At 39.5% G+C, this 72089-nt stretch overlaps 4 protein-coding genes and 1 long non-coding RNA gene across 8 annotated transcripts in view; 3 read left to right on the top strand and 2 right to left on the bottom strand.

The window, feature by feature from the left end:
• The window catches only part of LOC129451936 (uncharacterized), a 20117-nt gene extending 19523 nt beyond the window's left edge, over positions 1-594 (top strand). For all 4 annotated transcript variants that reach the window (XM_073861342.1, XM_073861341.1, XM_073861339.1 and 1 more), the window contains one exon: positions 1-594. This exon is cut by the window's left edge and continues 748 nt beyond it. In XM_073861342.1, the coding sequence (XP_073717443.1) occupies positions 1-44 (44 nt within the window). In that variant the 3' untranslated portion in view covers positions 45-594.
• A 30876-nt stretch (positions 595-31470) lies between these two features.
• LOC129436483 (uncharacterized) lies at positions 31471-48635 on the top strand. The gene is made up of 5 exons (XM_073862046.1): positions 31471-31544; positions 31636-31889; positions 37574-37708; positions 37835-37955; positions 48346-48635. Exons 2-5 carry the CDS (start codon positions 31740-31742, stop codon positions 48561-48563), a joined length of 624 nt encoding a protein of 207 aa, XP_073718147.1. The 5' UTR covers positions 31471-31544; positions 31636-31739; the 3' UTR covers positions 48564-48635.
• LOC129436468 (zinc finger BED domain-containing protein 4) lies at positions 32713-33987 on the bottom strand. Its single transcript, XM_073862393.1, has 6 exons — positions 33948-33987; positions 33703-33847; positions 33407-33638; positions 33187-33324; positions 32988-33059; positions 32713-32913 (listed from the first exon to the last, which is right to left on the bottom strand). Exons 1-6 carry the CDS (start codon positions 33985-33987, stop codon positions 32713-32715), a joined length of 828 nt encoding a protein of 275 aa, XP_073718494.1.
• Positions 48636-49069: 434 nt separating the features above from the next.
• LOC141359497 (uncharacterized) lies at positions 49070-56272 on the bottom strand. Its single transcript, XR_012365977.1, has 4 exons — positions 55372-56272; positions 51803-51913; positions 51371-51645; positions 49070-49394 (listed from the first exon to the last, which is right to left on the bottom strand). It is a non-coding gene; the product is annotated as an uncharacterized lncRNA (long non-coding RNA).
• Positions 56273-65174: 8902 nt separating this feature from the next.
• LOC141359578 (uncharacterized) lies at positions 65175-66416 on the top strand. The gene is made up of 4 exons (XM_073862247.1): positions 65175-65431; positions 65515-65606; positions 65971-66075; positions 66199-66416. The coding sequence occupies exons 1-4, from the start codon at positions 65179-65181 to the stop codon at positions 66394-66396; spliced, it is 648 nt and encodes a 215-aa protein (XP_073718348.1). The 5' UTR covers positions 65175-65178; the 3' UTR covers positions 66397-66416.
• Positions 66417-72089: the final 5673 nt, after the last annotated feature.

Genomic DNA, 72089 nt, shown 5'->3' with positions numbered 1-72089 from the left:
ATACATTGCAGGAGGTGGCCAGGAAGAAGAGGAAGAATAACTAAAGCAAGAAGAAGTGCTATATATTTTGAGTTTGTTTAATAAAAATTAAATTGAATTTTCCAAATTAGTGTCGGCGTATTTTGATTTTTAAAGTTTCATTTTACTAAATATGCCTATGGAGTGGGCCGGGGATTGCAGGGGCCGGTGGCAATGTAAGTATCTGAATATTTGCCGCGGAGCGAGGGCTTCGATTATCTCTCTCTTTTTTGACCATACATGTGTTTGCATCCCTGCACACACACCACACATACTCCTACAACATAACCACATATGTACCTATTAGTACGTCAATGCCTGTACTAAAATTTCAATAATAAAGTGTTCTGGAATGATTTCTCCGTGCCCTTCTCTCTGACCGGAGCACTGTCAAAGGAAACTGTCAGACCAGTATTATCCTCTTCAGAGTGACTCACTCTATCACATGGTCCTTCGAGCCGGATCTGACAGCTTTCTGGAGACAATATGGAGCCAGGACAACCATCTGCAGATCCAGCAGTGCGTTCTCGACCCCAGCGGGAGATACATTTACCAGCATCACTTGCAAACTTTGAAGTTGGGTACAAACCAAAAGTTACAGCAATACCTTCCACTGAAGCTGAGGAACTCGGAGCAGCAGCCTCAGCTCACAACATCCCGAACCCTGATCCACTTTCACTGCCATTTGTGAGAGCAGAGTCGAATTGATCCGTGACATCTTCTCATCGTAGCCATTGAAGCAGACCAAGATCTCAAGCCAGTGTTGCTTCATCAACCAAGAGGTCCGTTGCAGATGGTCTATCGGAGCTACAGCATGCCATATTGGAGGAGCAGGTCAAGCGTATGGAATTAGCAGAAGTGCAGCGGCAGATTATGGAACAGAGGCTAGTGGATGAGCAGTGTACTCTTCTAGACAAAGAAGCCAGAAAAGCCCTCAATGCGAAGGAGGATCTCCTCAGAGAACAAGAACGGCAGAGACGTCGACTGGAGGAGAAAGCAGAGATGGCATACAAGAGTAAAGAGGCTATCACCAGGCATCAGATGTTGCAACGGCGACTGAAAGAGAAAGAGATAGAATTGGCGCAAGCAGCTCTTATCACGTCTTTCATGAAAGAGGACGAAGGAATTGAGAGTTCCCGATCCTCCAAACCCCTCAGTGAATGTGAATACAACCCAAGGTCTTCATCAGAAGTTAAGCCTTCCCTATTCCACTCACAAGGTGTACATGGACTGCTCCATTCTACTCCATCTAATCATGTTTTACCATCAGTCTCCAGTGCAGTCATTAGTCCACCTTTTTTGACAAGTTTTACATCAGTACAGCCTGCTTATACTACTACTAGTGTAATCGCCCAGTCACAGCCTACATATATTACAATGCATCCTCCTCCTGTAATCATCAGCCCTGCTTCACAGTCGGCTCCCAGACCAGCTGAGAGAGTCGTTACTTCACGTGATGCAGCTGATAACACGCCGTCAAATCCTTACCCTGCAAGGCCACTTTCTTCACGACAGGACACAGCACTTACAGATCACAGGGCAACGCCCGATACAGATCTTATGGAGCTTCTAGTTGCCACCTCTTATGAGCTTCCTAGACCCACTCTACCTCACTTCACCTCAGGTAAAGAGTCAGACTTTGCACTGCTTAAGATGGCTTTGGACCACTTGCTCGATACACATGCTCACCTTACAGAACAGTTCAAATATCAAGTCCTCCTCGATCATTTGAAACTGCCAAGCGCCTACAAGCTAGCCCAAGCTTACATGTACCATCCAAACCCGTACACTGCAGCCCTCCAAGCTCTCCAAGATAAGTATGGGCAATCGCGCCAGCTAGTGCAGAGCGAGCTAGGTGCCATCTTAAACTCACCTCAAGTAAGATCTGGAGATCCAGAAGCATTCGACAACTTTGCCCTATCAGTACAAAGTCTAGTTGGCATGCTCCGTTCCCTCGAGGGTGAGAATGGCTATGAACTACGATGCGGATCCCACGTCGATAGGCTGCTCAGCAAACTGCCTATTAACTATCGAGATGCGTTTGTAGAATACAGCATAAATCGAGGCATCCTGAGGACCGGCACTGATCAGACCTACACGCTTGAAGACTTATCTGTTTGGCTTCAGTTAAAGTCACAAGCAAAGCGCATTTCTTCTCGAGCAGCTCTTATGTTCCAAGATCAGCCTAAGCCAGTTAAGGGTCAGAGGAAATCCCAGGGTCCTTCATCTAATGTGTTTTACAACACTGAGATCCAAGCTAAGGTAGCCCATCCAGATTCTGCTCACAGCACAAAGTCACCTAAAGGTAAACCCAGTGTGAAGCCTTACTGCCCGTACTGCGACACCCGTGAGCATTACCTCAGTTTATGTCCCAAATTCAAAACGCTCACTACATCTGAGATTTCCGCCTGGATTAAAGACAGAGGCTGTTGGCGGTGTGGCAGGACCCATAAACCTGAGGCATGTACTCTCAAGAAACCTTGCCAAGTGTGCAAACAGCAAAATTTGACCGTGCTCCACGAAGTGTGTTCCCAAGACGCTAAGAAAGTGTTAATGGTCAGTGCTGCTCCCGACACCATATACATTGATCGTCCTAGTCGTCCGCAACGAGTCATGTTGAAGCTAATTAAGGTGCGCCTGTACAATGCCGAGCATTCTCTGGAAGCTATTCTGGACGACGGATCAGAAAGAACCCTCATACTTCCCTCAGCAGTCCGGCATCTCCATTTGACTAAAGAGCCTGAAAATCTGCCTTTGCGTACTGTCCGCCATGAAGTGATCCATCTACAAGGAGCATCTGTCTCTTTCGTCATCTCCCCAGCTCATTCTCCTAAACAAAGGTACCACATCTTTCATGCCTTCACAGCTGGTGAGCTGAGCTTGTCTGAGCATAGATATCCTGTCAAGTCACTCATGCGCAGATACCCCCATCTGCAAGGTCTTCCTCTGCCAAATGTTGACAAGGTCCAGCCGCTTCTGCTGATAGGATCTGACTTTCCACATCTGCTGCTTCCCAAACAACCGGTCAGAACAGGTCCTCCTGGGAGTCCTGTAGCTGTGCGTACTGCTCTTGGTTGGACATTGCAAGGCCCAGCCAACCTCAACCCTACTGATGAGCACTCTCACTGCTACTTCACCATGTCCCCTAATTCAGAGCTGCAGCGTCACGTTGAACGGCTGTGGGAAGTTGACATAAACCCTTATGCCAACACTAGGACTGTGATCCGCTCCAAAGAAGATCAGCAGGCCCTAGAACTGCTGGAACAGCGCACCGTCAAAGTAGAAGTGGATGGAGTAACAAGGTACGCTACTCCATTACTGAGGCGCAAAGCTAGCCTTACCCTCTGGACTCCAAAGTACACATTGCTCCCACAGCTACGGAGTACAGAACGCCGTCTAGCCAAAGACACTGCTCTAGCCAATACCTACTGTCAAGAAATACAGAAGCTTGAACAGTTGGGCTATGTCAAACCTCTACCTTCTGACACAGTAGACAGCTCCACAGAGTCCTGGTATCTGCCGCACCACGTTGTTCATCACAACGGTAAGGCGAGGATTGTCTACAACTGTTCCTACCAGCACAATGGTCAAAGTCTCAACAGCCAACTGTTGCCCGGTCCGACATTAGGTCCTACTCTCCTCGGTGTACTTCTCCGGTTCCGAGAGCACAGTGTGGCTATCAGTGGGGACATCAAATCGATGTTTCATCAGGTTCGCCTGGTACCAGAAGACAAGCCCCTTCTCCGTTTTCTCTGGAGAGGTATGAAGAAGGAGGAGGAACCAACAGTGTATGAGTGGCAGGTTCTGCCATTCGGGACGACATGCAGTCCCTGTTGTGCCACATACGCCCTTCAGAGGCATGTGAAGGATAACAGCAGCGGTCATGAAGACATCCTGCACCTTGTGGAGACTGCCTTCTATGTCGACAATTGTTTGACCAGTGTCACCAATGCTGATGAAGCCAAGACCATTATTGATTATTGACCGGATGCGTAAACTGCTCTCAACTGGAGGCTTTGACATAAGGCAGTGGGCGAGTAACATCCCCACAGTTGTGGATCATCTTCCATCGGAGGCAAAGGCAGCGAGCACGGAGTTGTGGCTCTCTCAGCCTAGACAAGATCCTGAAGAGCCAGCCTTAGGCCTTCGCTGGAACTGCCTTACCGATTGCCTTGGGTACCGCCACAGACCAGTAGAGTATTCACAGCCAACTCTGAGGAATGTCTACAAGGTAATGGCAACACAATATGATCCCCTAGGGTATCTAATCCCATTTACCACACGAGCGAAGATCCTGATTCAAGACCTGTGGAAAGTGGGAGTTGGCTGGGATGAAACAATCAGACCAGAGGCTCTGCTGGATATCTGGACACAATGGGAGAGGGAACTAGTTCATCTTCCACAAGTGGAAATTCCCCGATGCTATGTTCCATCAGTAGCAGATGCTGGGTCATCCAGACGAGAGGCACACATCTTCTGCGACGCCTCTGAAAGAGCCTACAGGTCCGTCGCTTACCTCCGCACCCAAGACAATCAAGGTGAAGTCCACATTGCTTTCTTGATGGCTAGGTCACGAGTGAGTCCTCGCAAACAACTATCTATGCCACGCCTCGAATTGTGTGCCGCTTTAGCTGGGGCTCAGATGGCTAAAGCCTAGACAAGATCCTGAAGAGCCAGCCTTAGGCCTTCGCTGGAACTGCCTTACTGATCGCCTTGGGTACCGCCACAGACCAGTAGAGTATTCACAGCCAACTCTGAGGAATGTCTACAAGGTAATGGCAACACAATATGATCCCCTAGGGTATCTAATCCCATTTACCACACGAGCAAAGATCCTGATTCAAGACCTGTGGAAAGTGGGAGTTGGCTGGGATGAAACAATCAGACCAGAGGCTCTGCTGGATATCTGGACACAATGGGAGAGGGAACTAGTTCATCTTCCACAAGTGGAAATTCCCCGATGCTATGTCCCATCAGTAGCAGATGCTGGGTCATCCAGACGAGAGGCACACATCTTCTGCGACGCCTCTGAAAGAGCCTACGGGTCCGTCGCTTACCTCCGCACCCAAGACAATCAAGGTGAAGTCCACATTGCTTTCTTGATGGCTAGGTCACGAGTGAGTCCTCGCAAACAACTATCTATGCCACGCCTCGAATTGTGTGCCGCTTTAGCTGGGGCTCAGATGGCTAAAGTCATTATGACAGAACTGTCACTCCATTCCCAGCAAGTCACTCTTTGGACCGACGCAATGACAGTTTTAACTTGGCTCAATTCGGACTCGTGTCGCTACATGGTCTTTGTAGGTACTAGAGTCTCTGAAATTCAAGAACTTACTGAACTCAACTTGGCGGTATGTTAGCACCACTGACAATCCAGCCGATGACCTTACTCGCGGCAAACCCTTGCTCGATCTCAGCCAGCCAACCCGGTGGAGCCAGGGTCCATCATTCCTTCGGCAACATCCAGACTCCTGGCCAGTGTTCCAGTTAGTAGAAGCTCAAGAAGCTGACGAGGATGAACTTTGGAAAATAATGTTCTGTGGAGCCATCACCTGCTCTCCAACCACAACACTCAGGGCTGATATAGACGACTGGGACAGTCTTCTCAAAGCTACCCATGAGAGCCTTCACGGGGCGGCTAATGACCAGAAGAGCCCCACTATGACAGCAGCTGATGTCCAAGCAGCAGAGCTACATGTCCTCAGACAAGCCCAGAGGGAGTCTTTCCCTGAAGAGGTGGAAACTCTTTCTACTGGTAAGCCCATCTTGAGACTGAGTCGCCTGCTCATGCTTACTCCAGAGTATGATGAAGCTGTTGGCCTAATGAGAGTGGGAGGTAGACTACGCAGGGCAGAAGATCTTGAGCCAGATACAATACATCCCATCATCCTCGATCCTAAATCTCATGTTACAAAGCTGCTAATTAAGAAGTATGACAGTGAACTGCTACATCCTGGCCCCGAATGGGTTTTCGCCGAGATGAGGAGAAGATATTGGATCCTCAGGGGAAGAGAGTCCATCAAGCGTCATCAGCACGGCTGTGTTGAATGTCAGAAATGGCGTGCTACTCCAGTAGTCCCTCAAATGGCAGACTTACCCCCTGCCAGACTCCAATAAAACAAGCCACCTTTCTGGTCGACTGGGGTTGATTGTTTCGGCCCCTACAACGTCAAGGTGGGTCGGCGTACAGAGAAGCGGTGGGGTTTGATTTTCAAGTGCATGACCACAAGCTGTGTGCATCTTGACCTACTGCAGAGCATAGACACTGATGCTTTCCTGATGGCTCTCCGTCGTTTCATTGCCCGCCGCGGCAAACCATTTGAGATCCTGTCTGACAGAGGAACCAACTTCCGAGGTGGAGCTGCGGAGCTGCAAGCCAGTTTTGCCGCTTTAGAAGTTCCTCTTCAAGAACAGCTAGCCAAACAGCAAATTGAGTTCCGTTTCAACCCCCCTGGGTCTCCACACTTTGGGGGGACGTGGGAACGAGGGATCAAGTCGATTAAGTCAGCCCTTCAAGTCATCCTTCAGGACCATACCGTTGCCGAACCTGTGCTGCAGACTGTGCTGATAGAAGTGGAGGGAATACTTAATGCTAAACCGCTTGGGTACATCTCCTCGGATGCTGCAGATCCAGACCCCGTCACACCGAATCTGCTGTTGATGGGACGCAGCGACGCATCACTCCCACAGGCTGTCTACGCATCTAGTGACCTTCTCAGCTGAAGAAGATGGCGTCACAGCCAGATCCTGGCGGACCATTTCTGGTCCAACTTTATCCGTCGTCATCTTCCGGACCTTCAGAAGCGGTCGAAGTGGAATAAGGACACAGACAATCTGACTGTTGGCCAGGTGGTGATGGTAGTTGATTCGCAGCTACCCAGAGCTCAGTGGCCCATTGGGAGAGTGGTGAAGATTTGTTCCGGTTCGGATGGACGAGTCAGGGCAGCTGAAGTTAAGATCAAGGGACAGACCTACCTACGCCCAGTTGCGCGCCTTGTGCGGTTACCAGCCTGGGAGGACGCTGACTAAGTAGACTTTCCTTTGGGATTCAAATTTATTGCTAAATTTGGGGGCGGCTATGTCAGAAAGTCTTTTATTTTGAAATCGCGTTAATATCATTTCCGTTCCGAGCGCGTCACATATTCATTCACGACTCTGCATTCTGTGGGATGGGTGCTCTCGTGTGCGTAATCTAAGCGAAAGTAAGTTTTATTTCAAACTAATATGCAAATATTGCTATAGGACTCGTTTAGATGTTGTTTACTTGCACTTGCTTTATTGTTAAGTATAGTATGTGCATGGTTTAATGCTTTTGCGTGTATGTCTTAAGTTAATAGGTATCACGTGACTGTTAGATTGAAGATTATTTCCTTTACATTATGTAAGCTTTACGCTGTATATATGAGTGCTATATTTCAGTTCTTGTACCCTTTTGTCTTACTGCTAAATTGTATTTAACATCTGTTGCGCTGTTAGACGCAATTAGTGTGTAGTTAAGCACGTCTTGGTCACGCGCCCTTACATAATGAGCGCATGGGGTGCAGTTGCATCCGCTTCCACTAGAGGGAGGCAAAGACCAGTAAATCCCTTTAGTACTTTGCATTTACCCTTTGAATGCCTGTATATTAGTTATATATGACTCTTTCTAGGTTATTTGACTAAATAATTATATTTCAGTATTCTAATTCAATGTTTATTATTGTATTGGATATTTCTATATACCTTTGTACATTTTTATTATACTTTGTACATTGTGATTAATAATATTTTATTCTTTGTTTCTTTTGTAGACCACACACCATACCTGTCAAGTTTTGGATTTGAAAATAAGGGAAATTTTCCGGCGCCCACTGCGAACAGTCCCACCACCAACCCAAACAAGCTCCAGTATTCCTTACATTTTAAGACTGGTGAGGGCCGGATAATATTTTTTAAACCTTAGTGCTGATAATTGTGTTAAAATTAACTAAACAAACTAATTCATTAGCAAGAAAACTAGTGAAACACACAGCTCTGTAAAAACTACATTTCATAAGTCACACTCATACTGTACATACTATACACACAAATTTGCATCTGTACAAAACCCAATGGCCTTAGTTTGTAAAGCCTTATTTTAACTTCTTTTGCATTATACCTTAATGCCAAAATTATTTATAAACCATTCACTTTTCTTTGTAATGAGAACAGTCATTTAGAAAATGAAAATGCTAGATGGGGCAGTGGCCCAAACCAAAAAGGGCACTACAGGGGGTGGTACTATTAGTATGGTTTTAATATAGTATTATAAATAAATGATGTGTTACTATATTACTAGCATCAATTTAGACAAGTGATTACAAGTGATTATAATGGGAAAATATAATAACAAGAATTAAAGTGTGACAATAGATATTCAATATGATTTACTTGCTGGCTTGATAGAGCTTTGAATCAATGTTTGCAATGTTGAACTGCCTTTACCAGCCTCCCTTTCCGTTCTCTGTCTTTATTTTGTGAAGGCATTGATGTTTTTGGTATTTTTTGTCTACAAAGTGTGCCAACAACCGCAAATTTAGTGTTTATGTTAACTTAGATCTGACCGGGAACATTTAATTCATTAGACAAGCATTGTAACGATAATAATGTGCATATTTTGTTGCTTGCTTGCTAACTTGTTAGCACTTTTAGAACAACGACTGCAAATCATTAACCAAAGAAATACATAAACAAACTTCCAAATTAGTAATTCTGCGGTTTAACAACTGATATATTATGTAATAAATCTACCTGTTAATGCAACAAACTTCAGACAGAAACTGTCGTCTTCGCTCTCCAGGCAGAGAGTGCACAGAGATGCTGCGTAGCGGGTGGGACAAACACGAAGTGGATTAGCGGAATCAGTGGATCTTTAGCGATCTGGGATTGGGAATGTTTTTTTATTACTCCGCCCGGGCATTATAATATTTTTGTAATAACGCAGGTTAAAATACGGGAGATTTACGGGAAAATACTAATACGGGAGGACGGCGGGAAAGAAGGGTAAAATACGGGACTTTCCCGATACTTGACAGGTATGCCACACACACACACACACACACCACACATACTCCTACAACATAACCACATAAAATTTCAATAATAAAGTGTTCTGGAATGATTTCTCCGTGCCCTTCTCTCTGACCGGAGCACTGTCAAAGGAAACTGTCAGACCAGTATTATCCTCTTCAGAGTGACTCACTCTATCACACAAGTTGTAATTTTAGTTTTCAAACAGAGATGATGATAGTGTTCATTTAACTGTGGGGATTTCATCTATTGCATTTAATAATTTGGCTTTCTTCCTCATTTTAGTATTACTTTCTCCAGAAAAAGAGTCAACACAATAAAAAATTTAAGACAGGAACAAATCCAAAATTGAGTTGATTTGACACGGAATGACCAGCAGGTGTTCACTATTAATGACTCAATCACTTCATTATCTTATTAACTTTAACACTGATTTAGTGTTTTTTAACACCAATCTTGGTGTGGATTATATAAACACCGAGCAGTGTTAATTTAACACTGAGGATTTTGCTGTGTACTGTTTGGCTCATGCTAGCTCAGTATCCTCAGTTCTTTGATTAGTTCTTTGGACGCGTCCGATAGAAACTGTTCTCAAATCAGTGAACTGGTGACTCCATAAATGCAGCAACCTGTTCCTGACTCGAGAGTCCCTGTATCATGCTTTTCAGTAACACTTGCGCAGTATTAACGGCTCATCAAGTCGGACGCGTCCGATAGAAACCGTTCTTGAATCAGGTATTGATGTTACAGGGTTCCCGCGGGGTCTTAAAAAGTCTTAAAAGTCTGAAATTTATAAAGTTAAATTTAAGGCCATAAAAAGTCTTAAAAACGGCCATATTCTCATCTTAGGTCTTAAATTTTATTAACCCAAGTCTTAAATTCCTTACCTCCATTTATTCCCGAAAAGGGTTGTCCGAAAAAAAAATAAACTAGTAAATTAAAATGCTGTAGAACTAATCAGTGATGGGTGGGCCTCTAAAAAGAAAAGTTCTGCACTTCGCGTGTCACTGAATCTCACTTCAATCCAGTTTTTAATCATTTTTTTAAGAGGATACAAATGTAGGCTATTATAATCCATGCAATTCATGCCATAAGCTATATTTCAGGTGTTGTGATCTGACTGTATACTGTAGGTTTGGCGAGAAACAAACCTTAAATGCAGTTTTTTATAAGCAAAATTATTTTCTGTGTTAATTTAACCAACTAGCCCGTGGCTTATTCTTAGGGCTAATCCCATTTCTCTGTCTTACCCCTTCCCCTACCACTTCGTCTTACCCCTAGCCCTTGTCCCTCAAAACCAAGTGTTAAGCGCTAGGGGTGAAAACATACCCCTATGAAATGAGACACCGCTTGGTTACGGTTACGTCATCATACATCGTCGTTTGCTGGCTGGCAGTTAAAACTGTAGACAAGCATGCAGTCCATTCATGGCTAGTTAGAGAAATACGGGAATGTTGTGCAAATCAGCAAATACAGGAATGTTGTGCAAATCAGCAACGTAACGTTAGCGTAGCAAACTAGCAAAATTTTAAAACATTTAAATTAAGAACATAATTCAAATATATATGAACAGGACTGTGTAGAGCACAAAACAAGACGTTAGTAATTTTTAAATTAATTATTAAGCCGAAAATACTTACATTTATGGGACTCTCTGGACGTTCTGGCCGCCATTTTTGCCGGTTGCGCAGTGTATTCTGGGTACCCCTTGGTTTCAAGTAAGCTCACGGAAATTCTTGGTTTTAAGGGGTATCTACCACTTGCCCTTAGCCCTACCCCTTCATCAAAACGAGAATTGAGATTGCCCTTACTCTCACGTGAACGTGCAAAACTAAGGGGTAGGGGTAAGGGGAAGGGGTAAGACAGAGAAATGGGATTGGCCCTTACTCTTACTCCTGCGCGGCGGTGTTAAAATAAGATATTTTCGACTTTAAAATTCAAAGATCGTATCTTAAACTGTCGGAATATATTCCATATGGATTCATTTAGATTTACAGATGTTTAACATTAAAATCGATGCATGGGAATAATTTGTATTATTTTTTGAAATACCCATCACTCTTAAATGCCGCATGTCCCTTGGATACATCGAGGCTTCCCAATTTAGTTCCTTTCACGTCGTTTTAATCATTAAATTCGATCGGTTTTACTTTCATTCAATAAAGCACATGTTCTGTAACATTTACCTGTGCCTTAAACACTGCGAAACAATTTTGCTATATTTTTAAACATTTTTTGAAAAGATGACGAACTAGAAAATCGTTTTCTGAACCTATAGCTTGGGCGCCATCTTTTTGCATTAGAATAGGCCTACATTTTAAAATATCAAAATAGGCCAACATATTTTGTTTTAAAATATATTCTAAAACCTTGTTAAATTATTTTGGAGTAGCCTAGTAGGCCTTCTCCACAGTTTGTTCATTTTCTGTGTGCATCATTGTTGCATGTTTCTATTCTGAATAAACAAACAGCGCAGTTTACATGCTTCGTCCTTGTTGCATTAGCTCATTAAGATAATTCTAAACAGATTTCTGTAATTCAAAAAACTCTGAATTGTAGTTGAGAACGTTACGGCGCACTATTAAAACATTGTCGGTAATGTGTCGGTCGGGCCGGGCTCGGACACAACGTGCAGGGGCTTCGGTTATGGTTTTTTGTGCCCGATCGAAGCTCTAATACAGATGATGTTGACGCTGTAAAAGTTTCGAATATTTATTTATTTTTTATCAAACATATTCAACACTTTTTTTTACATTAGCCAGGGGATGAAAGAGAAAAATAATTAAATAAAAACATGGAAATGCTGACATACATTAATACATTAAGCAGCTTTCTTGTTTATCAGATTATTAATAGATTTTAGGTAGCCTATTGCTTAACTTCTAATAGAAAAATACGGAATAATGGTTTATAATCACCATATTTACATGTATTTATAATAAACGTTGCAAACAAAAGTAACACATTAATCAAATAATATTTCTTATGTAATAAGATATCATAAGAGAAAAAAAACTAATTCAATATTTTCCAAAGTCTTAAGAAAAATATATGAATTCTAACAAAAGAGCACAAATCTAACCATCTTTTTTTCTTTTTTTGAATAAGGACAACTCCAAAACAAATGAAAAAATGTTTCTGCATGTTGACCACAAAAGGTACAAAACAAAAAGTTTAGAATATGCCTACCTGCAATACTGCAATATCGCACAAGGAAACGTGCGTAAGTCAAGTCGAAACCTGACGTGGAGGTAAGTACTTTTCCACGTCAAATCTGAGCGTTTGAGTGGATTTGAGCGTACGCACGGTCTTAGATCAAATCTGTGCGTAAAAACGCTTTATAAATGAGGCCCCAGAAGCGAAAAAATCAACACTGCTTTATTGAAAATCAACTTAAACAGTCAGACCGTCGAGTCCCGAGCCACCAACAAGAAGTCAACTTTAGTGTTACACAGTTTTCACTTGCGACCTCTGGAGGCTACAGCATTCGGATTTAGAAACTGCCTAGTTAGCTTCACACAACAAACCACGGACAGCCCTTTAATGGTAAATTTCCTTATCATTTAATTATTGTGTAATTAGAGGGGCGAATAAATGCGATGGCGGAACAGCGCATATTTATGCATATAACATATGGGTGGAGAAAGTCTAAAACACGTTAACAAGGCACATATCAGCAGCTGACCATACTGATCTTCCCATATTAGTGGATTTTATTTGTCAAAAAACAAAGATATATTAAAAATATAATGTTTTGAGAATTTCTGAGATCATTGTGTCATGTTGGTCTTAAATTTCAGTCATAATGGTCTTAAAAAGGTCTTAAAAAGTTTTAAATTTGACTTGGTGAAACCTGCAGCAACCCTGTGTTATCGGTGACTCTGGAATACCAGTATGTTTGTTGCGCATGCTCAGCAGGGGCGGAATGGCCATCTGGCACACCGGCAGTTTCCCGGTGGGCCGATGTACTTTTTGGGCCGCTACATCTCATACTATCTTTGTCTGTTGAGCAGCCCAGTTAGCGTCTTTTTGTTCTAGACAGACCGGCCCACTGACATTTAAGCAGCAGCCCATTGGTTATTTTATTTTTTTATGACATTAATCTGGACCAATGACTGCCCAGCCCAGTCATCGTCCTTTTTTTCCTAGATAGACCGGCCCACTCAGCAGCAGCCCATTGGTTATTTTTTTTGAATGACATTAAGCTGGCCCAATCACCACTTTGGTCTCTGTGCAAGCGAGCATGCGTCGTCGGTCAGTTCACGTGTCAAAATAGAGAGAGAGAGAGAGATGGAGAAAACACGGAAGGGAGGCGCAGATAAACTGCGCGACAAAAGAAACAGGCTCTTCAGCAGACGCTGCAAAATGTGTTAAAATAACACAGCAGGACCTTCAACTCGCGTCACTGGTGATGATGATGATGGTGGCGGTGGTGGCACTGGGAGCACCAGCACGCAAGTGTCAGTGATGAGAGGGAGAGAGACGAGAGAGAAGTGAGTGTAGTGCCTGCGGTAAGCAGAACTGCTTTCAAAACACAAGTTTAGATAGATACCCCTGACAAAACTGAGTCAAAAACACAAAATTATGGTGATAAAGCTGCAATAAAATAATTGCACTCTTTGCTCTGTGACTACGAGATTGTATCTGATTCGTAGATTTTTCGTGATTGTCTGTTTCAAAACGTATCATTTCCCTTCAAGCAAAATCAAACAATCCAGGAGATCTGCTTACAGAAAAAGATGGTTATTGTATATAACAACACACTTGACAGATAATGTTAAAAATCTCTAGTACTGTAATCACACTAGTTTAGTTCAGTGAATGTAGTGAATACTTCCTGTAAGTACTGCAAGTAATAATCTGTTTTCAATATTACTGTAAGCAGTAGGGATGCCACAATTCTCAATACATTATTGAACCGTTCGGTTCGACCCCCACGGTCCAATACGCGCAGGTGAATTAAGGTTTTTCGGTTTATCCATCAAAATCTGTCAGTTTTATATTCCCTGCACTTTTGTTAATGTGCGCATGCGCGTGATCTGCACGCTTATAAACGCCACAGCGAGTTGATATCCAGTCACTGTGTGCTAGCTGCGTTAAACTCTGCTTGAACTCTGCTTGCAATGCTGGTGTCAGATTTCATTCGCGTGCACACACACCCAACAGAAGTACGACAACAAAAAGCAGCAGCACGACTGTCTTTTAAATCTGAGGTGTGGATTAATTATTTGTGCGTGTAGATTACATACAACATCAATGTAAAGATGCAAATTCGCGTGCGGCAATGCGAATGACGCAAATTGGGCTTGTTATTGATGCAAACGCGCGTTATTTGCCTCAAACACATCTTCTGCACAAGTTGAAAAAGTTTAACTCAAGAAGAGAATGCGCATGATGCTAAAATAAATCCCACCAGTAATGTTGTTTGAGGAACGCATTTTTGGTTTCTACACAGACAGCATGATGTTGGACTTAACAGTAGTGCAGTAAGGTATAGCCTCGAACCGTAAACCGTGAACAAGAACCGAAATATGTATTGAACCGTGAACTAAGTGTATTGTTGCATCACTAGTAAGCAGCACTTGTATTTTGTAAAAAGTCAGCAATTGCATATAACTTGTTTTAGGATTCATAAGTGTGGATTACTAAACTAAACTAAACTAAACTAAACTAAACTAAACTAAACTAAACTAAACTAAACTAAACTAAACTAAACTAAACTAATAAATAACATGTTCTAGAAGTGTATGTTGTGTCAACTCTCACTCTTTTCTGCTATTAATTGGGTTTAGTGCTTTTATGGAATTGGAGTTGCTATTGCTATACATATTTAAAGGCGTGCAAAGATGGGTGGTATTTGTAATTATACACTGCAAAAAAAATATTTTCAAGAAAAAAATTCTTAGTATTTTTGTCTTGTTTTCAGTAAAAAATATCTTAAAATTCTTAAAATAAGATGGTTTTTCTTAATGAGCAAAATGACTCAAGAAAATTAGTCTAGTTTTTACACCAAACATTTTAAATTTAAGTGATTTTGTGCATAAAACAAGCAAAAAAATCTGCCAATGGGGTAAGCATGGGGATTTTTTTTGCATTTAGTGTTTAAGAAAAATGTTCAAGATTTTTTGCTTACCCCATTGGCAGATTTTTTTTGCTTGTTTTATGCACAAAATCACTTAAATTTGATATTTTTGGTCTAAAAACTAGACTTATTTTCTTGGGTAATTTTCATCAAGAAAAAGCATCTTAATTTAAGAATTTTTAGATATTTTTACTAGGGCTGTGAAAATAACGCATTAATTCGATTAATTAATCTGAGAAAAAATAACGCGTTAAAAAAAATAACGCAGATTAATCCATTCCGTATTGACCTTTGAACCTGGATACATTCTAGCCACCATTTGACTGTAAAATAAAGGAGGTAGACGAGAATGCGCTGGCGGTGACTGGATCATTGACTGGAACATTTACTCATAAAAAACGGCCTGGTGGAAGTGATGATAAAAATAAAGTATGCAACTCCTGCAGCACAGAATTTGCATATCATAGAGTTCGTCCACTCTAAAGTACCACATAATACAAAGCACATGGAGTAAAGTTCTCCGTCATTACACGGAATTGCAAAATTATTAAATTCACTTTTCATAAAGACGACGTGTATTCAGCTTTTTAAGTGGGATGTGATCAAAGCCTGGAGTGGGCAAAATCACGTTCCTCTCTCCACTGTAAGTGTTCTGTATTCACTACGCACCGGATCCACTTCGGGTCTTCTGGCTGTAGCGCGTAATTTGAGGTAAAACTTTATTTCAGCTAGCATGGAAATACTTATAATGCAGGAAGGCTCCGATGTTTTGGAGATCGATAAAGGTGTAAAAGACCAATGGAGATTGACTTGGCTTAGCGGAATGATGAAGATTGGGATCAGAAAACCAAACAGGCAATTAACGTGTGTCTTTGCACAGTATAGGTGTCCTGTATTTTGTGGGTAAATGATTTCTCTCGTACGTGATTACTCGCGTCGCGTTTTTGACTGCTACGTTGATCTAACCAGTGGCTGATAAAACGGGTTTGTTAAACTAGTGAGTACACTTCATGTGGCGCCACAAGAACCAAGAAGCAGATGACATCCAAATCCCGTGAGAGCAGTTCGAGAAATCATAACAGAAGACTGCTTCCTAAATGCTCTCGCGGTACTTTGATGTCATAGCCTGACTACGTCAGACTTCGTACTTCCGCTAAATTTCATTACGCTTCTGTACTCAGTCTGAGATACCTCCCATTCAAACCGTTTTCCACCGGTCTCAAAACGACCGTCCAATCAACGAACAGAGGGCGGGCTGAGAGCCGTCACGGCTGTTGAGGACATGGAGACACAGAAAGCTCTGTTGTGGAGAACCGGCACTTGCCAACTTAAACCCGAACAAGAAAAGTGTTTGTTAAACATTTGAATGGAGATTATGTTGTTGCCCTGCTCCCGACAAGTTTTTGGAAAAGTTTAATTTATCAACTTTACCGATCGTCAGCGTGAAACTGTGTGCAGCACAGCTTGACGTGCACAACGATCGAGAAATCATTGAAGGGAATTATATTGTTCACAGTTAATGGTGGAGGACGCGTGGGCAAGCATTCTTTGGTGACATTCCTGATTAACCAGAAAATAAGGTAGGGAGATTTAATTTACATATGGTTATGGTTGTCTGGTGGAAGAGTTTGAGAGGAGAGAGGGGCTTTCCTCCCGTTAGACGTGAGTGGAAAGCCACCGTAAGGATAGTGTTCAACTAGCTCTGGCCCGATTTACTTTACATAATCTGCAAAAGTCGTTCATAGCCATGTTAACTGGTATTTCGCTCGATGGGTTTGTTTTCACATCATACGTGTATTTTACAGCAGAGATTCGATGCGGCTGATCCGGCGCATAAAGCACATCATATCCAAATGTTATGTGTGATTGGCTTACGTTTAGACCAATGATTTTAAACTTCAGACAAGCCCCTCCCACGAGAAGGAAAACGATTGTCAATTATGCCCAGCCAGACTCTGTCTATGAAGCGAAGCAAAATAGCAGAGGATGGTATTACCAGGCTATTGATGTCATCCACCTGTCAGGTTCTTTATTTAAGGTTTATGTTCAATTACACAAAAAAGCCCTGCAATTGATATTGCACTGTTAAACTTTTGGTAAATAATCTTCCTGAAGCACTTTATTTCCTTAGCATATTACTTTAGGTTATTTTTGTTGATTGTTATGGCCATTATTTGAACAGTGAAAATACTGTTATAATAAAAGAGTTTTTGAGCTTTGATGTCACTAATGCTGATTATTTACTGATTTATTTAAAAATAAATATTTAATACTTTCACAGCAAAAATTATGTAGGCGATTAATTTAGATTAATTAATAACAGAGTATGTAATTAATTAGATTAAAAATTTTAATCGATTCACAGCCCTAATTTTTACTGAAAACAAGACAAAAATACTAAGAATTTTTATCTCGAAAATAATTTTTTGCTGTGTAGTGTGGGCCGGTTTGGGCCAAAATGCCAGGGCCGAATTTTTGTCCCAGTCCAGCCCTGACTATAGTGGAGTGAATAGAAGACGTTAGCAGATGGCCAAATATAAAGTGACCATATATACGTATATTATTAGTGCAACCAAACGCAATTACCAGACATTTTGATGCTGGGAAACTGTTTTGATAAACTTACTGAGTTGCTAACACGTTAAAACCACTGGGGAACAACACCACTTCTGTTGCCAAAATGCGCACGCAGGCTATTTCATCAATTTCATAATCGGGATAATGTAGAGCGAGGCGGTTCTTATAGCAAATACAACCCCGTAAGGCTGATTCAAGCTCCGCTTTGCGTGGGGTCCTGATAAGCCTGTCGGGTTGTATTCGCTATAACAACCGCCTCGCTCTACATTATCCCTTATATATGCCTATATTTAAATGCAAATATTAATGATTTCAGTGTATAATAGATGCATCACTAATTGTGCACCTGTCCTATCCATGCTGCTGGTCTTTTCTCATCTGCACCTCCTGCCACAGCGTCCTTTTGACTGCGAAAAAGGTCTGTTAATTTGGGGCATTTAGCTGCCTCTTGTGCCAACATTTTTATTTTTTAGGCCCCATCCATTTCTTTCTCTTCTTTTTGCAATTTTTACCGTCTTGTCTATGTTGCATTCACACAAATCCAAACCTGACCAAAAGTAAACTCTTTTGATCGGCGCCTTTGAGCCAATCGGATGTGAGGAAAAATGAGGATCAGTCCAAGTTGGGAGGGGCCGCTCTTATCCCCCCTCAAGATTTGAAGAATTGGTTTGGCCCGGTCTGAAACAGACACAGCGTTCCGCTGCAGCTGAGCGCCTGGTCAGGCATTAAAAAAAAAAAAACTTTGCTCCCGGAACTCCCGATGGCCAGTCCGCCCCTGACTATAGTACACGGATCTGGTAGCTGTGTTGAAAAACTTGATAAATCAACTTTTAAATATAACTTTCTCTGTCTGTGTTGCTTCTCTGCTGATTCTTGCCATACTTCCATTGCCAACATGCGCGTGCATACGTTTCCACGTCATCATTGTGTTCAAACAGTAAAATGGTCTAAGGAATCCCTGTATGTCTGTATATTAGCTGTTAAGGTCACTGATGGAGAGAGACAGGTTGATGATGACCCTTGCAGTCATATTGATGAGGAGGAGGAAGGAAAGCAGAACAAGAGGAGGAGGAGAATGGAACCAGTACAAAAACAGTGATGGGGCAGTGTGCAGGGCTGGGTAGGCAATCATGACCACCAGCTAAACCAGCATCAAACCAGCATAGAACAGCATAATTCCCATGCTGGTTTGATGCTGTTTTTTTCAGCAGGGTAGGCATATCAATCAATCAAAGCTTTATTAAGGACACACACATAGAAAAATACAGCACAATATTACATATTTACATATAGGATAAAGTGCAATAGTTCCACTTACTAGATTATAACTTGACTAAAGCACAGATTGAATTAAAAAAAGGAATTATTCTTAGTCATATTTATTACTGATGTTCTTCTCATGCATATGTAGTGAAGTGGTTTGTTTTAATCCGAATATGTGTATCAAATACTTTACCATTATGTTTTTATGTTTTTCTACATTATGTTTTTATGTCTTTCTATATGAATATAACCAGTTCAGTTATATACATTGCAGTTTGTTCAAAAAGTGCATGGGGAGGGTAGGAACAAAAGACCTACAGTTCCAGGAATGTTTCTGTATGATATAAACCATATGTTGGTTCATGTAACAAACCCATGGGAATAGGATTGCGTGCGAAGGCAGACTTAAATACTCTAGTACAGGGGAAAGGTTTTCAGTGAGTCTTGAAGTTTTTGCAGGACTGCTCGGCTTTTATTTTGCTGGTTAATAAAAGTCTATCTTTTGAAAATGAAACCTACGGCTTGAGAATTTTATTCTTAAAGAACCCAAAAAGGAAAACCACAACAATTGGCGCCCAACGTGGGGATGGAAAAGAGCACAACAATTGGCAACCCAGATGGAACATGAAAAGAGCACAGAACCAGAGACCACAGCTGGCTTCTCGATGGGCAATACAATTAGGTGGCCACCTAAAAGAGGTAAGCGATTTGCTTATTCAAAGATTGTATTGTTCACCTGAGATGGCTCGTGGTGGTAAGATTAATCACAATTGTTTTTCCAAATTTAAGAACAAAAAGAAGAAATGAATGATTATTAGACAAAATGATAAGAATAAAGGGTTTCATTTTCAAAGGAAATATGTGCATACACTCATATGTTTTGTTACTAACAGTACGTGGTGGTATTAGAACAGATGGTTATTTTTATTTTTATTTTAAGTGAAGAAAACGCGTAAGAGTTATGCAGTGTTGGACAGGAAGTGAATCTGCATGTCTATTGTCTGTTGGGGAAGTGAATGACAATGGAGGTCTATTGTCTGTTGGGGACAACACATGTCTATTGTCTGTTGGGGAGGTGAATGACAATAGAGGCCTATTGTCTGTTGGGGAGGTGAATGACAATAGAAGTCTGTGCCTGTGGTCGGAAGTGTCGGGCACAGAGGTCAATTTTGTGTATCAAAGTGGTATATTTTATTATTTTAATTTAGATCCATGTTGGGGAAGTGTAGTGGGTCTGTTGTTTTAGTCGTATAATCACGTTGAGAAAGTGTAGTGGTTGTGTTGTTTTAATTAGCAAGGTACTTCAGGTAAAGTACAGTTTGTTTTGTTTAATTGTATTTGTTTCTGTGTGAGAGTGTATGTGTCTGTGCTAGCATGAGTCTGTGAGTGCACGTCTGAGAAGAGGAAAAGTGGGGGCTAAGTGAGCAGTGGGTGTGTCTTTCTTCTGTGGCTCTGCAGAGGCCACAGAGAGGTGTTGTGTTACACTAGTGGAGTGAGAGATTGTTTAATAAAACTGTGGAAAGGGAATACAGTTTGAAAGTATGTGAATATGAGTAAGAATATAAGTATGAATATGAATACGATATGAATAAGAGACTAATAACTAAGAGAATAAGTTATAAATGCTACTAAAGATGATATTTGATGATATTGTGGAGTTATTGTAGCTAAAAGTATTAATTATTATAGTTAAATCTAGAATCTGAATAATTCATTTAAATGATTGATTAAAATAAATAAGTGTGCTCAAAAGGAAAAGTATAGCTTGTCCAAAAAAGGACAAAAGTGGGTAATGGGGTTTGACATTATTTGAAAGACATCTTGTATTAAAGATACACTGAATCTGATTAACTATTTGGGAGAATATATAAATTGCACAAATTAAAACATTAAGATTGTGAAGTGGTTAAGATGAGAAATAATTATAAAATATAAGGTTTGTTATATTGTAAGAAAAGATTATGGCAGTCACATTACTGGAAAAATTAGGATTGAACAGCTATTGTGTGGAGAAATGGAAGATAAGAAACTTAAATGTTCAAATGAGGAAACATTTGATGTGGCATTGTGTGAGAAAAATATAACTAAATAAAAATATAAACTAAAAGAATGAAAAAGAAGAGTTAATTAACAGACAAAGAAATGCTTGAGGAGAGAGAGAGAGAGAGAGAGAGAGAGAGAGAGAGAGAGAGAGAAGGCGAAGAGTAAAAGGGAGGGGGTACTGAAGATCACCAGATGTGAGGCAAAACTGGCAGAAAAACAGAGGTGAAGCTTTGAAAGAGAAATAACAAATTAGAATAAAAAGACCAAGTTATTAAAGGTGTAAACAAAGAGAAAAATAAAAAGGACAGAAAAATTATTAAAAGGTGAATGACACAGATAAATTATACAAAGATAAATTATTACAAAATGAAGAGGAGTCTTCATCTGATGATGGAAGGTGGTCACAAAATAAATTTTATTTTAAATCAAAAGGCAATATTTTGCATGGGTCAAGCTGAAACCTTGTGGGGCTGATCATTCCCATCCTTTGACATTCAAGAAAGTGAATAAGGGTTGGCAAGAAACAGACAATGGCAAAAAAAAAGAAAAACTGTGTGCGACAAGTGTTGGAGGAGCAAAGAGGAGGCAACAACTCTTCAGCTGGACAGTGGACACGTCCTGTATGAATGGGACTATGACTGATCTCAAGCAGTGAAGGGGGCACTGCGCATATGTTCAGAGACAATTACAAGGATGAAAAACAAAAAAGACTGAGTGGAGTCCAGAAGGAGACTCACAAAGACAATAATGTTCTTGGAGACAAGAGAAAAACTGGACTACTATTTATCTTCATAAAAGCCTTTGGGTGAAAAGGGAAAGAGTGAAACAGCCGTTCAATGTTTAGTAAGGACCTTGTTACTATAGGGACACAGACAATCTTTATGAGAAAATCAGCTAGACAAATTTAAAGGCTGATAAAAAATGTATGTTGTTAGGTGTGACTACCTTTTCTGAAATCAAATCAGACTCCTATAAATCTAATGAGAAGAGAGGCATGATGTAAAATTATAGCTTTAGAAATTGGGTATACTACAGAGGAAAGATTGTAAAATAAAATAGATTAAATAACTAAATTAAAATAGCACCATACGATATTATAATAGCGGGGAGAATAGAGGAAAGAAATAACTGATTATTGTGACAAACTTAGCATTACCATAATTCAAGCAAATAAATCTAAAATGTATGTAGTCTACAATTGGAGAGCGATTAATGACAAGAAGATTTGATGTTCCAAAAAACCATACTTTGCTGATAAATGTTTCTCCATTTGATAAACATTTTTACGGTGTTTTTGATTTGCATAGGAAATAGATACTTTTTTGCATTTACGTATTTTCTTATGAAGGACAACATTATACAGGTTTAGAATTGAAGAAACACCAATCCAATATGCTGAAAAGTTTAGTCTGGTTGATTGCTGCTAAAATGTATAGTGATTTGTATAGGCTCACAGGAGAACAGTTGATTTTGCCAGCATGGGCAAATACATAACAGGTGTGGAAGGTACAAAGGGACTCAGATTGTAAGGAAAACCTATCAGATCATACAAAAGTGAAAATTTCTCAGTAATATATACTGTTATCAGAGATTCACATTGGACAATGTTGTGGAATAAAAATTTGATTATTGATTTGTGATAAGAACGAAAATTTAATTTGGAATAAGAATGAAAAATTTTATTTGACAATCATAAGAATGAAGAATTGACTATCATCTACAATCACAAGTGATGGTAGACAAAATAGTATATAAAAGAAATTATCCTCAAAGCCATACTTAACAAAATGTGTGAAAGTACTAATCTTAACTGGATCGATGCTTTACCTCTTGCATTAACGAGCATGTAAACTAACAACAGCACACCTTTAACACTGCATGAAATGTTTGCCGATCGACCTATGCGTATTGTAAAAACCATCTGGAATTGAGTGTTAAATGAAGAAACTAATTGTCTATGTATTGAGCTATTTGTGTACAGAAAAAGCTGAAAGGAGCTGAGGAGGAGAGGAGACAACATGCCTCGATGTGAGAGATGATCTAGCTTATCTGAGGGTCGAAAGGTCGGAGGGGCTGCAGGAGAACGCGGAAGGAGCAAACCTGCCAAAAGGGCCAAACACAGTGAAAGGGGGCTGCAGAGGGATGAGAGCAGCTCTATGCGGAAAGTCCAAGTGGGAGGAGCAACAAATGCATCATAGCTCGTAGGATGGCAGTTGGAGAGGAAGAGAAATACATGATATGAAAGAAGACACAGCAAAATCATATCAGATCAAATCAAAAGCAATTCAAGTATACCGACGGACGGATGAACAAAGTTTTAAGCATCGAGAGGAAAAGTGGAAAAGAGAAATTGTCAACAGAAATTGAAAAGAACGAAGCTGATTACTACAGAAGATTTGCATGGCCACAGTCAATCAAACTTCTCGGCAATGACTGTTGCCTTCAACGAGGCCAAGTGAAAGATCTGCAACAACCTCAAAGGAAACTTAATCTGAAAGAAAGACTGAAAACATTAAAACTACACAGAGTCATTGAACAAAGAACATACAGTATTGTTCAAAATAATAGCAGTACAATGTGACTAACCAGAATATGCAAGGTTTTTAGTATATTTTTTATTGCTACGTTGCAAACAAGTTACCAGTAGGTTCAGTAGATTCTCAGAAAACAAACAAGACCCAGCATTCATGATATGCACGCTCTTAAGGCTGTGCAATTGGGCAATTAGTTGAAAGGGGTGTGTTAAAAAAATAGCAGTGTCTACCTTTGACTGTACAAACTCAAAACTATTTTGTACAAAAAAATTTTTTTCTGGGATTTAGCAATCCTGTGAATCACTAAACTAATATTTAGTTGTATGACCACAGTTTTTTAAAACTGCTTGACATCTGTGTGGCATGGAGTCAACCAACTTGTGGTACCTCTCAGCTGTTATTCCACTCCATGATTCTTTAACAACATTCCACAATTCATTCACATTTCTTGGTTTTGCTTCAGAAACAGCATTTTTGATATCACCCCACAAGTTCTCAATTGGATTAAGGTCTGGAGATTGGGCTGGCCACTCCATAACATTAATTTTGTTGGTTTGGAACCAAGACTTTGCCCGTTTACTAGTGTGTTTTGGGTCATTGTCTTGTTGAAACAACCATTTCAAGGGCATGTCCTCTTCAGCATAGGGCAACATGACCTCTTTAAGTATTTTAACATATGCAAACTGATCCATGATCCCTGGTATGGGATAAATAGGCCCAACATCATAGTAGGAGAAACATGCCCATATCATGATGCTTGCACCTCCATGCTTCACTGTCTTCACTGTGTACTGTGGCTTGAATTCAAAGTTTGGGGGTCGTCTCACAAACTGCCTGTGGCCCTTAGACCCAAAAAGAACAATTTTACTCTCATCAGTCCACAAAATGTTCCTCCATTTCTCTTTAGGCCAGTTGATGTGTTCTTTGGCAAATTGTAATCTCTTCTGCACATGCCTTTTTTTAACAGAGGGACTTTGCGGGGGATTCTTAAAAATAGATTAGCTTCACACAGACTAGGGCTGTCACTTTTCGTTCGAAAATCGATTGCACAATCGATCGGACCAACCAAAAAAAATTTCGAAAACAAAAATAGGCAATCGATTTTAACCAAATATGTACACTATTAATTTTAAAATAATTAAACAGTAAAAAATATAGATGTAACAAAACTCACAAACAAGCAGAAAAAGAAAATAAAGAATTCCGAAAGTGCAGTAGGTAGACAGAAAATACCCAGCAATTTTACGCACCTATATGTTCACGCTTTCAATCGCTGCATCTAGTGTTTTGCAAAGAAAATGGAGGACAACGTCAATAAACCTGTGCAACACGAGAGAGCGTCGTAATTGTGACCTTACAGGAGATGATGAGATATGAGAAGGAGCCACCCTTGCGAGCTGACAGCGACCCGCTTTTGTGATGGAAGATTGGCAGTACGAAATACGCAGCTGGCAACGAAGCACCCGAGTTTCCCTGGGACATCAGTGCGGTCAGAGTGTGTCTTCTCAACAGATGGACATAAAGTGAATGAAAAGCGCTCTGCTCTTGACCCCTAAAATGTTGATCGACATGTTTTCCTGACAAATAATTTGTAATGGCCCTAGTCTTTTTGCGCATTTCATTATGCCTGCCTAGTGCCGCCTAAGTTTCGGTTACGTTTAATAAAAAAATACACAGCATGTTCTCAACTTCAAGTAAGTCTATTTAAAGTTTCATTTTTGAACAGTTGTTTGAAATGGATCGAATCATTATTAAAAATAATTTTTGAATTGCCTAAATCATAAAAGCAGCCGGTTGAAGCCTGCAGTAATGTTTTTCATTTATGGCAGCAGTCCACTCTGCATATTTTTTAGAGAATGTTGCATTACTGTTGCTGTTTTTTATTCTGCACGAAACTTAATGACAATGAATACGAAATATTACTGACTTATGCGTTTCCAGCACTCTCTTTACATTTGCCTGTTATTTGGCATTGAAAATGGAAACGTCTTTTTTAGACATGGAAAATCGATTTTACAATCGATTCAATGAACACTTATATATTAAAAATCGAAAATGATTTTTTCACAAAAGTGACAGCCCTAACACAGACGTCTTCTAACTGTCACAGTACTTGCAGGTAACTCCAGACTGTCTTTGATCATCCTGGAGGTGATCATTGGCTGAGCCTTTGCCATTCTGGTTATTCTTCTATCCATTTTTATGGTTGTCTTCCGATTTCTTCCACGTCTCTCTGGTTTTGCTCTCCATTTTAAGGCATTGGAGATCATTTTAGCTGAACAGCCTATCATTTTTTGCACCTCTTTATAGGTTTTCCCCTCTCCAATCAACTTTTTATTAAAAGTACGCTGTTCTTCTGAACAATGTCTTGAACAACCCATTTTCCTCAGCTTTCAAATGCATGTTCAACAAGTGTTGGCTTCATCCTTAACTCATTCCCCGCCATTGACGAGTTATCTCGTCAATTATGAGTTAATATTTAACTAATTAATATTCCTTTCTGGACGAATTTCAAAGTGAAAGTGTAATACCGCTTTTATCCACTGGATGGCGCCAAAACCGAATTTATCAAAAACGGAAGTTAAAAAGAAGTAATGACAAATTTTAAATGCCTTTATGTTTGATAGTCATTCTTAGTCTGATATCTAACATAAATTCCTTTACAAAAACACAATTTTTAAAGCTTTTTCCTCAAAATGTTGTATTTTTGAAGAGAAATATCCATATTTCAGTGGTTAAATTAAGTAGAAAAAGTAAATATATAATGAAACGTTTTTACCCATTTTGTTTGTTTGTTTATTGTTTGTTTGAAAGCAAAGGGTGTGTTCTTTAATTTGATATAATTTGTATGTTTATATATTTATAGAAGATAATTTTTCCTGCAAGGAATTTTGTAAAACTTTTGTTAAAATCACAAAAATGCAGGTGGGCAACTTTTCTCAAAAAGGCTGGCGGTGAATGAGTTAAATAGGGGCCACCTGATTCACACCTGTTTCTTCACAAAATTGATGACCTCAGTGATTGAATGCCACACTGCTAATTTTTAACACACCCCTTTCAACTAGTTAAACTAATTGCCCAATTGCACAGCCTTAAGAGCGTGCATATCATGAATGCTGGGTCTCATTTGTTTTCTGAGAATCTACTGAACCTACTGGTAACTTGTTTGCCACGTAGCAATAAAAAATATACTAAAAACCTTGATAATTCTGGTTAGTCACATTGTACTGCTATTATTTTGAACAATACTGTAAGGTGGACATTTTATGGGAAACATCCCAAAGATAACAAATGATACAAATGGACAATATTGAAAATCAAAGAAATAGGTTTACAAAGGTGCTTTTTATGCTCTAAACTAAATCAGTATTTAATAAGATAATAACATTTTCAAGTCCACATATATATGATAAAGGTGATAAATTCAACAAGAATTCTTATGGATTAGAGAAAAAGTTAAGGTCAACTTGTCTGGATAAATATTTAGATCTTTTGGGAAATACTGAGTTTAAAGATATATTTTGTAGGCCAAAATTTGGTAATTTGTGTCAATGTTAGTATGTTAACAAAAACATTAACATAGAAAAAGGAAAGATAGAGATTTCAGAATGATACAGTACAAGAAAATGTAAGCCTTATGGAATAATAGACTTAGAAAAAATGTATAGGAAATGCTTTATAACAGAAATTTTGAATAAATCAACTACAAAAACTCTAGATCTATTATGAAGGCATCAAAGAGTCTAGCTTAAGGTGTACAAGTGAGAAGAGAAATGGTATTAGAAGAAGACTATAATCAAATTATAGCAACATATAAAATTAAGATATTTGAAAATCAAATAATATCGTTTGGAGAATTATTTTGGATTTGGAGAAAAAGAAAATGTCGTTATCATAAGGGTGGAGAGAAAAGGTATTTAAATATGATGAAGACATGTAAATCACTACAATAGAAGGGAATTTAGAATACTCATTAAAGGATGAACAAAACAATTAATCATAAAATTATATGTAGATTCTGTCGATCAACCAAATGGGTGCCAAATTTGATTAAGGTATGGGATTAAGCTAAATAAGGAACTTAATAAAGTTTGGTCAGAATAAAAATACAAAAGAAATAAATTGGGTACAGTACTACAATCAAAAGTAGATTATTAAGGTTACCAATAAGGCATTAATTTATCTTAGGATAACAACTAGATGCAGCCAGTAAAAATGCATGACAACATATACTGAATCAATTTTAGTTAGAGGTTAGTGGGTAAATAAGTTGTAGGTATCTTTGTAGAAAACCCAATGGAAGTTAAAATAATAGGATGATGGAAACATTTGAAATCAACAAAAATGTTATTAGATCTTACGTTACAAAACAATATTGAATTTACAACTGGGAGATGGGTATTCAAGTACTTCTGATGATGATGAGGAATTAGCTTCATATTTTTCATGCTTTACTTTTTGTCTTTATTTTCAGTAATTTTGTTTTATTTGCTTTTTGGTTTTCTTTGCTTTTATTTTGTTTACTTTTAACTTTACCATATATTCTACATAACTGTGACAACCAACAGCAGGTGCATAACAAAGTACACACACATTTTTAAACTGTTTATAAAGAGGGACTTAAGTTCTTTTACTTTTACATTCAAAGACAAAATAAGAATGGAAAGATGTTTGCTCTTATTGTCCATAGTTCGAAGTGCAGTTGCATAATTTGGTAATTGGTAATGTACAGTGGCTTTCTTTAGTCACAATACATAGTGATAACTGAGACACTGAGTTATGAAACAGCACTTCGGATTAAAATAAATAAACAAGAAGGCTGAGGCTAAATAAGCCTCAGATTGGGGAATGAAGTGGTTTGTTTTAATCCGAATGTGTATCAAATACTTTACCATTATGTTTTTATGTTTTTCTACATTATGTTTTTATGTCTTTCTATATGAATATAACCAGTTCAGTTACATTGCAGTTTGTTCAAAAAGTGCATGGGGAGGGTAGGAACAAAAGACCTACAGTTCCAGGAATGTTTCTGTATGATATAAACATATGTTGCTTCATGTTACAAACCCATGGGAATAGGATTGCGTGCGAAGGCAGACTTAAATACTCTAGTACAGGGGAAAGGTTTTCAGTGAGTCTTGAAGTTTTTGCAGGACTGCTCGGCTTTTATTTTGCTGGTTAATAAAAGTCTATCTTTTGAAAATGAAACCTACGGCTTGAGTATTTTATTCTTAAAGAACCGAAAAAGGAAAACCACAACAATAGCTGTACAATCAGTAAGCAGAGGCAGGGTCCAGCACAAGGGAAGTGGAGCCAGGGAGAGTTGAAAGTGAGTATGTACACACACAATCTCTTTATGAGACTGTATTGTAGTTTTTGATTATCTGAGTGGGTATGTGTGAGTAATTGTAACAATTTTATCACTCCAACTGACTGTACACATGACATGCTGGTAGTTAGCAGTATACTGTGACTTATGTGTTCGAGATTAGGTTTTGCTGACCTGGTTGTGTTTAGTGCAGTGGTGACTTGCTTATACAACCTGAGGAGGCAGGTGTTATCCTAAAGTTTCTTTAAGGTCTTCAGCACAACGGAGCTGAGTTTGAACTCGCACAATCTGAGACTCAAGGAAGAGGACATTCAGAAACCTGTGTCTGTTGTGGTTTTCCTTTTCTTCAAATAAAACAATCTTCAGTCTTAGGTTTTGATTTCAAAGATGGACTTTATTGTTAGCGAAATAAAGCCGTGAGGAGATCTTGCAAGATCCACTGGCTTCTTCTGGCATCATGGCTGATATATATATGCTTTGGCTCCCTCCCCTCCATATGCTTAAAACAATATAGGATTTGTGATAGGAAGAACCACATGACAGTCCTCAGACCAGTGTCTCCTTTCCATGACCTATTTGACCCTGGGCTATTCCCTTTGTGCCCGACATGCATACACACATCTGTTCTTAAATCCACACAGATGGCTTTTAAAACTCCTAACACAAAAGGCACCACACAGATGGCTTTTAAACTCCTAACACATAAGGCATAGTTGGATTATAATGGTAAACTCATGATGCACATTTAAAGATTAAAATAAACTACTTCATATTATGAGTTTTTCATAATATGGGCACTTTAAGATCAGGTGTTGAATAACAAGAGAGGCAACTGATCAACTTTTACAAGCAAAGACACGTAGAGTGGGCATGTCCGGTTAAATGTCAACTTCAAGGTACAGTCTAAAGAAGAATAAACTGTGTGCAATAAAATATGCAGCTCATATAGTCAACCTGTGATGTCAGCTTTAATTATTAGGGATGTACCGTATCCAGATTTTTTAGGTTCGGCCGAATCCCGAATCCACCGTTTAAGATTCGGCCGAAACCGAATACCGAATCCTACTTGCATCCTTATTCCATTAACACAGTAAAACACATTAATGAATTATACAACGTCCACAGCAGTGTATTTTTATTTTATTTAAATTTAACTGTACATTATGCCAGGATGACAAGTTGGAAAACTATTTTGACAATTACCATGGTAAGCCTATGCATAATGAAAGCGATGCGTTGCGACACGCTCGTTTTTCCAATAAGCAAGCATCTCCGCGCTGAAAACTATATTTAACTTTGAGTGAGAAGCTCGGCTCGTCAATGTCAGTTTTCACACGGCCGTCCAATTACAATGGAGGAGGGGCGGGACATTACCACAGTAAACCAACCGGCTCACAGCTGAAGCATAGAGACAGAGCTCAGCGCGTCACAACCTGAAAACCACGCCCACCGGGGGGGAAAGCGATCCAACAGTCTCCATTGACTTTGTATTGCAAAAGGCCGCCTCCTTGTCATTTCTGGCTTATAACAAAAAACTGAATAATGCCTAAAAGCTGCTTTGGGACAATATGTACAGCTAACAAGCCAAAGAACACAGAAATACGTTTTTATAAGCTGTCGAGCCGTAAAACCCAGTCTTTAAGGAGAATAAAGTGGATCGCCAATTATGTTTACCCCTATTGGACGCAGTTTTACTAATAGGAGTACTATGAAAAGTTGCCTGTTTCCATTTCTGTGTCTAAACGCTCGTTTTTTGAAGTCGACAGCTTATAAAAAATTATTATTTATTTTTTTTGGCGTGTTAGATGTACACCTTGTCACACAGCAGCTTTTAGGTATTATTCTGTTTTTAAGTTTAATCTGTAAATAAGTTTTTATAAGCTGTCGACCCCAAAAAACGAGCGTTTAAAGACACAAAAATGGATACAGGCAACTTTTCATAGTACTTCTATTTGTAGAACTGCGTCCACTAGGGGGAAACCTAGTCGGCGATCCACTTTATTCTCCTTAAAGGCTGGGTTTTACGGCTCGACAGCTTATAAAAACGTATTTCTGGGTTCTTTGGCTTGTTAGCTGTACATATTGTCACACAGCAGCTTTTAGGCATTATTCAGTTTTTTGTTATAAGCCAGAAATGACAAGGAGGCGGCTTCTCGCAATACAAAGTCAATGGAGACGGTTGGATTGGTTTCCCCCCGGTGGGCGTGGTTTTCAAATTTGCATAACGGCGCTCTGTCTCTATCACAGCTACCAAGCGCTCGGCTGAAAAACAGCTGGCATTTGGCGTCCTCAAGGCGTTTTCAGCCGTGTTTAAAAGTTTTGGTGTGTCTAGCCCCTAAGGCTCACCGAAAGAAAAAGCTCATCTCCACGTCAGCACCCGATGTGTGTAATCAACGACCCCGTGACGTCGACCAGCGTAGCGCAAGCCTAAGGTTCGGTTCGGTGGAAAAAAAATCTAGGATTCGGCCGAACCCGAACCCCGTCAAAAAGCCCAGTATTCGGCCGAATCCGAATCCTGGATTCGGTGCATCCCTATTAATTATTGTTTGTAATTTCTTTTCAGGGGATGCCGCCGTTGGTGACGGAGTGACTAGGCACTTTTTTTGTACAGTTCTCGAAAAACTGAAGTATGGTTTCAGTTTGAACTTGGGTACGCAGTCATCTAATAGTTGCACTGCAAAATTTACATTTTGAATAATTGCTATAATTGGATATACCTAATGTTTATTTGGAATTAACAGGAAACACAGGAGTTACTTGCCTCTTCGAGGGGGAGCCTGACCACTTGGTGCCCTCATCCTCACAATTCCTCATTGAAAGCGATCTCTTCCTAGTTGCAGGGAGAATGCTAGGCCATTCCTTTCTGCATGGTGGCCCATGTTTTGCAGGGCTCAGCAGAGCTTTTGTTCATGTTCTGCTTCAAGGTTCTGAAGAAACTGCCACTTTGCAACTGGAGGACTGCCCAGATGTTGACATACGAGAGACCATCGACTTGGTATAAATAAAATGTTTTATTTTTGTAGATACTTTATTTAGTTTTGGAAGATGCTTTGACCTATTTGGAATTTGTTGTTGTTGCCATGTTATATATACACAGATCAGCCACAACATTATGACCACCTGCCTAATATTGTGTAGGTCCCCCTTTTGCCAACAAAACAGGCCTGACCTGTCAAGGCATTGACTCATTAAACCTTTCTATCAGAATCAGCATTCACATTTTCACCGATTTCAGCTACAGTACCTTGTCTGTTGGATCGGACACTGACCACTGCAGACTGGGAACACCCCACAAGAGCTGCAGTTTTGGAGATGCTCTGACCCAGTCGTCTAGCCATTACAATTGCACTAGCCCATTTTTCCTGCTTAGGGTTGGGTATCGTTTCAATTTTAACGATTCCGATTCTGCTTATCGAATCCGGTTCTTAACGATTCTTGGTTTCGATTCCAATATTTATTGGAGAGAAAAAAGAGAGCAAGTACTTGTAAGATTTCTACCTTTTATTCTTGTCACATTTAGGCTATTAACAGTAAAACTGTGACAATGCATCTTATTTTACAAAATATATAACATTTTTAGGAATTATCATTAAACCTATTTCAAAAACATTTCATTTTAAACACAACATAACAAAATATGTAACAGACATAAAGATCATCAGATGTAAAGTCAGCAATTCTTTTGAAGAAAAATTAGCATGTCTGCCTTCTCTGGAAGTATACGTGATCTCTCTTGACTAATTGTGTCCCCAGCAGTAGAAAAAACCCTTTCGCTGGGGGTAGAAGAGGCCTGTACACAAAGGTATGATTGGGCTAGGTCAGACAGGAAAGGATATGTGTCTCTCCTGTTCAGGGTCTTCAGAGGTCATTAGAGGCAGCATGTCCCTATACATCTCTAGTTCTTTGGCAGTTTGTTCCTGGATGGACAAGGTGCTCTGAATCAGGTTCTCCTTTAGGGCATCATCTTCAGCAAAAAGCTCCTCCAATGGAGTCATCTTGGTCTTCTTGCACTTTTGAACCTACAATGAAAAAAAAAACTTTATCCATTTGTATAGTTTATCCCTGCAATTTTATACCATGCTGTGCTCACCACCTGTAGAGTCTCCTCTTCTTCATCCTGAGACATTGTCCCCTTTTCCGTTTCTCCATCGCCATGCTCTGTCAGCTGAAAGTGAAATAAGCAATTTGAAGAAACAAAGGATTAACATACCGGACATGATGCAGGAAATAAGTATTTGATAACTTAAGTTCTAAATGAATTTCACACTACATTCATGTTCATTTATGAATACCTTCTCTGTTTCCATAGGATGTGCTGCTGCCAGTATTTTGTCTTTAATTCGGTGCCAGACTGTCTCATCCTCCACTTTATACTTAAACCGAGGATCCAATGCAGTTGCCTCTTCAAGGAAGGCTCTGACATTGACGCTCTATAAAGTGTGAATATAGAATTAGAATAACAGAACATAACACAGTTCTTCTAAGTGATATTTATTTTAATTATTCTTTTACCTGATAACGTTGGGACAGATCAGACCAGACTGTTGCCTTAAGAGTGGACACAAACACTGTATCTCCTTCATGCACAGTAAAATGGTTTCTTAATTTCTGCAGTATGGGCAGGATCTGGCTGCAGGTTGGACTCTTTTCAGTGGAGACACAGAGTGTGGACGTGTACATAACCCGCATGAGTTGGACAAAGTCCTCTGCTTTTTTTAGGTCCTCGTCTGTTACTCTTGCAAGTCTGTTTAGGACAAAAAAAGTAATAATGAATAATTCTTCAATCAGCATTCCAAAAGCTATTATACCTGTCCCTCTCCATGGTTTTTTTTAGCCTTGGATCCAGAGAGGCTGCCTGAATTGCTGCATACTGCTCAAGGAACCTCTCAAACATTAAGTAAAGAGAGTTCCAGCGGGTTCTGACATCGAGAAGGAAAGAGTGCTGGGGAAGATCTACAACAAAAACAGTTCTTAGAACTCTATCTTACTAACACATACACAATAATATCTAATATTAATTAACTAAATGATGATGATGATTAATAATTCTTACTCAGAATCTGTTGTTTCTCCGGGAGCACAGTTTTGGCCATGGTTGACCTCTTCATCCAGACAATCACGCCCCGAATCTTTGCAGTACATTTTGCCACTGAGGCAATTGTGTATACACTTTGGGCCCCAAGATTAAGTGTGTGTGCAAAGCAGCCTATTTTTACGAGGTCAAGCTTTTGTACTGCCACATTCATGTTGGATGCATTATCCACTGTAATAGCTGCAATTTTGCTCCTTATCCCAAACTCATCTAAAATATCCCCAATTTCTTCTGCTACCACTACTCCTGTTTGAGCTTTGTATACAGCTTTTGTTTTAAGGACTTTCTGATTCATCTTTCCCTCAGTGATATAATGTGATGTGACCGTGATGTAATGGTCCTGGCAAATGCTTGTCCAGCAATCACTGGTAACTGCAATTTTGCTGACCTTTTCCAGGTCTGATTTAATTTTTTCTTTTTCTATGATGTACCAAGCTGGTATCAAATGATTGGACAGTGTATCCCTGGAGGGTGGGTTGTATTTGGGATTTAGGGCCTTTGTCATCTCCCTGCAGAGAAAAATGTACACTTATAATGCTTCACCTACCTAATCATAGTTTATTGTAGTATATAATGTCCTGTTAGATCTGATTCTGATGTGCTTTGACTTTGAGACACAGGCGAATATCCATTGATATTGCTGTGAGAAATTGAGGACCTTATCAAGAAAGCATTTTGCATACCTAAATGAAGGCGACTCAACTGTAGCAAAAGGATGTAACCCCTTCACCACAAATCTTGTCACCGCCCTATGACATTCATCCACTCTCTCCTTGCTCATCTTCCCCTTCATTGCTAAAGTGAACGGAGTCTCTTCAAAAACACATTGTGTTGATTACATTATTAGACCAATAGGTGGCAGCAAGTGACTTGAGTGTTAAATGTATTTTGAATCATTGAGTATAAAACAAGTATTCATAAAAAAAATACATTTAATAGACTCGACTTGTATTGTCTGTTGTATTTATTCATGATCTCTATTTTAAACAAAATAACTCAAGAACCATTCTAAACAAAACTGGTTCTCCGTTTATCCAGAATTATGCGGCTCTAATTCAAAGACGAATCTCCGCTCATCTGTGTTTTGTACCTGATTGTGATTGTGAGAGACTGCTACTGCTGCTACTAGTAGCTTTATCTGGTGTGTGGAAACCTGTGGTAACAGAACTGCTGCTGAGAGACCGCACCGAATCAAAGGCGGTGCATTCCTTCAAATTGACCCCGTGTTGAAGCAAATGTTTCATCATATTGGAGGTGCTTCCTCCCTTGCAGGAAATGTCTTTCTTGCATGTGATACAATTGGCTGTATTTTCATCTTTTTTCGAATAGCTTAACCAAACTTTCGAACGTTTGCCGCACTCTGCCATAGTAAATATAACGTACAGCGCGCATGTGCGGCAGGCAGGTCCTGGCAGATCAATACAAACGTAAACAAATGCTCACTGCCGTTCACTGCGCGCGCGAGCATTACCAAGTTCAGGAATCGATAAGCGGATTCGAAATGCGTGCGTCTTATCGAATACCCGGTTTTAGACATTTTGGAACCGGTTCTAAAATGGAACCGGTTTTCGATACCCAACCCTATTCCTGCTTCTAACACATCAACTTTGAGGACAAGTGTAGTTGATGTGATAGAAGCAGGGAAAATGGGCGGATCAACTTTGACAAGGGCAAAATTTTGATTGCTGGGTCAAAGCATCTTGTGGGATGTTCCCAGTCTGAAGTAGTCAGTACCTATCAAAAGTGGTCCAAGGAAGGAAACTGCTGAAAAAGTGAATGCAGGTTCTGATTAGAAGAATTTAGTGCCTCAACGGGTTAGGGCTGTTTTGGTGGTAAAATGGGGATCTACACAATATTAGACAGGTGGTCATAATGTTATGGCTCATCTGTGTGTCTGTATATGTGAAATTATTTATACATACTTACAACCCCTAGCATAAATTATGGAATCAACACACACTTTTTACATTTAATGATGTTCACCCAGATGCTTCACTTCAAAGCAAATAGACAAATCACAGAAACCTTTTTTTTGTTCTATAGCTTACGTTTTGGCTTCATGAAAAATATCTGAAACAAATTCACTTATGCTATTAATAAAAAATGTATTTTTCAAGATCAAGTAATAAGAAAGAAGAAAATGGAAATGGATTGGACATACATTGAGAAAATCAGAGTCAAACATTACAAGACATGCACTTGATTGGAACCCCCAAGGTACGAGACGCAGAGGAAGGCCAAAAGACTCATGGCGAAGAACCACCAGAGACGAACTCCAGAAAATCAACATCACCTGGAAAGAAGCCAAGAGGAAGAGCCTAGACCGTATTGTCTGGAGGCAGACCGTAGAAGCCCTATGCTCCGCTCGGAGTGAAGAGGAATAATAATAATAAGAAGAAGAAGTAATAAGAAAAGTATGGAATCGGCTTTTAATTTCCATTTCTAAAACAAATAAAGGGACAAGTCTAAAAAATGGTAATAGACCCCTCAAGGTTTTGTAAACATTGAATGACTATCAGGTGCGTGCGCAGCATGGGGTCAAACTGTTCATACTATTTAGGCTTTCTAGTTTAATCATACAGGGCTAAAAATGATGACTTACCTCAAATGAAGTGAGCACTGCAAACACAAGCCTCTTTGATCTTTGCATTGTCCCAGTCTGCACGTTAATTGCTTGCAGCCGCAGATGTTGTATTTTTTTGTTTTTGAGATTCTGCAGGAATCCCGAAAAAGTTAACAGCAGACCTGGTGCGATTTTCAAAGCCCACAACGCAAGTAGGCACTTTTGACGATACCGATTAATATGCAACTCAATCTGCTGTAATGACTTTTCTGACCCCGACATGCGCAGTGGGAACCGCCTGTGACGTGAACTTTGAAGGGGTTTATTAGTCAGCAGTAAAAACAATTGAGTGCTTACACACCTTAACCAGCTACTGATCTAATTGAAAAGAAACATGGCCTCAACAAGAGAGTTGTCAGTTGAAACAATGGAAATGATTTTTGGGGATTTGTATATTTGCTTTTAAGGGAAACATCTAGGTAAACATACCAGAGCAATGTTTGTGGTAAGCGTGGTATAAGAAGAATAATTGACTGCGTTGAATTATTTGAATATAAACACACCGCTTCACATCGTGCCACATTACCACCTTGACTGTGCGTTAATTTCTTATAATTCAACGGCCCGTTGTCAATTATTCCTTACACACACACACCAAATATTATTTTTTACTAGAGGGTGTATGACACTATAGTTCTTTTATGTAAGTTAGGGTTAACAAAATAAAGTGAAATACATATCATTAAAAAAATCTTCATACAGTGGACTTCTAAAAACAAAAAATTTGGAATCAAAAATTATTTGGACCCTTTTGTTATATTTGTTTTATTTATTTTTAGCTCAGTGGACATTCTCCGTTAAATGAGGACCAGTCGAGTAAAGTACTGGAACTGTGTTTGTCAGCGGGATAGTAAGAACATGCTCTGGTGTGAAAGTTTTTTTTAAACCAAAAACCTTTAGGTACTTGGTCTGTCTGCATTCTGACATTGAAATTTGAATGTACCCCCCCCCCATTTCTATGTAGGTTCTTGGTAGAAGAACACGACAAATTAAACAGATAAGACGAGGACTAAAAGAGACTTTTGTTTGGAATCTTCTAAATGAGAGGAAGGATGTGGCACTTTTCCCTAAGGAATCAGAGGACTCGTGCACTCCAGAGGTAAGGCTTCCTTCTCGTTAAGATGACTACAAACAGCTTTTCCCTTAAACTGAATGTCAATATCTCTTTTCTTTGCAAACATAAATACATAACTGATTATAGACTCTCATTCTGTTACTTATTTAGATGCTGCTTTCCCATATCTCCTGGCATAGGAGTGATGATGAAGATGATGACGACGACGACGAATACTCACCTGATATAAAGGAACGAATCACTGGATATTTAAAGCAGTTAATTGAGACAGGTATGTGCTTCAGAATTTGAAAAGTATAGCTGTGTCTTCCCAGCTAACAGAAAAAAGTTCTAAGAACGTTCCCTGAAAGTTCCCAAGGTTTCCAAAAACATTCTGCCAACGTAAAAAGTGTCCAGTTTTCTTGACGTTCTTATAACGTTTTTGTGTTGTCTGAACGTTAGAAGAATGTTACATTTTACCTTTATTAAACGTTATGACAATGTCATGTTTTAATGTTAACACAATGTTTGAAACAACAACTGTTTATTATACTGACTTGTTTGATTGTTATGTAAAACATAGGGAAACATTGCATTTCATTTTTTATAAAACATTATTTCTTAATGTTCAGTAAATATATTGCTGTAGAAAACACAATTCACTTATTAGGTTTAGATGTTGTTTTGTTTCATTTTAAGTCACCATTATTGTGATTAATGTTTGTTTTAGTTGGGCTCTTGATCCTTGACTTTTTGCTTGCTAGGTTTTTTCCTGGTTGTTAACTTTGTGTTAATACACCACATTTGTTATAAACATGTAAAGTTAATAGTGTAATTCTGTGGTGGTTGGTACATAATGGTAGAGATCATCACCTAATTACATTACTAATCAAAAGTTTATTTTCTGTCAATAATGTATATGAGATCCAGCTCTTTCACAGCAGTTTGTCATTAAGGAGTTTTAGAAACTTTGGACAATAAATATCTGCTGTATAATTGGTACGCAGAAACATGAAGAATCAGAGTATGAATCTCAACCATGGTGACAAAGAAAATTGTAAAAAAATTATTATTTATCAATGGTGCAGTGCATGCTGGGAGTCCTGAATGAGATTTGTAATTTGTTGATACCCAGCATGCATTGCAGCATGAAGTTTTTCATTTAATTGTCACCATGGTTGAGATTCATACTCTGATTCTTCATGTTTCTGCATACCAATTATACAGCAGATGTTTATTTTCCAAAGTTTCTAAAACTCCTTAATGACAAACTGCTGTGAAAGTGCTGGATCTCATTTACATTATTGACAGAAAATAAACTTTTGATTAGTAAATTAATTAGGTGATGATCTCTACCATTATGTACCAACCACCAAAGAATTGCACTATTACCTTTGCATGTTTATAACAAATGTGATGTATTAACACAAAGTTAACACAACCAGGAAAAAAACTAGCAAGCAAAAAGTCAAGGGTCAAGAGCCCAACTAAAAACAAACACTAATCACAATAATGGTGACTTAAAATTAAACAAAACGTCTCGGGTTACGAATGTAACCATTGTTCCCCGAGAAGGGAACGAGACGCTGCGTCGCCGAAGCTACGCTATGGGAACGCCCTCTGCGTGATTGCGTCTGAAGCACGTATGTCAAATCAGTCCAATGGTCAAGTGACACGTCATAGGCGGGTGACGTGGGAACCAGGAAGCTATAAAAAGAGCACCCAGCAAGCCAACTTCAGCTAAATTGTGCCGAAGCAAGACGAGACAGGGATGCAGGGAGTATGGCAGGGAGACGCAGCGTCTCGTTCCCTTCTCGGGGAACAATGGTTACATTCGTAACCCGAGACGTTCCCCTTCGAGGGAACTCGAGCTGCGTCGCCGAAGCTACGCTATGGGAACGATGTACCAAAACACCATACTACCAAATGCCTGTCTGTGTGCAAAAACGCGCACAGCTTAAGACATGAGCACCTGGGCTCCAGGCGTAGCACCAACATCTAACTCGTAAAACCGAACGAATGTGAGCGGAGAGGACCAGCCTGCCGCATCACAGACATCCTGCATTGAAGCCCCTAGCCACAAGGCCTTAGAGGCTGCCATACCCCGGGTAGAATGAGCCCTGACGGCGATAGGTGAAGGCCGTCCAGTGGTCTCATAAGCCAGAGAGATAGTCTCAACTATCCACTTACTGAGTGTCTGCTTGGTCGCCGGCAGGCCTTTCTTGGGCGAGCCAAAGCACACAAACAGTTGCTCAGACCTCCTCCACAAAGAAGATCTGTGAACATAGGCATCCAGTGCTCGCACTGGACACACCAAGTTAAGCTTTTCCTGATTCCTATCCCTAAATGGGGGAGGACAGAGGGCCTGAAGTACGACAGGTCGTGGCACATTAGTCGGTACCTTAGGCACATAGCTGGGCCTTGGGTACAAGAAAGCCTTAACCATCCCCGGTGCGAATTCAAGGCACGTAGGGGAAACCGACAGGGCCTGAAGGTCACCCACTCTCCTCAGAGAAGTGACTGCCAACAGAAGTACTGTCTTAAGTGCCACAAACTTGACTGGAACGGTCTCAATGGGCTCAAACGGAGCCATGGACAGACCAGCCAGCACAACGGCCAGGTCCCAAGCTGGGACCCTGGGTCGGACTACAGGCCTCAGCCTCCGAGTGCCACGAAGGAAGCGAACCACCAGCGGTCTCTCCCAAGGGATTGCCCAACCAAAGGAACATGGTAAGCCGAGATGGCCGCCACATACACCTTCAGTGTAGAAGGAGATAACCCTGCGGTGAACTTTTCCTGCAGAAACTCCAAGACTGTACCAATTGGGCAGTTCACAGGGTCATGCAGGTGTTTGCTGCACCAGGAAGTAAAAACTCTCCATTTAAAGGCATAAAGCTTCCTCGTGGAGGGAGCTCTGGAGTGAAGAATGGTCTCAGCAGCCTAAGCTGAGAGACCAGATTCTATGAGTCTGGCCCCCTCAGAGGCCAGACCCACAGTTTCCATAACTCTGGGCGGGGGTGAAGAATTGAGCCACCCGCCAGAGAGAGAAGATCCCTCCTGACGGGTATTTCCCAAGGTGAGCCGTCGAGGAGGGACACCAGGTCCGAGAACCATATTCGGTTCGGCCAGAATGGGGCTACCAACAACAAGCGGACGTTGTTGCGACGAACCCTCTCCAGAACTCCCGGGAGCAGAGCGATCGGGGGAAAAGCGTACAGCCGTAGCCTCGGCCATGGCTGAACCATGGCATCCAGTCCCAGCGGTGCTGGATGTGTGAGAGAAAACCATAGCGGACAGTGTGTCGTCTCTCTGGACGCAAACAGATCCACTTCCGCCTGGTAAAATCTCGTCCAGATGGACTCCACCACCTGAGGGTGGAGCCTCCACTCCCCGGGCCTCAGCCCCTGTCTCGACAGGACGTCTGCTCCCCGATTCAGACACCCGGGAATGTATACTGCTCTGAGGGACAGCAACTTCCCCTGTGTCCACAGAAGGATATGCCGCGCCAATTTGTACAAAGGGAGTGAACGCAAACCCCCCTGGTGGTTGATGTACGCGACTACCGACGTGTTGTCTGTCCGGACTAACACGTGATGGCCCCGCAGGTGAGGGATGAAACATCTCAGGGCATAAAACACTGCCATCATCTCTAGGCAATTTATATGCCAGCTGAGCTGTCTGGCCCCCCATAATCCATGAGCCAGATGGCTCCCCATAGTTGCTCCCCAGCCTGTGAGGGAAGCATCCGTTGTCAGTGTAACTCGACGGTACTGAGCCCCCAACATCAGACCTTGGGAGAGAAACCATGGTCTCTTCCAAAGATCTAAGGCACGAAGACATCTGCGCGTGACCTTGATCAGACGGAACGGGTTGCCCCTCGGGGAAAACCCTTTGGTTTTGAGCCACCACTGTAGCGGTCTCATGTGAAGCAGCCCAAGGGGTATCACATTGGACGCTGCTGCCATGAGCCCCAACAACCTCTGAAATTGTTTTACAGTGTGTGACTGGCCTAACTTCACTCTGCCTACAGCCAAAAGAATGGATTCCACACGAGCAGGGGACAGATGTGCCTGCATTGTCGTTGAATCCCATATAACGCCAAGAAAAGCTGTCCTCTGTACTGGAGAGAGCATGCTTTTCTTTGCATTTAGCCTTAACCCCAGTTCTCTCATGTGGGTCAGCACAGCATCTCGATGCTGCGCTGCCATACTCTCTGATTGGGCTAAAATTAGCCAATCAACTATGTAGTTTAAGACACGGATGCCCCGGAGTCGTAATGGAGCCAGCGCTGCATCCATGCACTTTGTAAATGTACGGGGTGACAGAGATAGACCGAAAGGGAGAACCCGATATTGGTAAGCCACGCCCCCGAAGGTGAACCTCAGGAATCTCCTGTGTTGCGGGAGGATAGATATGTGAAAATACGCGTCTTTTAGATCTATCGTCACAAACCAGTCCTCGGATCTGATTTGTGTGACGATCTGCTTTATAGTTAACATCTTGAACTTTAGTTTTGCAACAGACCGGTTCAGATGACGTAGATCTAAAATCGGACGTAACCCCCCGTCTTTCTTTGGAACTATGAAATAGCGGCTGTAAAACCCTGACTCCCTGTTGTGAGGAGGAACACATTCTATGGCTTCCTTGCACAAGAGAGTTTCTACTTCTTGTTCCATTGTTAGAGTCTGCCCAGCACCCACTATGGTAGATAACACGCCGTTGAATTGGGGTGGCTGGTTGCAAAACTGAATTTTGTAGCCCTTTTCTATTATTTGCAGAACCCACTGAGACACGTTTGGCAGGAGTTTCCACGCTGCCAAATTTTCTATAAGGGGGACCAGCCTCTCGAGACTGGCTTTTTTGTGTACTGCTTAAACTTTTCCCGGTGCCCTGAACCAGACTGGCAGGGTTCAACCTGGGTAATATTAATGCCTCCCTCCTCGGAGAGAGGTGTTGCGTGCCCCGCGCACGAGGCACACAAGAATATGAAGCCGCTGTGCCCCGAAACACACACTGCGGCGGGGTTAACACACTGGCATCCCGAGGGCATCGAGAAGAGACGGGCACCGTGTTGTGAGGTGACTGCCGGCTCTCCCCGATTGGGGGCTGCCCTCGGAAATATGACACTACGTCCCTCAGGACTTCTTTTTAGCCGACGCCTTCCTCGCCATAATAACAGCCCTCAGGTCTGTTTTCTGCTTGGATGATGTCTGAGTACGACCGCCCGAACCCCAGTTCTTTTGAGGGGGACCACGAGTGGCAACACTATGCTTTTGCGATGCTCTATATGATGTCGATGGCTGCTCCCGCCCAGCAGCCCTAGAATCAAGAGCACGGCGGGGGAGATAGCGTTCGAACGCCGCCGACTGCTTACGAGCCTCCGCAAATCTCTCGACGACAGTATTAACGGCATCGCCGAAAAGACCGGAGGGCGCAACTGCCCTATCTGAGGTTTTAAGCTCGGACAGATTAAGCCAAAAATGGCGTTCCGTGGCTACGAGAGCTCCCATAGATCTACCCACGGCTTTCGCAGTCTCTTTAATCGCCCTGAGTGACACATCAGTGACTCGACGAAGCTCTTTAAATATATCAGACGTACCCCCCGCCTCGGCATCTAAATCTTTAAGCAGTTCTGCTTGGTACGCCTGTAAGACAGCTAAGGTATGCAGTGAAGCCCCAGCCTGCCCTGCAGACTTATAAGCTTTACCCACTAACGATGAAGTTAACCTAACCGGTTTCGTGGGAAGCGAAGGTGATTTCAATGATGACGCTGCAGCGGGGGAGAGATAGCTCGCAAGCGTCTGCTCCACCCGGGGCATCGTTAAATATCCGTGTTCACCCATGTTGGAATACATGGTGGCGTGAGGGGTATGAACACGGGCTGAATACGGAGCTTTCCATGATCTCGACAGCTCGCTGTGGAGATCAGGAAAGAAAGGCATGTTGCGCCGCGAAGGTTGAGGTTTCTGTTTTAAAAAGCGCTCGTCTAACATGCTCTGAGGACGCGCGCTCTGTGTCTCCGCCGGCCAGTCTAATTTTCTCAAGCTCGTCCGCGAGATCTAGTTGTGATCCCCACGATCGCAGCTTCCGCTCTGCCTCGGCAGCAGCGGGGCCAGAACCGTGGGGAACACGCGGCTCACCACCCTCCTCGAAGAGTGCGAGCCGCGAGCGCAACGTACGGAGCGGCATCCTATCACAATGTGCACAACCACCCCTCTCAAGAGACGATCGTGCGTGTTGTGCCCCGAGGCACATAACACAGAGATGATGCGAGTCCTCGCTCGTAATGAAACGAGGACACGGGGAAGCACACTCCTTAAAACTTTGTTTGGACTTAGACATGACACACACTCGCTTGCTGAGGCACAAAGAGCTGAAGTTGGCTTGCTGGGTGCTCTTTTTATAGCTTCCTGGTTCCCACGTCACCCGCCTATGACGTGTCACTTGACCATTGGACTGATTTGACATACGTGCTTCAGACGCAATCACGCAGAGGGCGTTCCCATAGCGTAGCTTCGGCGACGCAGCTCGAGTTCCCTCGAAGGGGAACAACATCTAAACCTAATAAGTGAATTGTGTTTTCTAGAGCAGAGCCGGCCCTAGACCTTTGGGGGCCCTAAGCAAAATTTGGTCCGTTTTAAGTAAGGCCTAAAGAAAAGCAACGACTACCTTATGACTATACTGCACATATTATATCTACTATGTTATTTTTTTTTAAATGTGTCTATTAAAATATGTTTTAATTATTCTATGTATACTGTATGTTAATGATCTTTTTTACATTGCTGGTCCTGAGTACATATTTTGTTCTTATGTGGCAACTTGTAGCCTACAGAATGACAATAAAAGACCTTAGGGTGGTCCCGGACAGGGAATATCTTAAGACAGGACTCTGCCTTAGTTTAATTAGAAAACATAACTAATTTTAACAAAAATGCCTTACTAAAAACATTATTTCTGTGGATATTGAGGCAAAACAAAGGGCACTGGTGTATTTTAAGTTATGTCAGTGCAAGCTTTTTTCAGTTTGGACAGCTCTTAGCCTACTTTTATTTTAGTCTAGGTCTAGTTTAATTCCTGTCAGGGAAACTGCCCCCTTGAGTTCTTGATTTGAGTTCCATGTTTGATGTCTAACAGGAAAAATATGATGCCACTGACTGAACTGAATGGCAGTGCAGTGCAACAAATACACACGGATGAACTTGCTGAATAAAAAGACTGATAAAGTCATTTTCACTGACCATTAAAGAAACATTTTTCATTGACAGCAGAGTTTAAGAGGAACATAGATTTGTGAATAATAACAATTAACTTGCAAATAATATTAATAATTGAAGATTAACAATTAACATTGCATTCATAACATTAATCTAACAAAGCTGGCTACTGTATGTCATATGCATTGCTATAGTTTAAATATTAAACACTGAACAGTGACATGACATTATACACTTTTGCAAAGGCTAGCAGGTGGTTTAACAACGGTGCGCTGTCTGGACATGTTACCACGCATATGCGCATGAGTTTGTTTACTCTTACACATAAAACACTTTAAATTCAGACGTTTAACAATATAATTACACAAATGACATAAATATGTAGAAATGACAATGGCATACGTGAAATATAAGCGTAACAGAATTAATTTACCATGTTAAACCGTTTAAATATTAATTATTAAGCTTAATAAACCAATTCACGTTATGATGGCAAATATAAGAAAGAGAAGTCAAACAGAACACAGGTTTGGTCATTACCGAAGTCAAATAAGATACACTTACTTCACATTTATGCACAAACACACATAACATTAAAGAAATTGTCCTTAAAGCAACAGCAAAAGTTCGCGTCTGTATCAGCGATCCGGCTCAACTCAACTTTGCGTTCTGTGGGCGGGATGCTCGCCTGCACATAGATCGCGGGCACTGATTGGCTGCTGTGCTGGATGCTGTGTGTCAATCAATCTCGGCAAGAAAGAGATCTTATTAGCGAACTTTCATGATAACTATAATAACAAGTAACAGCCTTTTTAACATTGCCCTAATAATAAATAATTAATATTTATATTTATTTTATGTAACTTTTGATGAATTATTTTTTTCAACCACCAGCTAAGTGACTTTAGGGGGCCCTCTGCTGGCCACGAGGCCCTTTGCAATCGCAATGGTCGTTTAGTGGCTGGGCCGGCTCTGTTCTAGAGCAATATATTTACTGAACATTCAGAAATAATGCTTTATAAAATAACAAAATGCAATGTTTCTCTATGTTTTGCATAACAATCAAACAAGTCAATATAATAAACAGTTGTTGTTTTAAAGATTGTGTGAACATTAAAACATGACACTGTCACAACGCTCAAAAATGGTCAAATGCAACATTCCTCCAACGCTGAGACAACACAAAAACGCTCCCAGAACGTCAAGAAAACTGGACACCAGACCTGCAAACTCCTCAGAGAAAAAAAGGTGACAGTGTCAAGCGGGAGGGGGGGGTGGTTGGGGGGTTTGGGGGGTGTACTTTTGGGGCGGTTACCCCAGCTCTATTTTTGTGTGATTTGAATATGATTCTGGACATGACGTAACAAAAATCACCATACTTTAATCAAAAAGTTGAAGCTTAAGGAGAATGACACATTTAATATTTTACAAATGTTTTTATTTACAACTCACGGAAACCCCTGGAAGTGTTGTGAAGCATGACACTGAAATAAAAAATAACAAGAGACAGACAGAAATAAAAAAAAATATATATATTTTGCCGATGTTCGTGCGACAGAGCCACTTTGTCCTCAGCCGGCATCTGTGCAAGGATGACGATGACGGGCCATTGTGAATGGCAGTGAGTGCTCCACCAAAGTGCCCAGAACCATTGCCTGAAAGTAAATTAAAATCATTAAAATATAACCTTGCAAACTATCATACATAGGACTAATATGATAAAACAACGTGTCTCCATACTGTATGGCTGATATGCAGTGAATATCAACATACATTTCTGTTCAATAATTATTATAATAATGCATTTTATATGTAGGGCTCCTTACATTGAATAAACAATCTCAAAGTGCTAGTGTTCATAATGTAAATTCAACTTACAACACAATGTAAAGATTTCATTGACAGACTTTGATGCAAAATGTAGCCCTTAATTATACAGAAATTTGCTGTTGGTGTATTAGCCTAGGACAACACGCTCGCCAGATTGTTTTGTCTAAACAGCCCTGTTGTAAAAAATTACTGTTTACCAGGTATACAGCCACCAGGAATGAACGGGGCTAGGCTAAATCACATTCACAACGCGATGTACAAAGATTAAGTGCATGCATTTAAAAAAGATAGGTATGTATTAATTAGTTTAAGTTGAGGTAAGAATATAGTAAAATATTGAAAAACGGTGGGTTTTCCTTTAACATTACTCTCGCATCAGCTATTGTGTAAACATTTACCCACATCACGAATGACTGCCTGCGCAAGCGCGCACGCCAGCCACCGTAATGAAGTTATTCAGGGTAACGTTAGCTCAGAATTCGAGTAGTAGCCATATATCTCGGAACTCAGGGCAGAGCACCCGGGTAACGATAAGCCTAGCTAACAATCGTCCTGCTAAGTTAGCTAACATTAGTCATTTTGCTCGAAGCATAGGCAAACTTTATGCAAGGTCTACGTTTGTGCATTACTCGGCGTAGACTCGTTCCTAAAAGTACAATATAAGCGGTAGCTAACGCTAATTTTAGATCAAGCAAACAAGTAGTTGTTGTTTTTGGTCCAAAAAAGTTGACTTACCTTGAATAAGATGGTTCCTTCACGTTAAAAGTGTCCATCAGACTCGCGTGGTAGCCAGGTGTGTCTCTCATCCAAAGGACCGCGCTCGCGCGCTGTCTTCAAGATTCTGAAGGAAGTGCTAAGATTCCGATTGGCCCAGAGAAGTGTCAATTATAAGAATTATCCAATAATGTTTGGCAATTCTAGCCCGCATGGCATTCAGATAAAGGGCAGCCTCCCGACCCCCCCCCACCACCTCAAAAAAAAAAACTCTCCGGTTCTACGCGATTCACGTGAATGACCCAATTGACCAAGAAAATGGCGATTGTCGCCGAAAAGCGACAAGTTTGCAGGTCTGCTGGACACTTTTTATGTTGGCAGAACATTTTTGGGAACTTTCAGGGAATGTTCTTAGAACTTTTTTCTGTTAGCTGGGTTACAGATATTTTTTAACAACTCACTACAAGAAGCAATTCTGGGAGACTCATGTTTCTTTAGTGTCAAAGTGGTATTTGTAAAGGGTCATAAAGCTCTCAGATTTTATAAATATCTGCATTTGTGTTCTGAACTTGTGTTCCGTCTTATGGATTTGGAGTAATTATTGACATAATTTTAATTTTAGTGTAAACTAACCCTTTAAAATAAAATTTTAACCACTTTAAGTTTGTCAGCCTTAGGAAGGTCAAACAAATTAGTTTTGGAAAAGGGGTGGAAAACGTCTCGGGTTATGTATGTAACCCTTGTTCTATGATAAGGGAATGAGTCGCTGTGTACAAACACATCCTGGGAATACCTGAGTGTTACTACATCTTGTCAAAAGGGGCACAATAGGTCACCTTTAAAGGAAAGTCATAACATGTAGAAATTCTGTAAGAGTGTGTAAATGAATTTTAGGGTGAACTGCTTCTTATGTCATTTCAGCATCCAGCAAGGATCTAAAAAACCTTCTAAAGTTCTGGGTGGGATGGGAGCGGATGGAGGCAAATATGGCTGTGGAAATTGTCAAAAGCGATTTCCCGAAATCCTCCAACTGCTTTTGTGTTCTCCGGCAACCAGGGCACTACAATGATTTCCAGACGTTCAAAAAGGACTTGTTGATGTGCATTGGCACGTGCAAGTATGGTTTTGGCCATGTTTAATTTTTAGACACATGCACATGTTACATTTGTTGCACACTAATATGCACGTATTCTTCAAGGAGTTAATAGATGGCACTTCAATCCAGCTTAATATTGTTTTTTTTAACGTGTTTACTGTACATGATGCATGTAGTCATATTTGATAATGTGCTATAAGTAACAACACATTCTATGTTTAAGTAATGGGTTACTTTTTGTAAATGCAGTTACATGCATTATAAGCTTAAACTGTTAAACAATGGACTTTTATTCATGCATGAAGTCATGCAGTGGTTTTAGTAATGTTGAATATCTGTTCCTTGTCAGAATCTGAGCAATATCTTAAAAGTACTTTAAAAACAAAGTACTTGTATTTTGCAAGTTATGCAACAAAGTATTTGTATTTTGCAAGTTATGCAAATGTATTTGAACTTGTTCAGTGGAAGCACAAATATTACATTGAAGCAATAGTTTAATAATAATTTCATAATCTCCCTACTGTGCTCATCAATAAATCATTTAAAAAGTTACACAGAAACAAAAGCAGTTTTTATTATGCTTTTAAGGTACTGTGAACTCAAATTACTTATTACATAATTGCTACTGATTTAAGTCAGCATTTGCAGAAGATAAAAATCACTATTCCATAAGAACTGATTGGCAAAAATGGAGTGCAGCTAGATAGATATCCCAGCCAAAAGTCAGTGAAGGTCCTTTGGGGTCTACAGTTTCTCTGAGTGCTGCCATTTGCTCATCAGTCAGGGGACATTCCGTTTGAGGCACAACAATACTGGAATGTGCATCAACGCTCAGTCCACTTCTCTCCCAGTCTATTTGTGGTACGCTTAATCCCTAAAAAACAGCAAGTTGAAACATTTAATGTCACAAATGAGATCCCACTTACAATTCTGAAAAAATAAATTCCATTAACCCAAATTTTATAGTAATGGATTAAACTAGTCCTAAGCCCATTTCACACAGCATGTTGATCCCATAAAATTGCCAGAGTGCCTTCTGTGTGAACACAAACATGTCCTGGGATGGGGACCTAAACCCCATTCACACAGACCTCTGGTCCCAGAAAATACCCGTAAAGCTGCCAGACAAGCGTCTGTGTGAACAAAAACTCGTTCCGTTAATCTTCTGGGATCGTTGCCGGAAAGAGGACCTAGTAAGATACGCGGGTAACCCTCTGTGTGAACAAGAAGCCGGACGAATGCCGTAATGGACGTGTCGACAACACAAGTTATGGTTCAGCTCCTTACAACGAGAGATAACATGCATATAAACACTCACCACGAGAAATGTTGCAAACTAGATTGAAGCAGTTATCAGGAAATGATAAATGAGACGCATAAACAATGACGCACGTGCCGTAGTGAGGACGTGCGTGTCATGGCAACATGAAGTTGGTTCAACTCTTTAAAATGAGGGATTTACAACATTCACTACGAGAAATGTCAGCAAACTGGACTGAAGCAGATATCAGGTAAGTTAGCTCGTTACTTACTGAGTTGAAACGGAGATCATTCAGCAGCATAAAAGAATATCGCGTCACGTGGTCATTTGAGCTATAATAAACGAAAATACCTGCGCGTCATCCCAACAAGATATATCGTTCAGCTCCTCAAAATGCGGGTTTTAAATGCATATAAACAATCACGATGAGAAATGTCTGAAAACTGTATCAAAGCAGAAATCAGGGAGCTTGTCAAATATCCACTCTGAAGCTGAGATCATTCACCAGAATAGAACTGTGCGTTCACGCGCTCCTTTGTAGTCTTATCATAAACAAAAATGCACGCGAGTTGTTTTTGGAGAGAGAAATAATAAATAATATGCAAACTTCAGATGCTGCGTAGAAGAGAGGGCGGGACTTCCAACAGGTCACGTGTCTTTCCGGGACCGGGTAATCATGTCAGTGTGAATGAATAAAATATCAAACGGTCCCGGAAAATTCCAGGAGTCCTGTCCCGTGTATCTTACGGAATATCTGTGTGAAAAGGGCTCTAGTAACATTACCGGGATCAGTCCCGGAAAGCAACCTGTGTGAACAAAAGCTGTAATCAGTGCGTAAGGCAGGGATGGGCATCGAGGGCCACAGTCCTGCAGAGTTTAGCTTCAACCTTAATCGAACACACCTGAATGTCATTTCCAAACAGTCCTGAAGACTTCAATTAAATTTTTCAGCTGTGTTTGATTAGGGTTGGTGCTAAACTCTGCAGGACTGTGGCCCTCCAGGACCATGAATTGCCCACCCCTGGCGTAAGGGGTTTGCCATAGTGATGATGCTGAAGCTAAAATCGTTCTCCAGCTTGGTGAAATGGTATGCAATGCACTAGTTTATGATCGAATCAGAAGAAACTAATGCATAAGTGTGGTTTCATAAGAAATAAATTATAGATCATATGCAAACTTAAGATGCTGAGGAGATATCGCAAGGCACATTGATGTCATGTGACTTTACAGGATGTGTGTAAACATGCACAGATTTCAGAAAAATTACCGGCAGTGCGAATGAACCAAAATTAGATGATCCACGGGACACTTTATCAGTGTTTGGAATCTCTGTGTGAAAGGGGCTATAGATAAAAATGTACTTTTGAGCTATTTTAACTGAAAGCAACTTATTAAAAAAATAAAGCAACTTGACAAATCTAAAAAATATGTCAGTGCCATTATTTTGTAGGTCTCAAGGTGCACATCAGAAATTTTTTATGACGTTTAAAAAGATACTTAAATTACCTAATTGAACTAAATTCTAATTCTGTATTAAATACACTGTGATCATTATTGTCTTTTAATGTCAAAATCCACAACAAACATACCTCTATGTCAGGTTCAGGTACAGGATTGCGGATACTTCCCATCACCCACAACTGGTTAGGGGTCATATTGCCCTCTGTGCGTATTGGGTGATTGTCCCAGGTGTTTCGGAAAAGGTTTAGGTCATCTTGAAGCCGTGGAAGAAATACATAGTGGCAACAGAACAAATGTGTAAGGTCAGAAATGTCAAGGTGTCCACCTTCTTCCAGAGCATGTAGAACATCGTAATAGACACTTTGTCACTGCTGTCCAGACATCTCTCCACAACCTCTCTATACTGAAAAGTGAAGTAATGCATCAATAAAATTTTACATTTTCAGACAGATATTATGCACAATTTGATTAACTATAAAAAGTATAATAATATTTATTTTCAATAAAGCTTAAAAAATCTTAAACAATTTAAAGAACAATATTGGAAAATTTCAACTTACCGTTGATTGTGGACGCTCTTTCCTGAAATAAAGCTGCCCCTTTCTGTTCCACGAACTGTGAACATCAGGTGAGCCACGTCCACATTTTCGACCCCCTGATCTCCTCGTACCCTAAGAACAGGGGCGTCATGCACCAATTTTTTTTAAGGGGGCACAGTGTCAACAGCTAACAGAAATTTGTGCATACACAGACATCAAACGAAATATTATAGAGCTTTCAGTCTTTTCCATGGCACTTACATTTCTAACAATCTGAAAACCCCTGCTTTCATGCAAAAACCTCCAAAATAAAAGTGTTGACTAACTTTAATATCAAATACTATTCAATCGGAATAATGACACATTTGCATCATATTTACATCTGAAACGGCATGTTTTATTTAAGTCTTAATGGCTTGTTTAATTGTGTCATTAATGCATTTTGCACAACAACTGCATTATCTTATAAAATTAATGTAATTTTAAATCCATAAAGTATATAAACAACGAAAATGACATAAGCTATAGACACATGATTGATTTTAATGTTCAATAATGATTTAAAAAAATATGTTTAGATAAAATTATTAGAGGAACGGATTTTTGCATTAAAGTTTACCTCATATGTGAGCATGTGAGATTCCGCGCCCGCGTGAACTCTGGCGAACTTTGGCGTTGTGCCAAGAAGATGAATCTCTACTAATATAACGTTGAGACGGTCACATTTAAAACCATACATTTTCTACACAGAGGATGTTAACTGCACATTACCGTATTGGGGTTTGGAAATGTTGTGAGCGTTTCTAACACGTTTTAATTCCTCAGATAGCCAAATGCAGCAGCAAGCCAGCAACAGGAGAGAGCTTGTGAGCGCGCCCAGACGCTGATGACGTCTGCGACTGTACTGAGTGCAGCACCAGCTGCCGCCAGAATAAAAGTAATGTAACATGATCAAAACACTATCAAAACGGCGAAAATCTCCGAAAAGTGACAAGGATGCAGCACAGAATGTATAATAGTGTGCATATTAAATAGATTAAACGTCAAATAACAGATTAATGGACGCTTATTTGATTTCGAGATTGGATGCAAAATCCATTGGCTCAAAAAAACCAAGGGGGCACGTGCCCCCTTAATTTGAATGGGCATGACGCCTCTGCCTAAGAACATGGGTGTTTAAATAGAGATATTGAAACATTACTCAAAAATGTAAACTTCGTCCATGTTAAATTCAAAGACAATAAATATGCTAAGTTTGGCACACCAAAAAAAAAAAAAAAATCAGGTGTATGCTTTGTCTTAACATACATTTATCATTAAGGAAGCTTCTGTGGCCAGGTAAACACAGACTGCAATGCATTATAAAAGATATTTGATGTGTATATGTGCCTTAGGTAAGCCGAGAGGATTTATATGATGTAAGAGAAGACAACCCCAGTATGACAGCAGGTAGTTGCACTAGAGTTAAGAAAACAAACTTTGCAGCAAATATTGTTAAATAAACACTATGCGATAGAAAACAATGCTGTTTACATGTACATGTGTAAAGAGTATCTGCTAAAACATTAAATACAAACAATAGTTCACCCAAAAATGAAAATTCTGTCATCATTTACTCACTGTCATGTTGTTACAAACCTATATAAATGTCATTGTTCTGATGAACACAGAGGAAGATATTTTGAGGAATGGTTGGATCAAACTGTGATCAAATCGAACGGTTTGATCACGAACATTTCTCAAAATATCCTCTGTGTTCATCAGAACAAAGACATTTATGCGGGTTTGTAACAACATGACATAAATGACAGAATTTTCATTTTTGGGTAAACTATCCCTTTAAGGGCTGTTTACATTATAACGGTGGTAACTATAAAAAATATACTATATAAAGTATACAGGAGTTCACACCATAACTATTATGATGAAGATACAAGGAACCACATAGTTGGGGTCACTTTGAGAGAATGTTTTTCATCTGATGAATGATAAACAATTGAAAGCCAATCAAATCTATTTGAACTTCAAGTGCACATGCTTTTGAAATGATGTGGATAAGCATTGCTGACGTCCATTACAAAATTACATCAGGTCCAGCACCGTACAATAACTATATTAGTGTCCATGGACCATAAAAATAACTTTATGCTAATTCGCTCATGCATGCAAATCATTTGTCTACAAATAATACAAAAAAGAGCTTCTACAAATAGTTTCAAATGCACGTGCACTTGAAGTTCAAATAGATTTGATTGGCTGTCAATTGTTTATCATTCAACAGATGAAAAAATCCCTCAGAAAGTGATCCCAATGATTTCGCTCATTGTATCATTGTTGTTATAGTTGTGGTGTGAACTCCGCTATTCTCTATAATATAAAATATTTTAAACTATATTTTATATAGTTATTATAATATGAATGGCCCCCTAAAAGGCTGATTAAAAGTGTCGATGTAAATCATTTACTTAAATAAACTGATAAAATATGAAAAATTTGGCATCCAAATGCTAAATGACAGGTAGCCTACCCAGGGTTTAAATTGGGCCTGGCCTAAGCCCTGGCACAAAGGCTGAAGGTCTCGCTCTGCTCCGTGCCAGCGTACCCATTTATTAAGCTTCATGCTCTGTGTGCGGGGCACCAACGACAAAAGCGGATAGCGCAAGCGGGGTTTCTTTTTTCATTTGCATGACGCGTCAATCGTTTTTGTCACAATGTGCTCTGAGAACCTCAAGGATCATTATACATTGTAGAGATGAGAGAGAGAAAGAAAGAGATAAGAACGGTGCCCACGTTGAGAAAACTTAATAGAAGACTAAACAAAGTATTAAAGGCGGAGTCCACGATGTTTGAAAAACGCTTTGGATAAGGAGACGGGCCGACTACCAAAACACACTTATAGCCAATCAAATCAAATCAAATGCCGGGTTGTGTATGTGTGGGGCGGGTCTATCAACAGAAGGTCCAGATTCTATTGGGGTTTGGGCGTGTTTGTTTAGGTGATTTCAAATATCAACATTGGCTTTCAAACATCGTGGACTCCGCCTTTAAAGTATGTTTATGTCACTCATCTCATTACAATATATTAAATAGATAAAACTGGATATAACTTAGTTTATTAAAATAATATTTTGATTATACAAATCAATTACAACCTAACTTTAGTGATTGTTTTACTTTATCTATATGGCTAATTTATAAGAGATGTTGATGATACAGTACTGTCTGTTGTACCTTTTATTGTTAATTTAAGCTTTTGGGGTATCTTATGCCTACAATTATTCAAGGAGGTTGATTCTTATAACTTCCTTTAAAGTTTGATCAATTGTGCATAATGACATGTGCAACAAATGCAAATCTATGAGTCTAAAACGCTTTATGCATAATTTAAAGTTAAGAGGCTATTTTTTTAAATATTTTGGGTCAACCTCTGGCACACCTTTAAAGCTGAAACTTATGAAATCCTATCAGAGGTCCAGAATGTCATTGAAACACACCAGTGGCTTTCTGTCATCAGTATTAAGCATGTTACCCCTCAAACCCCCGATCCCCCCACCCCACATTACAAATCCCAATTTAACCCCTGAGCCTACCTTAGAGGGAAGCCAAATGTCTCCACTGCTTCTTGAAAAAATCCAATGTAGTTGCAGCAAGGTTGTTAGAAGCAGCACCAATGTACATTACCTGTTGACACAGAAGAAATGCTGAATATAGAAAATATAGATACAGTAAGTAAAATATAGTTAGGTGTAGCCATGCACTACCTTGCGTGAAAAGACATCTACACCCCCAAAGATGACTAAATTGTAGTGGTGTGTCGTTCATGAACGATTCGTTCATTTTGAACGAATCTTTAATATGACTCGGGACTACCGAGTTGTTTCAGAGAGTGATTCGTTCATTTTGTGTTGACCGCGCATGCGCATTGTGCAACATATGGGTTCTGAATCTGAAAGAGAAATGATTAGTTCATCATTCTCTTGAGTCTCGAGTTCGGGACAGGTTCGAGTCTTTTGTTCTTCCTGTCAGTCCCATAGAGGCATGCTACCAGTACCGGAAAGAGAAATGATTAGTTCACCTTTCGAGTTCGGGTTCGGTCGGGTCCGAGTCTTTCGTTCTTCAATAAGATGGAACTTTTATTTTTCAAATAATGTTTTTGCACATATTTTGTATTTTAATTACTAAATATAAAACAATATAAGATACATTCCGACGCAATCAATAATACGAATCTAATGTTGTATTTAATGTGATATACCAGCGGTCACGTGACATAAGTCTCGAACCCGGCTGAACCCGAACTCAAGACTTGAATGAACTAATCATTTCTTTTTCCGGTACTGACAGCATAGCCTCTATGGGACTGACAGGAAGAACAAAAGACTCGGAACCGAAAGATGAACTAATCATTTATCTTTCCGGTCCTGTGCTGTATATCACACGGCACAGCCTGGCCGAACACAGAGAGTCAGTAAGACAGTGACGAGTTGACAACTAACGTCTGTAGACACGAGAGGCGTACAAATGTGATAAATATGAAGTTCAGTTTCTTTTAATTTGGCTTTGGCTGCATTACCCTGACTTGTACACGAGGACTGACAGGAGGTAGGCTAATCATTTCTATCTTGTGCAGGTTTCAGAGCTTGTGTCAAAAAATAATGAAATAAGGATTTTTATTTCTCATAACTTGTTAGAAATGTCATAATTGTTTGCATAAGTGGATATTTTGGAGTAATTTGTGAAATTATAGGTATGAACGAAAAGAACGAAATCACTCAAAAAAAGATTCGTTCATTTTGATGAACGAGATTCAAAGATCCGAATCAGAAAAATGATCTGAACTTCCCATCACTACTAAATTGTAGCTGGGAAAAATGTTTCATGCAATGTTTTAAAAAGACCACATATCTCTATCATAAGGACTGCAACATGCAATAACTGAATGATAAACTTACCAAATTAATGCTGTTCGTGTACTTACTCCAATCATGCGAGCAATAGATGGAACAGAACAGTTAAGGTCCAGGAGATTGGTGATGTAATCCGGTGAGATTAGAAGACGTGGCCGTCCTATCGACCCTGACTCCTGGAGAATAGTCGGAGTGCGCGTCTCCCCATCTGACACGTTTAGTGTAATTAGTCTGAGCAGTTCTGAGATGCCTTCGAAAATATCACATGGGATGGTAACTAAATGGGATACAGCACTTAAAAAGACCAATTCTTGCGAGCAAATAAACTCCAGGAAGTCCATGTCAAGGGGCAGGCGTCCAACAGCATTTTCCAAGCGTGAATGGAGTCTTTCCAAAACCAGGCATGAAAACGGGTCAGGGGTGAAAAAGGTGAGAAGGGCGCTTGAGGGGCGATGTGGTCTCTGATGGGGCCGCGAGGTGGGAGTGTCAAGTTATCTGGGAAATTCTGTACATCAGTTCTGCTTCTAACTTGAAAAAAAAATGCTTCAGCCAAGACAGGGGACACAGGGAACAACTCCAAATCACTTTTCCGTTCTGTGTTTAATTGCTTAGACAGATTAAACAATGATGTCTCGTTTCATTCAATGATGATTCAATAGTGATCAATGATGATTTCAAAGGTGATTTAATAGTGATTTCAACAGGTTGAAAACCTTAAAAGAGAAAAGAAAATAACCAATAAATAATGTTTAATTACTTTGTTGTTGTTACATTTATAGGTATTATCAAATGTAAATAAAAGTTTTATCTACATCCAACTATGCCAGCATTTGTTCATTTAAATGTTTATACTAATTTCTCTCATTAATCCAAGTATACCATTGGTATTTTATATATTATTTAAGCAAACAAATAACAATATATATCACTATGTTGCATCTCTCAAATATACAAACTGCATATTATGTATACAATAAACAGATTGCCACAATAGTCAGGGGGCCAATTCTGAAAGGGCTTCCGTTAAGACTTTTGCGGACATGTTTTGGTACAAGCTGTCACCCTATTTTTTTTTTGTTAGAAGACACCTATAGGTAAGAGATTAGGGTGGTTGTCAAGCTGAATTATTATTTTTTTTACTTGTGCAAGCGATTTCAGGACAATTTTTTTGGTTTCCAGCTCAACTCGACAATCCAACAATAAATGTTAAAATCTCCACAACCACAAGGCCCATATAAATAAAAATGGTATCAAATGAAAGCAAACACTCATGGGATGTCTGCTGAAGTGTCAGAATGAACATTTATTGTACAATGTAAGAGAAAACAGAACTAGAACATGAAAAAACAATCTCCGCCTAAAGAGAACCAGTTTTCAAAGTGAATATCAGCTTGGAAACATAACATAGTATCCCAAAAGTTCTATCTATCAATACCCCTATCTATGGGAATGAGTCAAGCCAAGTTTAAAGCTTGTAGAGAGAGACAGTGCAATGATGCACAAGTTATAAAACTTTAATGTCAAGCCGAAATGTAGAACTGTAGATGGTGGTCTATGGTGCTATTTGACTTCATTAATGAACCAGTTTGTAACACATACTATATTTAATTGACATATCACTATAGTTAATAATTATATCCTAACATAACTGCTCTCTCACTTCTTTGGGGTTAGGGGTTAGTAGTAATACATGGTAATGAAAGAGCAGCTCGAACATTAAAAAGTAAAGTTTGATTTAAGTTCAGATTTAAAGACTTTACTGCATGTCTGGATTTTAAACTTTATACATACACACGTGAGGAAGATCTTCATTTATGTCTGGACATCGAGGAAGCATTTATCTTTATCGTTACCTAAGAAGAACAATGGAGGACGCACTGGAGGAGGATATTGGAAGTAAGTAACAGTTAATTTATACTATTTATATTTGCTATCATGTAATATGCTCATGGCTTGTGCAGTTCAGCCTACGCACAGTAAGCATCAGCAGATGCTTCGGATTTAAAAAGTTTTGCATTGTTTACAAACGAGGACGCGATCTCACGTAATGGCAGATTTCACTGTTGTATGCTGTACAATGTTAAACACAGTTATTCACTTATATCCTTCATGGCAACTTTCAGTAAGCCTGCACTGCTGTATCTTTTAAGTGTGTGATGTAATATGATTCCATGTTTACATGCTTATTTACAAACGAGGACGCAATCTCACGTAATGGCGGATTTCACTGTTGCATGCTGCACAGTGTTAAACACAGTTATTCACTTATATCCTTCATGGCAACTTTCAGTAAGCCTGAACTGCTGTATCTTTTAAGTGTATGCTGTAATATGATTCCATGTTTACATGCTTATTTACAAACGAGTACGCGTGACCTCCCGTAATGGCGGATATCTGTTACATGTTGTACAGTGTTAGACACAGTTATTCACTTTCGTATCCTTCATGGCAACTTTGAGTCATGCTGCACTGCGGGATTTGCTGTAAAATGATTCCATATTGTTTACATGCAAGGCAATTCCATACATTGCGCTTTACACGCGACACCGTTTTTATGAGTGCCGCGTTACACGGAGACGCAAGCCCGCGCACATGGCCGCCATATGCAATGTGTTTTTAAAGTTCATACGCGCTTACAGAAACACGTTTAAAACAGAAGCTAGACGATAAGGGGATGGGCATCTGAAAACAGCTTTTTATATAACTAATCACTGCAGATGTTTATCTGAGATGTTCTGAATTTAGTTTGTGTACATGATAGTTTATATGAATGTACTATCAGTGATATTTACCCATCAGTTATATATGTAAGGATATTTCTGTGGACAATTTATGCTAACAGCTGTCCATAACTCTCTTACAGGTCTGCATCCCTCTCATCAGTACAGAAACTATGAAGTGGAAAAACACTTTTTGGACATAAAGTTATATGGTAACATTAGCCACATGACCAGCTCTGTTGTTTATCAGTTTCTTATACAAGTTAAGTTTTTGAATTGAGTTTGTTTCTAAATAAACTGAAAATGTCCTACTGACCTTCATCTCTATTTTTATTATATTGTTAACTTCTTAATAAACCTCAAACAAACATGTATACATTTGTCCTCACATTCTTTACTGTAGTTCCCAACATTCCTGCCTCATTATGCAGCTCATTATGCGAGCCTTTGTTTGCTAGCTGTAAATCAATCCTTTCTCGCATATGGCCCCTCTAAACAAAAACTGTCTTACAATTTCTAAATCAATATATTGGTTTATGTGAATGAGTAAGCAGAATGATTTTCACATCATTTTAATGAGAAAACTCTTGACGATTAGATTCTGTTTAGAAAAGTCTTGTTAAAACATGTTTAGTATGGGTTTTGTGGACTTATATCAGTGACTTAAAAATTTTGCTTTTTTAAAAACCACGCATAAACAATTTTCTCTCAAAAATACAAACATGTACATACATGTAGCTCATATAATATTTTAGCCCAGTTTGTGCTGAACGCAGTGGTATGAGACACTTGCCATTAATATGTTTAAAGCAACTGAAAAAAGACCAAATGTAAGAGCATGTCAGAACCTCTGACAGTGTCCCAAAATGGTCGGACCCCAGAGGGTTAATGTCCTAATGATCAGCATACTTATTTGTATGTCCCACAGCTGACATGGAACGTTATTAACCTGTTCGGGAACTTCATTTTTTTTTGCTCTAACCGGTTCAGGAACGTCAGTTTTAGGGTAGAACCGAAAACCGGAAACGTTAAAATACTGCTTCTGTCCGGAATGAACCAATTGGGAAAAAACCTGTTCAAAGCCCTGGTTTGCAGACAAACTGTTCTTCATGTGCAGCCCGTATGTGGGCAACATTAATCATCAATCCCAGCTGCCCAGCAGTGGCCTAGTGGTTCATGTAGGTTGTCTACAAACCGGAAGGTTGGTGGTTCAATCCCCGGCTCCACTGGACCAAGTGTCGAGGTGTGCTTGAGCAAGACACCTAACCCCAGCTGCTCCCGGCGAGCTGGCTGGTGCCTTGCATGGCTGACACTGCCGTCGGTGTATGAATGTGTGAGTGAATGGGTGAATGTGAGGCTAATTGTAAAGCGCTTTGGATGGCCATAGGTCTGTTAAAAGTGCTATATAAATGCAGTCCATTTACCATTTACCATCATGATTAGAAAGTTTGGTTCAGACTGTTGACTCTGCTGTGATCATCTTCTCTGGATCTGCTGCCTCATGCCAAATCACAGCTAGGCTGACACAACAGTGCCCAATGTGGTGTGGTACTCTTGTGGTATTTATTGATTATTATTTTTTAATGATCATGCTTGCACATAAATTGGATTATATTGCACATTTGCCCAAAATTACAGTAGGACATAGAAAATGGAAGCACTTTGGGGGGGTCCGCTTTTACCACTTTTAAGAATATAATGTTAAAATGGTCAAAAAAAGATTTACTACAGGTAAGCTGACAACCTGGCTAGAACACATGTTGAGGGGTTAAATATTAATACTGGATAGGTTGTATGCTTGTACCAAAAAGTGTCCGACAAAGTTTTAATATCAGTTTTGGCCTCCTGACCAGATGATAAACATCTGCAGTGATTAGTTATATAAAAAGCTGTTTTCAGATGCCCATCCCCTTATCGTCTAGCTTCTGTTTTAAACGTGTTTCTGTAAGCGCGTATGAACTTTAAAAACACATTGCATATGGCGGCCATGTGCGCGGGCTCGCGTCTCCATGTAACGCGGCACTCATAAAAACGGTGTCGCGTGTAAAGCGCAATGTATGGACTTGCCTTGCATGTAAACAATATGGAATCATTTTACAGCAAATCCCGCAGTGCAGCATTACTCAAAGTTGCCATGAAGGATACGAAAGTGAATAACTGTGTCTAACACTGTACAACATGTAACAGATATCCGCCATTACGGGAGGTCACGCGTACTCGTTTGTAAATAAGCATGTAAACATGGAATCATATTACAGCACACACTTAAAAGATACAGCAGTGCAGGCTTACTGAAAGTTGCCATGAAGGATATAAGTGAATAACTGTGTTTAACACTGTACAGCATGCAACAGTGAAATCCGCCATTACGTGAGATTGCATTCTCGTTTGTAAATAAGCATGTAAACATGGAATCATATTACATCACACACTTAAAAGATACAGCAGTGCAGGCTTACTGAAAGTTGCCATGAAGGATATAAGTGAATAACTGTGTTTAACATTGTACAGCATACAACAGTGAAATCCGCCATTACGTGAGATCGCGTCCTCACTTTTTAAATCCGAAGCATCTGCTGATGCTTACTGTGCGTAGGCTGAACTGCACAAGCCATGAGCATATTACATGATAGCAAATATAAATAGTATAAATTAACTGTTACTTACTTCCAATATCCTCCTCCAGTGCGTCCTCCATTGTTCTTCTTAGGTAACGATAAAGATAAATGCTTCCTCGATGTCCAGACATAAATGAAGATCTTCCTCACGTGTGTATGTATAAAGTTTAAAATCCAGACATGCGGTAAAGTCTTTAAATCTGAACTTAAATCAAACTTTACTTTTTAATGTTCGAGCTGCTCTTCATTACCATGTATTACTACTAACTAGTTACTAACCCCTAACCCCAAAGAAGTGAGAGAGCAGTTATGTTAGGATATAATTATTAACTATAGTGATATGTCAATTAAATATCGTATGTGTTACAACCTGGTTCATTAATGAAGTCAAATAGCACCATAGACCACCATCTACAGTTCTACATTTCGGCTTGACATTAAAGTTTTATAACTTGTGCATCATTGCACTGTCTCTCCCTACAAGCTTTAAACTTGGCTTGACTCATTCCCATAGATAGGGGTATTGATAGATAGAACTTTTGGGATACTATGTTATGTTTCCAAGCTGATATTCACTTTGAAAACTGGTTCTCTTTAGGCGGAGATTGTTTTTTTCATGTTCTAGTTCTGTTTTCTCTTACATTGTACAATAAATGTTCATTCTGACACTTCAGCAGACATCCCATGAGTGTTTGCTTTCATTTGATACCATTTTTATGTATATGGGCCTTGTGGTTGTGGAGATTTTAACATTTATTGTTGGATTGTCGAGTTGAGCTGGAAACCAAAAAAAATGTCCTGAAATCGCTTGCACAAGTAAAAAAAATAATAATTCAGCTTGACAACCACCCTAATCTCTTACCTATAGGTGTCTTCTAACAAAAAAAATAGAGTGACAGCTTGTACCAAAAGTCTTATCGGAAGCCCTTTTCAGAATTGGCCCCCTGACTATAAACCAGATTTCAATAATGCAATAACATTTTCAAGTCCTCATAAATAGGGTGATAAATTCAACAAGAATTCTTATAGATAAGAGGAAAAGTTAAGGTCAACTTATCTTGATAATATTTAGGTCTTTTGGGAAATTCTGAGTTTAAAAATACATCTTGTAGGCCACAATTTGGAAATGTGTGTCAATGGTAGTAAACAACAAAACACACACACACACACACACACACACACACACACACACACACACACACACACACACACACACACAGAAAAAGGGAAGGATAGATATTTCAGAATGGTACAGTAAAAATTCTGAATGGTACAGTAAGAGTACAATCAAGAAAATATAAGCCTTATGGAATTATAGACTTAAGAAAATTAAATAGGAAATGCTTTATAACAGGAATTTGAATGAATCAACTAAAAAACTTCTAGATCTATTATGAAGACATCAAAAAGTATAACTTAAGGTGTAAAAGTGAGAAGAGAAATGCTATTAGAAGAATAATATAATCAAATCAGAGAAACATATACATTGAAAATATTTGAAGATCAAATAATATCGATTGGAGAATTATTTTGGATTTGTAGAAAAATAAAATGTTTGACCTCGTTATCATTAGGAGGGAGAGAAAAAGTACTTAAATATGATGGAGACAGGAAATCACTACAAAAGAAGGGAATTTAGAATCCTTATAAAAGGATGAACAAAACAATTAATCATAAATTATATGTAGATTCTGTTGATCAACCAAATGGGTACCAAATTAGATAAAGGCATGGGATTAAGCTAAATAAGGAATTTAATAAAGTTTTGTCAGAATAAAAATACAGAATAAATAAATTATGTACAGTACTACAATCAAAAGTAGAGGCATTAATTTATCTTAGGGTAACAACTAGATGCAGCCATTAGAAATACATGATAACATATACTGAATCAATTTTAATTAGAGGTTAGTGGGTAAATAAGGTGAAGGTATCTTTTTACAAGACCAAACTAAGTTAAAATATCAATATGATGGAAAAGTAAATTTAAAATGAACAAGAATGTTATCAGGACTTGCGTTACAAAACAGTATTGAATTACAACTGGTAGATAATATTGAGGTACCGACGATAATGATGATAATGATGATGATGAAGAAAAGGAACAAGCTGTATTTGTATTGAAACAAATATTTTGTATTATGAATGATTTACTTTTTGTTTTTATTTTTAGTAATTTTTGTTTTATTTGCTTTTTGGGTTTCTTTGTCTTTATTTTGGTTACTTTTACTTTATTTTATTATATATTCTACATAATGGTGATGACCAATAGCAGGAGCAGAACCAATTGCGCACCAATTGTTTAGGACTAAAGTTCTTTTACTTTTACATTCAAGTCAAAATGAGAATGGAAAGATGTTTGTCTTATTGTCCATAGTTCGAAGTGCAGTGGCATAAGTTGGTAATTGGTAATGTATAGTGGCTTTCTTTAGCAACAAGATAGTAATAATTGAAACGCTAAATTATGAAACTGCACTCCGGATTAAAATAAACAGGAAAAGTGAGGCTAAATTAAGCCTCAGAGCGGGGATTATGAAGTTGTTTATTTTAATCCTTATCTACATGAATATGAGTTTACCATTATAATCACATGCAATTTGTTTACCATGAAGTTATGCAGTATCTGGGTCATGTGTTATGCTGTGTGTGGGTCAGGAGTTTGCCATGGGATTGCTATTGCAACCCAGCTGTGTGTCTTCATGATTCATGTCAAAGGTCTCAGAGGGTCTCAGAGTATAAGGAATAGCCTAGAGTCAAATAGGTCATGGGACGGAGACACTGGTCTGCGGAATGTCATGTGGTTCTTCAAGTTACAAGCCTGAACAAATCCTATATTGTTTTAAGCATGGAGGGGAACCTATATATTTACCTAGCCACAGCTCAGAGAGTTAGGCTGATTTGGAGGATCCTCCCAGGACTACACTCTGGTTCTGGGAGGATTCACCAGGGCAGGCTCGGCCTCTTATTTGACCGGAAAATAAAAGTCTATCTCTTGAAATCAAAACCTAAGACTGAAGATTGTTTCATTTGAGGAAAAGGGAAACCACAACATCGCCTTCAAGGGAAAGACGTTGTGGTGCTAGGTGTGTATTTTAAAATGTTAAATGGTGCATGTGTCAATGACATTTTTATATATAACCTTACTACGATATATGCCTGTTGTTTTTACAGGGGATGGCAGAAATGATTCACCAGGGCATTGTGCCCAGTACTGCAGCTACACTACAATGGAGCTTGACACCAAGGAAATCATTCATGTAGCCACAATAGACAAGCGGAAGACATCGTGGAACTCCAACATCATGGAGAAGGAGGCATTTATCCAGACTGTAGACAAGCTTTCCAAACAGATAAAGCTGGTGGAGATCTGCACAGATGCACATATCCAGATTGGAGCCCTTATGAGTAAGTGCTCCTCTGATAACATGATTGAATAGTAATATTGCAAAAAGAGATGTTTTGAAATGCGATGATTTCCAAATTCACAGACCCAGATAAAGGCAAATACACGGACCTTGGGATTCATCACAGTCTGGACATGTGGCACGGTGCCAAGAATCTGGCCAAGAAACTTGCTGCTGTAAGTGCAATGACTGGGTCATGTTACTCTATACAACTCCTCTAAATAGACTATACATTAGGTGTGTTTCACAGCATTTTATTTCTTGGACATTAAATGTCTTCGTGCCAAATACAAATGTTCTTGAGATATACATTTAAAGGCACTATTGAAAATCATGTTGTTGTTGTTATTATTGTTGTTGTTGTTTTTATTATTATTATTATTATTATTAATAAATACAACATGTAAAACTTCAGTTTCAGAGACTTATTGGAATCATTGGCTATAGTCTACTATTGGGATGAAATATGCTTTTTCTTAGCTCTTCATGGACTATTTTTGAAAAGGAATACCTCTAGTATTTTGTTTTTATTTCCCAAAGGCAGCGAAGGTGAAAGGACAGTCCATTCTCCTACACTGGTTGAAGGACATCGTCAACCATTTTTGGTGGTGTTGCAAGACTGCTGATACCAAAGAACAATTTCTTGTAAGCATGATTTTTATTGTACTGATTGTAGGTGGTAGCTCCCACTATTTCTTCATATATTTGTACTGTGGTGACCCTTTTCAGTATAAACGTTTTATTTTATATATTGTCTTTTTTGCACAGGCACATTGGATTGGCATTTGTCACCATGTCTGCAACGTCCACACATTGCAAATGGGAAGCTGCCAACATGGCGATCTGGGAGAAGTTCTTGGGAAGCAGTGGATCCAGAGAGATTCCAAGTCTCACAAAGGATTACTGGACATCGTTTTCAACAAGCGTTGGCTGAAGGATGTCCATAAATATCTGCGTTTCAGGTAAAGCGTGTTAACATGTAACATTTTACACATTGTGTGTCTTTGTACACATGCGCACATACACATTTATGCATACACATACACACATGTTGAACTATATATTGTGTGTGTGTGTGTGTGTGTGTGTGTGTGTGTTTTCTATTCAAAGAGATCAACGACCTGGAGTCATTCCAGAACCATGTACTAATGTATGCAAGCAAGCGCTTTGCTTTCACACCCCCGGTTTATGAGGCAAGAGTTCTGCTGGCAGCTATTGACTACAATTTCCACCGCAACAGACCAACAAGTACTACATCTGAGGGCAAACAAATGTAAATTTATTACATGCAGTCTTGTAAAGTAAACCCACAGGCACACAGTGGTCTGGCATTGATATGTGCTCACAAGTTTGCTAATAATTTACCTTTGTGCCATTACAGATTCCGAAGAGGTTACAACAAACATGCAAGACGGTACAGCTTGTACGCTCTGAAGTCTGAGAAAACGTATGAATACATCTCAGAACTGCAGAGAAAAATTTTAAACAAGAGACTCACAAGTGGAGTTGGGATGCCTCGAAGAAGAAGCCTTCGGCCCAACGACCCAAGACTTCTTGGTCTTGTCCCCCCTATACCTGCACCCCCTATATCAGAGCTGATGCGGACACAAGTTAGCAGAGGCCTTGGTATGTAATGCACATATACATGCTTTTATTGTACCTTATTGCCTTTGCCTGTAACCTTAGTCTAGGCAAATTAGCACTATACAAATTAATAACAATATGTATAACTATAAAATGGTGTTTATGTCTAATGACACTGCATGTTTTCCACAGAATCCGCTTTCCAAGAGACTGCAAATTAACAATGATCCCTATTGCTGGTCAATGTTGCTTCAAAGGCACCATTAAAAAAGGTGTAAATTGGTGTAAATTGTATAATTTCTGTAAATAAATGTATACTGTAAATAATATTTGACCATGTTTCTGTTATTTGGTGTTTCAAAATGGTAAATTACTACATCTACTAGAGATGCGCGGTTGGCGGTTACAGCCGCGGACAAAGCGCGGATCGGTCGGATGACATGACAAAAAATAATATTTTAATTAAATTCGGGCGGGTGGCGGATCGACTGCTTGTTATTAGCTGTGTCCTTCTAAGCATGCGACTTTAAAAGGTGAGCACTCTGTCTTTCAAGGTGGCAGCCTCAGAAGTTCGCGAAGAGAACAGAAATGAGACGGTCTAGCCTTCTGAGGACCCATAATTTGTGTCACCTGCTGCACACGCCCCTAGTAGCGCCCACCGCGCCTGTCAGCAGAAAACAGCGGAGACATTTCTGACTTATTAAAATAAATATGTAATCAGAAAAATATTTTTTTATTTTAGAAAATATAACACATTGATGTAGATTAAACTATTCAACAGTATATCAAATCAACCTTAGAAATATACGCAACATAAACAGAATAGGCTAATATTAACACAAAACATAACTTATAATACTAAAACAGTGACAAAAAATAATAAATACACACTTTTATTTAATAAAGGTTTTAATTATTTGGGATAGCCTCGGCTGTTATCCATTCGTTCTATCATTAACAGTGTGGAGAAATGAAGACGCATTTTGACGTAGCTCTTATCAACGCCGGCGAAGGAGGTACGTGGCAAACTCAAAAAATGAGAATTGAAAACAAAGGAAACAGAAGGTCAGAAAAGGGTTGCCTGGAATAAGTTTTACAAAGTGGTAAATCAAGATGACACCAGTGCAGGCTATGTAATTTGTGCGTTTAATTTAGGCTATTTATTTATTTATTTTTGTCCCTGTGCGCCGATCGGAGTTCACTGCTGATATTCTAGAGCTTTCTAGTCTCGCGGCTGTCTTCAGCAACGCCTTGCATCGGCCAGTCAGCGGATGGCGGGTGGGTGCGGTTTTGAAAACCGGTCAGAAACGTTGGTGCGGATGGATGGCGGATGGATGATGAGTTTTGTGATGCGGTTGCGGATGAAATAATAGCCCATCCGCGCATCTCTAACATCTAGTTTTTTTATATAAGTTTGTGGATGTAATGCATAAGAAATACAGCATGAACAGTCTTATCAATTATAAAAAATATTTTTATTAAAGATCAATGATGGAAAATTATTTATATAAAATGTAAATAGCAACACACAGTACAAGAACACTAATAATACCAAACTACTTACAATAACACGACATAGGAAATTAAATTCCAGGGATGAACCTGGTGTACTGTCCCTGAGGGTCAGGGAATTTATCCCTGATTCTACACACACAGCAACTTGGGATCACTCTCAGGGGCGCTGTAAGGGGGGGGGGAAGTTAGGACGATTCTAAGGGCCCATGAACTTTTGAGGGCCCCAGCCAAGGACTGTGCCGCAAACGCAACCCCCTTAAGCTTAGCCCTCTTAGCTCTGCCCCGTCTTTACTCTGCGTGTTAGCGCCGTCTTCAATTCACGGTCTTACAGTGCGCGTGAACTTCACAAGAGAGCAAGGTGTGTGTATTTATTGCTATTTGCTATGATATCTGCATATGTGCACTTCCTTACTATAAATGCAGTTTACACAATGTGACGCTGGAGCAATACAATGACGTTCCCTTTCAGTCGGTCACTACGACGTCACGTCGTGACCGACGAATTGGGAACCGCTTCGCGGGTGACCTATCTACCAGGCTTGTGCACAATTCAGAATTTCAGAATTGGCCTCCATTCAATTCATGAATTAGAATTTGAATTGAATTGACTCCGCCCTACAGGAAGTTGAATTTGAATTGGAATTCGAATGACAGGAAGTGGAATTAAATACGTGGCAATTCAAAGAAATTCCACAGTCACACAACAGAAAGAATCTCACTTACATTCAGTGTTAGGAAAGTTACTTTGGAAAATTGTTTGGCAACCATTTTAAATACTTGGTAAAAGTAAAGCATTCTGGGAAATGAAGTCATGTTCCATCTTGTTCCACAAAATTACAATTACAAAAAAATCAAACTTAATTATTTGTTATGTGACTAGAGTTTTTAACATTAATTGCTGGGGAAAAACATCTCCTGTTAATGTAATCTGTTCAGTAGTTCAAACTAATATAATTTATAGAATATGTAATGCAATCATATCTGACATATACTAAAAGCTTATTTTTTAACACTTCATTTACTGTATAATATGTATATGAATTTCTTTGAATTTCTATTGAATTCCAATTCTGCTTCCTTTAATTCAAATTCGAATTGTAATTCTAGATCCTGTTTATGACATCAATTCAAATTCAATTCAAATTCAAGAATTGGTTTGGAATTAAGGAGTCATTCTCAATTCAATTCTGAATTGTGCACAAGCCTGCTATCTACTTCGAGAACTATAAGAAATGCCAATGAACTTGGCATGCAGGTATTTGCATAATGCCAGTGCCGCCCCGCCAGGTGCGTATATAAGGCGCAGGTGCATAATACCAAATCAGCTTTATTGCTTCGAAGCCGGCAGACATCTGCTCTCGAGAAGCTGTTTAACTGATCTTTGTAGATCAGGGGCCTCATTTATAAAGCGTTTTTACGCACAGATTTGATCTAAGACCGTGCGTACGCTCAAATCCACTCAAACGCTCAGATTTATAAAACTTGTCTTTGACGTGGAAAAGTACTTACCTCCACGTCAGGTTCCGACTTGACGTACGCACGTTTCCTTGTGGCAATATTGCAGTATTGCAGGTAGGCATATTCGAAACTTTGTGTTTTGTACCTTTTGTGGTCAACATGCAGAAATTTTTTTCATTTGTTTTGGAGTTGTCCTTATTCAAAAAAAAGAAAAAAAATGGATAGATTTGTGCTCTTTTGTTAGAATTCATATATTTTTCTTAAGACTTTGGAAAATATTTAATTAGTTTTTTTCTCTTATGATATCTTATTACATACGAAATATTATTTGATTAATGTGTTACTTTTGTTTGCAACGTTTATTATAAATAAATGTAAATATGGTGATTATAAACCATTATTCCGTATTTTTTTATTAGAAGTTAAGCAATAGGCTACCTAAAATCTATTAATAATCTGATAAACAAGAAAGCTGCTAAATGTATTAATGTATGTCAGCATTTCCATGTTTTTATTAAATTATTTTTCTCTTTCATCCCCTGGCTAATGTAAAAAAAGTGTTGAATATGTTTGATAATAAATAAATAAATATTCGAAACTTTTACAGCGTCAACATAATCTGTATTAGAGCTTCGATCGGGCACAAAAAACCATAACCGAAGCCCCTGCACGTTGTGTCCGAGCCCAGCCCGACCAACACATTACCGACAATGTTTTAATAGTGCGCCGTGACGTTCTCAACTACAATTCAGAGTTTTTTGAATTACAGAAATCTGTTTAGAATTATCTTAATGAGCTAATGCAACAAGGACGAAGCATGTAAACTGCGCTGTTTGTTTATTCAGAATAGAACCGTAGAAACATGCAACAATGATGCACACAGAAAATGAACAAACTGTGGAGTAGGCCTACTAGGCTACTCCAAAATAATTTAACCAGGTTTTAGAATATATTTTAAAAGAAAATATGTTGGCCTATTTTGATATTTTAAAATGTAGACCTATTCTAATGCAAAAAGATGGCGCCCAAGCTATAGGTTCAGAAAACGATTTTCTAGTTCGTCATCTTTTCAAAACATATTTAAAAATATAGCAAAATCGTTTCGCAGTGTTTAAGGCACATCTAAATGTTACAGAACATGTGCTTTATTGAATGAAAGTAAAACCGATCGAATTTAATGATTAAAACGACGTGAAAGGAACTAAATTGTGAAGCCTCGATTTAAGGGACATGCGACATTTAAGAGTGATGGGTATTTCAAAAATTAATACAAATTATTCCCATGCATCGATTTTAATGTTAAACATCGGTAAATCCAAATGAATCCATATGGAATATATTCCGACAGTTTAAGATACGATCTTTGAATTTTAAAGTCGAAAATATCTTATTTTAACACCGTCGCGCAGGAGGCATGGCAAACTGAAACAAAGCTTTAAAGACACAAATATAATATATAATATAGGCTATGTTTAGCCTACGTGTAAAACTATATTTAAATGAAACCCGTGAATTGAAAGATCCACTAATAATCGCCTTAACTTGAGTGATGTCAATAAAGTTTCCATGTTAGAATTTAGAAATATTAAAAACTTAAGCAAACGACAACAAATATGTTTTCTTACCACTCGCCATTGTAGCAGTCAGAGAATTTGGCCTTTGAAAATTTAATATTTATATGCTAATGAATTAAATTAGGGGCGTTTACAAGGCGGAGTTCTAAAAGCATTCAGCTGCGCACAATTTTAAGATCATTTGTGATTTATAAACCGCACATCTGGAAAAGAGGCGTACGCACGTTTTTTTGTGCGTAAGATCCTTTTCTCTGAATCACACTTACGATCATTTCAGAAATGGTCTTAGATGAAATTTAGGACATTTCCTACGTCGCACTTTTATAAATGAGGCCCCCTGTCTCTAAGAGGGAAAAGAAAAAGATCTCAGCTTGCTGAAGTTGGTTGGGCAAAGACACTTCAGCGGAGGCTCGCAGTGTTTTCTCCACCCTTCTCTTTCTCTCTCTCTCTGTCTCTTTTTTTAGGACTTGAGTTCGAGTGAGTGCGTTTGCCTCTCCCTGTGTGTTTCACCAGCTCGCACAAAAGAGT

The sequence above is a fragment of the Misgurnus anguillicaudatus genome, chromosome 23, assembly GCF_027580225.2.
Source record: "Misgurnus anguillicaudatus chromosome 23, ASM2758022v2, whole genome shotgun sequence".
NCBI classification, from domain to species: Eukaryota; Metazoa; Chordata; class Actinopteri; order Cypriniformes; family Cobitidae; genus Misgurnus; species Misgurnus anguillicaudatus.
The sequence above is the reverse complement of the archived record's forward strand: the minus strand, read 5'-3'. Positions and strand labels throughout refer to the sequence as shown.

Bases quoted from the DNA above. Each gene is read 5' to 3' on its own strand.
- LOC129436483 (XM_073862046.1), top strand. From the start codon at position 31,740: ATGCTAGGCCATTCCTTTCTGCATGGTGGCCCATGTTTTGCAGGGCTC. The intron at 31,890-37,573 runs GTATAAATAAAA...ATTTCTATGTAG, and splicing joins TACGAGAGACCATCGACTTG to GTTCTTGGTAGAAGAACACG. The intron at 37,956-48,345 runs GTATGTGCTTCA...ATGTCATTTCAG, and splicing joins AAAGCAGTTAATTGAGACAG to CATCCAGCAAGGATCTAAAA.
- LOC129436468 (XM_073862393.1), bottom strand. From the start codon at position 33,987: ATGGCCAAAACTGTGCTCCCGGAGAAACAACAGATTCTGA. The intron at 33,848-33,947 runs GTAAGAATTATT...TTTTTGTTGTAG, and splicing joins GGAGAAACAACAGATTCTGA to ATCTTCCCCAGCACTCTTTC. The intron at 33,639-33,702 runs GTATAATAGCTT...TGTCCTAAACAG, and splicing joins AAAACCATGGAGAGGGACAG to ACTTGCAAGAGTAACAGACG.
- LOC141359578 (XM_073862247.1), top strand. From the start codon at position 65,179: ATGCCTGTTGTTTTTACAGGGGATGGCAGAAATGATTCACCAGGGCAT. The intron at 65,432-65,514 runs GTAAGTGCTCCT...CCAAATTCACAG, and splicing joins CCAGATTGGAGCCCTTATGA to ACCCAGATAAAGGCAAATAC. The intron at 66,076-66,198 runs GTAAGCATGATT...TTTTTTGCACAG, and splicing joins ATACCAAAGAACAATTTCTT to GCACATTGGATTGGCATTTG.